Source organism: Schistocerca piceifrons, chromosome 1, assembly GCF_021461385.2.
Source record: "Schistocerca piceifrons isolate TAMUIC-IGC-003096 chromosome 1, iqSchPice1.1, whole genome shotgun sequence".
Taxonomy (NCBI): domain Eukaryota; kingdom Metazoa; phylum Arthropoda; class Insecta; order Orthoptera; family Acrididae; genus Schistocerca; species Schistocerca piceifrons.
In genome coordinates this window covers 345,049,725-345,121,813 of record NC_060138.1, presented here as the reverse complement: position 1 = coordinate 345,121,813, position 72,089 = coordinate 345,049,725, and positions in this window count along the sequence as shown.

Here is a 72,089-nt window from a genome sequence, read left to right as displayed (position 1 = left end):
ATGTTCTAGTAGCTGTCTGTGTGTGTCAAAGTGTAACGTCGATTGCTCGTTCTACATATGATAAGTTTTACCTGATAAAGACGGGCCAGTATGTGATGAATTAAGCAATATGCGTCAGAAGTGGTCACTAAGGTGATAACGAAATGCTAGAAAAATCATACTGCTGTCTATATCGTGCTGATTGACAGCCGCTGTAGTAGTCAGGAACTTGATTTTAGGTTAAGCTATTCTAGACGGTAGCTGGTAATGTCATAATCAAGATGACATTAAGGCTGAAGTAGAACTGGCTGTCTCCAGTGACTTGCAAGCTGAGTCTTTGTAGTACCTCTAGCCAGCAGCGAAGAGGAACGTCGTAATTCATCGAGGGGCTTCCCCTAGGGGCGCAGACGCAAACAGCTCTCCGAACTGCCTTTTAAGATGTGACTGCGTAACATGGTTGCTCAAAGCAGACGATAACTAATGTCCTCATCCGAGTAGCCGCTGCGTTCGTCGCCTCAGTATGAATTGCCGTTACCACAAAGCCTACTGTATCATGCCTCAGTAGCAACAAAGTAATGACTGACGATTGTGTATACAAACACATCTGCAATGAAACTGGCCAGTGCCACATTTTCACTGTCTAATAACATGATATTCTATTCTGATATACAACACTATACATTAAGACTACACATACAATTGTTTACGTCTGTATTTACAACTTGGATACGTGTATCACTTACATCACGTTCACAGAGCTATCAGTTCAAAATATGAACGTATATAAAATACACCTGCATTCAAAGGATATTAATTCATATTCTGTATGTATTGGAAATTTTCGCTATTAAAATAATTTCTAATCACTATAAATATTATTAATTACTGAAACATTTACAAAACATATTAATAAAAGCGTGAAGATAAATGACATTCATTTGTTTCCGTTAAATTGTTGTTTTTGAAGGTAATGCCACATCTTTAATATAACTTCTTTGATGTAAAATTTTGAGGGGTGTCGTGTCACGAATAGCGTTTGTGAGCTGGTAAGTTGGACCGTATGTTACTTGGATGTGTCTGAAAGGAAATATAATAATGTTAAATCACCGAATAAAAATTGTAGCAGAATAAATCCAAAGGCCTGTGACATTTCATTTAATGGCGTGTGTGAAATAAATCGGAATCCTGAATTCGTTTTTTGCAAGCAGTATCTACCTAAACGACTGTGCCAACAACGTGATTGGCTATTAATGGACAACCAAGGCAAGGTAAACAGAAGCAGTGTTCACTTGTGATACCGACAGTTTAAATACGTCAATGATCTCACTTTTCCTCTTATTCGTTCTCAAGGTGAGAAAATGTATAGCAAACGAAATCACAATAGATAATAAATTATGAAGGTTGCAAAATAAAAAAAAATTTCTAAATCGTAGATTCGGCGTTATGTAATAAGAGGAGAGCTGGAATCTGTGTTCGTACTTCACTCCGAAGGGCACGGAATCGATAATTTCTAATAAGTGTTTACAGTTAACGCAATGAGATGACGCTGTAGGTAAGGCTCTGCTGGATTCACATTCAGAAGAGGCAAGCTTCAAGTACACGTCCGGAATTTCAGATTTAGATTTACAGTGATTTCCATAAATCGAATGAGATAACTGAATACATTCTGCATCCTTGTGCTCTGTCTGGAATAACCTCATGGGCAACCTTACGTTAAGCCTCATGTCATGCTTCCTTTTTCTTCGTACATAGAGAATGTGCGACAGACAAGAGGTATATTTTTCTTATTGGTGACTTCATTAACATATTCCTCGCAGTCATTACACTAGCAATATTAAGGATCTGTAAGATAATCGAATGCATTTCAGTGAAGATTATGCGTGAAAATTGACAGCAAATTTTTGTGGACTGTCTTTCCTCGGCAAAACACTCTCTTTGGTACAAAAACTATGTTTCCAGCTACTATTCTCCACTCCGACAGTCTCTCCTTGTAGGTCCAAAACCATTCGGAGGCCATACGATGGGTTAATGGGATGCAGCAGAACTAAATAAAACGATGCAGAGGGAACTACACTGGCGTTCAATAAGTTATTCAACACATTTTTTTCTCAGCCAATTTCGACTGCAAAAGCGGGAAATTTGTTGTGAGACGCTGTGACATGTTCCCACCTTAGCTCCTATAATTTCATGAAATGCCGGTGCGTGGCGGTGCTATACGTAGGCCTCGAAATGACGTCTGTAACGGTGGTACATTCCAAGCCGAGAGGTGTCGTTGAGTTTCTTTTGGCAAAAAAATCAGAGCAACACAGATATTCATAGGCGATTGTAGAGTGTCTACGGAGATCTACAGTCAACAAAAGCACGGTGAGTCGTTGGGCGAGGCGTCTATGATCATCGCAACGAGGCCGCGCAAACGTGTCTGATCTGCCGCGCTCCGGCCCGCTGCACACAGCTGTGACTCGGCAATTCTGAAGCGTGCGGACACTCTCATTCGAGGTGATCGACGAATCAGAACCAAACACCTAGCTGCTCAATTGGACGTCGCTGTTGGTAGTGTTGACACTCTTGTCCACCAGTTGTGGTACTTAAGCTGTGTACCGCCTGGTTGCTTGCCGCCTAACAGAAGACCGTAAAGACCTATGAGGGACCATAGGTTTGCCCCAATGAAGGAGGGACTCCTCGGGCAGCAGTAGATGGATGTTGGAGAAACTATTGATGCAGCAACCCGTTGGCTCCGACGTCGACCAATGGAGTGGTACCATGCGGGCATGAAGGTCCTCCCAGTAAGGTGGCATAAGGCCATCGCTTTGGACGGATATTATGTCAAAGATAGGGTTTTGAAGCCAAAAGAGTGGGATACAATATGGCGTATGGAATGTTGAATAAAAGCAACCTGCTTTCAGAAAAAAAATTGTTGGATTACTTTTGAATGCCCCTGGTAGATTAGGTAATGAAAAATTAAAAGCAGTCGATGAGTTTTGCCGTTTGGCCTGCAAAATAACTGGCCATGACTGAAGTAGAGAGGATATAAGATGCAATAGCAAGAAAATCATTTCTGGAAAAGGGCAATTTGTTACCACTGAATATAAATTTATGTGTCAGGAAGAGTTTTCTTAAGTTACTTATATGGAGTGTAGCCTTGGGCGGAGCTGAAACCTGGACGATAGACAGTTCAGACAAGAAAGGAATAGATGTTTTTGAAATGCGGCGCTACAGAAGAATGCTGGCTATTTGATGAGTAGATCAAATAAGTAATCAGAAAGTACTCAATGAAATTCGAGAGAAAACATTTATGGCACAGCTTGACTAAAAGAACTGTTCTGTTAATAAGACATATCCTAAGACATTAAGGGATGATCAGTTTGGTAATGGAAGGTGGAATGAGGGGGAGAATACTGTAGACAGAGGCCAAGGTCTGAATAGGGTAAGCAGGTTCAAATGGATGTAGCTTGTTGTAGTTGTGAAGAGACTAAGTAAGGATAGAATAGCGTGGATACCTGGATCAAGCCAGACTTCCACCTGAAGACCACGACAACAACAACAGCCACGCAATAGAGTGCAAGTATCCTGCATTTTGCATTGGCGGGAACAAATGTCTATTGAAGAGCAATGAAAATAAAGACAGTGCACCATGAACAGTGCTACTCAGTCGAAGTACAAGGCAGTACTGTGTGGTGTCAAGCGACATGGCTGAAATTTACGAAGTCCGAAAACCTAGTCGTAAGCAAAATCTCGCCATGTCCAATGAATAATCAGAGACAAAACTGTGTGGCTTACAATTAGTCGTCCATGCAGAACGTTGTTTGGTAGGAATTCCCACGGATGCAAGCGAGCAACTGGGAGTGGGTTGCGTGTCGCCTCTTTAAGGAACCGTTACGGGCAACGGTGAGGCTCTCATGACGAACTTGCAATTACAGCACCTCGCGTTTCTCCGTCAAAAATTTACACCACTGAAAGACTGTTGTTAATATCATGCGATACGTGAACTGTTAGTCCTAGAGAAGAAAATGAACTAGAACTCTTTTGTAGGAAATTTAATCTAATTTAATTTTGTAGTGGGAAATATTTTCGCTAGAAGCCACTGTTTTCGAGTTATTCACTAAAAACACAGTGAAGTGACATTATAGTGCCCCAACCCCTCCCTCCCTCCTCCCCCGCTCCCTCCTCCACCTCCCCCTCACTCTCCACGCTCACAAGACACCGGTCAGCGTTTTTAGTATGTACTAATGCACTCCTTTCTACCACCGTTCAAAAATTTAGAACTTCACGAGTTTTTTATCTAATTTTTTTTCGTTGACTGGACTATGCCGAATTGCCTGGTTGATCAGCTCCTTGTCCGAATCGAATCGGTATGTGGAGACAGTGCACTGTAACTGAAGACAACTCTTCTGAGGGCACTATCAACCCTTTCAGCATAGGGATGGAAGGCAGTACTGATTCATTTATTAGTACAATGGATACTGGGGTATGTTGATATTAGGGGCAACGAACGTGCAGAACAATTGGCGAAAATACAGAGACTTTTGTAATACACTGGCCAACCGTGATTCAGCAAGAGATTCCATGGTACCCATGGTTTCTCATGTCGGCGATCACGAGAAACGAAATGGTGCTATTGACAGACTAAGAGCGGATCACATGAATGCTAATAAAATGAGATATTTGTTAAACTCAATTCGCTTTCCAAGCTTTGACTCCTGACCCGCTGAAGCGGGCATTGTAGATGAAGTAATAGAATGTGATAAATACAATCACCAAAGAACAATTATTACACCACACAATAACTTAAAAACTAAGGATTATTTTTCTCATAGAGTAGCTCTCAGTTACTTCAACAGGTGTGTTGTAAAATGTACTGGCATTTCATCGCCTGTGTAAAAGGGAAGTTTAAGATCTGATGAGCTTTCCTTATGTTTCATCATGTATATTTATGTACACATGCTGCAGCCATACTAATTTACATTCTAGACTATCTCCCAGAACTGTTCACTTATTTTTGTACAAATTGTTTATGTAATGGATTGTGTTTTGTATTTATAAGGTAGATAAATAAACATTTTGTGTCATTATGTGACATAATTGTATCTGGTGAAATAGGCTTCCCCTGAAACAAGTAAATAAAAAAATAGTCAAACATTTGCTGGGCCACTTTTCACGTTTATTTGAATTTTTGATTCTATCTTTAATCAAATCGCTGCCCTGCTGACGAACCGCGATTAGCAGTAGTCAAAAATAGATCTGAGGATGATTTGGAACTAAGATGGAAATCCGAAAAACATAAAAAGTCGTCCAGACGGAATTTGTCTTCCTTCGTTATAACTTTTACATTGTGGAACTTCTTCGCCTTAAGATGCTACAAGACAAGTACAGATAATAGACCACCGTGGTACTTAGTGGGCGTGCAGGCAGTAAGGCACCAGCACAGTACCATCAAAACCATTTATACATCATCACGCCTTTTTGGCAAGAAATACATCATGTACACCAAGAAGGAGTTGTGCGACATAAACGACAGTTGCTAGCGTATTCTACACTTGAAAGATGATGTCTATTCAAATTTCATGATAGTGCGTAAGAGTGGCGCTAGTAGTGCCACTATGAAGATCCACATCAGGTTTGCTTTAAATACTCGCTATAAAGGTCGTGATCGTTAGTTACCTTTGTGATTGGTCATGGTGAGTTGATGTCAGTTAAGAATGTCTGTAAGGCTACAAAGACGCCATTATCAACACCTCATTTAATTTGAACGAGGTCATGTAATAGGACTACGAGAAACTGGATGTTCGTTCGGCTATACTGCAGAAAAACTCCAAGATGCGCGGGTGTAAAATGAATGTGCGCAACGGAAAAATACTGAACGCAAAAATGAAGATTTGACCCTGTCTGACTACCCCCTGAAGCAGATCTTAGAATCCAGAATGAGATTCTGGAAACATCCCCCAGGCTGTGGCTAACCCATGTCTCCGCTATATCCTTTCTTTCAGGAGTGCTAGTTCTGCAAGGTTCGCAGGAGAGCTTCTGTAAAGTTTGGAAGGTAGGAGACGAGATACTGGCAGAAGTAAAGCTGTGAGTACCGGGCGTGAGTCGTGCTTCGGTAGCTCAGATGGTAGAGCACATGCCCGCGAAAGGCAAAGGTCCCGAGTTCGAGTCTCAGTCGGGCACACAGTTTTAATCTGCCAGGAAGTTTCAGATCTTAGAATCTCTAAATGGTGATATTGTCCCCCTTGCTCTTTAACATATAAATTATAACATAAACATAAATGAATGATTAAGGGAACTAGTAACTACAAAATGATACATGCTGTTCCTGCTTATACATTTTATTGTAGATTAAAACCCCTTTATATATTACAAATACTTATATATTAATGTCCAATGGACATAATGAAACACAAATGAATTTCCTAACACTGGTGATCAATTGTCCAAATCTGCCCCTTTTTTATGGCTACGCGAGCTAATATAACTAACGCAGGATGACTAACATCATCTATGTACCAAACAGTGGACGACACCACTTTCAAAGATGATCTACAGTGGTGTGCAGTCTCTGTGGAAATAAAATTTACATGATCACTGCTGTTTAGCTTTGTAGCACTAATAAGCCGTTTGTACTGTGTCCGGTGCGTCGGAGTGATGGTTCTCTTACACGTCTGCAATAACGGAAGAACTCAAGCCACAAAATATAAAGAAAACCCTCATTCAAACACTAGTACGGCAGAAGACGGTCCTCTGACTAGTATAATCTAATATTGTCTTCTCCTCTCTGTGTTCTACAGACGAGAAACCCGAACTCCCAGCCACAAGGACAGCAAGTCAGTCTGTACCAACAAAAGCTGATACTAAGCGACTGTCAAACACGGGCGCTCAAAACGGGAGACCTCCTCTCCACCGCTGGCTTCCCAGCAAAGCTCGGTACCCCTCCGTCATAACTGTAGAAGACGGATCATATTCTTGAAACCACGGAATATTCCCCCTCTCTACAGATTCTTCCGAACGCCGACCAACCAGATTTTAGTCTTCTATCGTCCAGCGCGGAAAGTTTGCGAGGAAATACCTATCCCTGTTAATTAGGAATTCACACAGTGGTACGCTTCTCAGAGTAAAAATCCTCTGAAATAACCCAGCCTGCGTTATTTTCGAGGTAACACATCCTCGTTCGTCTCTGCTGCGTCCAAGATTTTCAGAGTTTCTGAAGTATTGTCCGGTTATCCTTCCGGCCCTGCTACGAGCTACGAGTCCGGCCGACCGCCGCTGTATTGTGCTTCAGCGCTCAGGTGCCCCGATCGTACGTCTTGTCTACTTTCTGTGTTAATCGGGACCAACACACCTGTGTGGGCTTTCCCACCCAGGGCTTCAGTGACGCCTGCCGTTTCATTTCCACTGGCATTCCAACTTCTACTAGTATAGGCAATCATTCAATACGCCGTTTTGGTAATAGAGACACTCCTTCACCTTTCATGCAATAAGCATTAACAACTATTTACAAGGTGTATGTGACAATATCAGTGTTATTTAAATATTCATATAACAGGGTGTTCCATTGATAGTGACCGGACCAAATGTCTCACGAAATAAGTATCAAACGAAAAAACTACAAAGAACGAAACTCGTCTAGCTTGAAGGGGGAAACCAGATGGTGCTATGGTTGGCCCGCTAGATGGCGCTGCCACAGGTCAAACGAATGTCAACTGCGTTTTTTTTTTTAATGGGAACCCACATTTTTTATTACATATTCATGTAGTACGTAAAGAAATATGAATGTTTTATTTGGACCACTGTTTTCGCTTTGTGATAGATGGCGGTGTAATAGTCATGTATTAGTACGTGGTAACATTCCGCCTGTGCGGACGGTATTTGCTTCGTGATACATTACCCGTGTTAAACTGACCTTTTCTGCAATTGGTAAATGGTTCGATATCTTGTTGATGTATGGCTATTGCGATCAAAATGCCTAACGGGCGTGTGCTATGTATGCTGCTCGGTATCCTGGACGACAACATCCAAGTATACGGACCGTCCGCCGGATAGTTAAGTTATTTAAGGAAACAAGAAGTGTTCAGCCACATTTGAAACGTCAACCACGACCTGCAACAAATGATGATGCCCAAGTAGGTGTTTTAGCTACTGTCGCGGCTAATCCGCACATCAGTAGCAGACAAATTGTGCGAGAATCGGGAATCTCAAAAACGTCGGTGTTGAGAGTGCTACATCAACATCGATTGCACACGTACCATATTTCTATGCACCAGGAATTGCATGGCGACTACTTTGAACGTCGTTCTGCCACTGGGCACAAGAGAAATTATGGTACGATAACAGATTTTTTGCACGCGTTCTATTTAGCGACGAAGCATCATTTACCAACAGCGGTAACGTAAACCAGCGTAACATGCACTATTAGGCAACGGAAAATCCACGATGTCTGCGACAAGTGGAACATCAGCGACCTTGGCGGGTTAATGTATGGTGTGGCATTATTGGAGGAAGGGTAATTGGCCCCCATTTTATCGATGGCAATCTAAATGGTGCAATGTATGTTGATTTCCTGCGTAATGTTCTACCGATGTTACTACAAGATGTTTCACTGCATGACAGAATGGCGATGTACACTACTGGCCATTAAAACTGCTACACCAAGAAGAAATGCAGATAATAAACGGGTAGTCATTGGACAAATATACTAGAACTGACATGTGATTACATTTTCACGCAGTTTGGAAGCATAGATCCTGAGAAATCAGTACCCAGAACAACCACCTCTGGCCGTAATAACGGCCTTGATACGCCTGGGCATTCAGTCAAACAGAGCTTGGATGGCGTGTACAGGTACAACTGCCCATGCAGTTGCTACACGATACCACAGTTCATCAAGAGTAGTGACTGGCGTATTGTGACGAACCAGTTGCTCGGCCAGCATTGACCAGACGTTTTCAATTGGTGAGAGATCTAGAGAATGTGCTGGCCAGGGCAGCAGTCGAACATTTTATGTATCCAGAAAGGCCCGTACAGGTCGTGTAACATACGGTCTTGCGTTATCCTGCTGAACTGTAGGGTTTCGCATGGATCGAATGAAGGATAGAGCCACGGGTCCAAACACATCTAAAATGTAACGTCCACTGTTCAAAGTGCCGTCAATGCGAACAAGAGGTGACTGAGATGTGTAACCAGCGGCACCCCATACCATCATGCTGGGTGATACTCCACTATGGCGATGACGAATACACGCTTCCAATGTGCGTTCACCGCGATGTCGCCAAACACGGATGCGACCATCATGATGCTGTAAACGGAACCTGGATTTATCCGAAAAAATGACGTTTTGCCATTCGTGCACCCAGCTTCGTCGTTGAGTACACATCGGAGGCGCTCCTGTCTGTGATGCAGCGTCAAGGGTAACCGCAGCCATGGTCTCGGAGCTGATTGTCCATGCTGCTGCAAACGTCGTCGAACTGTTCGTGCAGATGGTGGTTGTCTTGGAAACGTCCCCATCTGTTGACTCAGGGCTCGAGACGTGGTTACACGATCCGTTACAGCCATGCGGATAAGATGCTAGTGGTACGAGGCCGTTGGGATCCAAAACGGTGTTCCGTATTACCTTCCTTGAACCCACCGATTCCATATTCTGCTAACAGTCATTGGATCTCGACCAACGCGAGCACTAATGTCGCGATGCAATAATCCGCAATCGCGATAGGCTACAATCCGACCTTTATCAAAGTCGGAAACGTGATGGTAAGCATTTCTCCTCCTTACACGAGGCATCACAACGTTTCACCAGGCAACGGCGGTCAACTGCTGTTTGTGTATGAGAAATCGGTTGGAAACTTTTCTAATGTCAGCACGTTGTAGGTGTCGCCACCGGTGCCAACCTTGTGTGAATGCTCTGAAAAGCTAATTATTTGCATATCACAGCATCTTCTTCCTGTCGTTAAATTTCGCGTGTGTAGCAAGTCATCTTCGTGGTGTAGCAATTTTAATGGCCAGTAGTGTACTTCCAACATGATGAATCTCCGGCATATAGCTCGCGTGCGGTTGAAGCGGTATGAAATAGCAGATTTCATGACAGGTGGATTGGTCGTCGAAGTACCATACCATCATGTCCCGCACGTTCACCGGATCTGACGTCCCCGGATTTCTTTCTGTGGGGAAAGTTGGAGGATATTTGCTATCGTGATCCACTGACAACATGCGTCAGCGCATTGTCAATACATGTGCAAACATTACGGAAGCGAACTACTCGCTGTTGAGAGGAATGTCGTTACACGTATTGCCAAGTGCATTGAGGTTTACGGACATAATTTTGAGCATTTATTGCATTAATGTGGTATTTACAGGTAATCACTCTGTAACAGCATGCGTTCTCAGAAATGATAAGTTCACAAACGTACATGTATCACATTGGAACAACCGAAATAAAATGTTCAAACGTACTTCTGTATTTTAATTTAAAAAACCTACGTATTACCAGCTGTTCGTCTAAAATTGTGAGCCATATGTTTGTGACTATTACAGCGCCATCTATCACAAAGCGAAAAAAGTGGTCCAACTGAAACATTCATATTTCTTTACGTACTACACGAATATGTAATAACAAATGGGGGTTCCTATTTAAAAAAAAAAAACGCAGTTGATATCTGTCTGATCTATGGCAGCGCCATATAGCGGGCCAACCATAGCGCCATCTGGTTTCCCCCTTCAAGCTCGACAAGTTTCGTTCTTTGTAGTTTTTTCGTTTAACGCTTATTTCGTGAGATATTTGGTCTGGTCACTATCAATGGACCACCCTGTATGCGAGGTACAACCTATCAAATGATACCTAATTCCAGCTGTAAATCACGGAAAAGTATGTAGATGAGTGCTTGTAAGTTGCGAAAGTCTAGCCACCTTTCAAAACTTTGCAGGGATGTAGTCTCTGTACATGATTGCTGGCAACGGCGGTTACGAGAATGTACGGACGCAGGAAGACTGGGCTGTGGGCAGCCATGTGGCACTACCTAGAGGGAAGACCATCATGTTCCGCGTATGGATGTGGCGCATCGCCTTGCATTTGCAACAGCAACTTGAGCAGCAGTTAACACCACAGTGCCACAACGAACTGTTTCAAATCGATTATTTCGAGGACAGCTCCGAGCGTGCATTTATATGACCCCAAACCACCTCCGTCTGCAAATGCAGTGGTGTTCAGTGAAAGCTCGTTGGAGGGCAGGGTGGAGGTCTGTTGTGTTTTCTGATGAAGGCTGAGTCTGCCTCAGCGCCAGGGATGACCTTATGTTGGTTAGAAGGAAGCAAGCTGAGGGCCTGCAGCCAACCTGTGCTATTTCGTATGACAGTAGGAGCTCTCTTGCGGTTATCCGACGTACCCTGATAGAAAATTTGTACGTCAGTCTGAGGATTCGCTCCGTTGTGCTGCCATTCATGAACAGCATTCCAGCGGGTGTTTTACAACAGGATAAATCTCGCCCACATACCGCTGTTGTAACCCAACATGCCTTAAAGAGTGTCCGCATGTTTACTTGGTCTGCTCAGTCACCAGGTTTGTCTCCAATCAAACATATGTGAGACGTCATCGACGAACAACATTTGTGCTCCTGTACTGACTGACCTAGTGCAACAGGCATGGAACTCGATCAAACAAACAGATATGCGACCCCGTGCAACACAGTGGATGCGCAATTACATGCCTGCGTTCAACATCCTGGCGGTTACACCAGTTATTAATGTACTAGCATTTCACAATTGCAATGGCATATCTCTCATTTACAGTATACGTTACCTAGACTAATTTATTCCAGAAATTTCATTCTCTACATTAATTATTTTTCGGTGTTGCGATTTTTTCTCATCACTGTATTTTTCCCAATTTCTGTTGATGGAGGTATGCGATATGAAGCTAATGTCCGAAGGAACAGTTCATCGTTCTGCTTAACAACACAGGCACTATAATATCGTATTTATCTGCCGCTACTAGGCAGCGACTTGGATTTTAAAATCCACTACCCTTGAAACGTCCCCTTAGAAAAATTATACATGACTGTGCTTACACTGACACACAATATTTTTAGCGCAACGCAATCTGACTTTCAAAAATCCCTACAAAAGAATGGCCCTGACTAACATTAACCTATACGTTTCACAAATCACTTACTTCACAAAAAATCTTCGTTACTTGAACTACTGCAATACAGCAAGCGCCACTACTGCCAGCTAAATAAAAGATTCAAACTACTGAAGGCACTAAATACTGATAGGCATAGTTAGCAAATGAAAGATTTTGATAGAGAACAAAAAATGTATTTACCTTAATAGTGTTCAAAAGTCATAATATATATAGCAGTTCATGACATCCATTCTTTACTGTTTCTGATGGACACACATCCAGATCATCCGCTCTCAAAAATCCGCCATCTCACTTCCCCACATCCACCACTGCTGCCGGCTCACCTCCAACTGCGCAACGCTACGTGCTGTTAACATCCAGCTGCCCAACTGTACAATGGCAGACAACAATGCAAACCAGCCACAGACTGCACACAGCACAGCCAGTGATTTTCATACAGAGCGCTACATGGCGTTACCAATATAAAAACCTAAACAGCCTACTTACACCCTGTACGGAAATTATGTAGTCAGTACGAGTATCGCAGGAACGACGATATATGAAAGTTTGGGTCTGTCCGTGAGTCGTGCACGGATAGCCAAAGAAGTTATGGCGATAGTTCGCGTAATGCAGGAAATCCAGTTTCAAACATCAGTGTGGCACCAATTTTAATTATCGTCATTCCCCTACACAGCTGACGGTTCTTCGTATTTGCAACTGCGAATACGTTTCACGTAAAAGTCTGGTCACCCCCTTACCCCCTTCTAAAGGAGCCCAATGATCGCTTTGGAGTGTTGTAATTGGTGCCCAACTGGTACTGGACGGTCACGTGACCCTCCGTAGCTGATGTGAGCTATGGCAGTGTGTGTGTGTGTGTGTGTGTGTGTGTGTGTGTGTGTGTGTGTGTGTGTGCGCGCATATTCAGTTCGGATGTATGGAATAAAAACAGTAAGGTGGGTCGACGTGTACACGTGACTGAATGACGAGAATGAGTTATCGTGTCCGGACGTGCCATTGACCACCCCATCAGTGAAGCTGCATGATTTGTTCAGCAAAGCGACCTGCCCAACGTGTCTGCAAGAATACTGTACCACTCACAGCCATGTAACACGCAATTTAAAAAGCGACTATAAAAAGACAATAATCGATAAGGACTGTAGACGAGTATTACACATTGTAAACGACAGTCGACTTCATACCCAATATGAGTTGCTGCTTCAGTGACATTCAGTTTATCTCGACCACTTTCCGACGGAACATTGCAAAGGGTCCGCATGTAATAGACATTTGAAACCGGGTACTTCCGAAAAGGCCATTCCTCGCAGCCGCTCATAGGGCTAAACGTCTTCAGTCAGTCAGACAACACGGAAACCGCACAGTAGCTGACTGGAGGGACCCGACGAGACGCCATTTTGTCCCTTTTTAAATTATAGTCAATGCCACCGTGGAGCCAATGAGGCGTTTAACCCGCATTGTGTGAAGAGAGTAATTCAGGACGGATAGACTTCTGTGATCTTTTCGGAGTGTTTTTCTCACCATGATCTGGACCCACTTACTCATGACACCTTGAACATGAATCAGGATATTTAGCTCAACATTTTCGGTGACCAAATGTAGCTCTTTCTTCAATATCTTCATCATGAGTTTCCTGTGAACGCTTCCAACTAATTAAACGGGAACAGTCGTGTTCACGGGACAGCAAGTACTCATTCCTGGTTTGATGAACATTCAGGCATCGTATTCCACCTCGACTGGCCCGTTATATTAACAGATCTTAATCCCATAGAAAACGTCTGGGACAAGGCAGCTGTGCGAAATATAATCGTCAGTGAATTGGCTTCAGCTAGATATGGTATATACATTCTCCGATCAAAAATACCCAGATACGCCTAAATAATACAGAACTGACCACTAGAAGTCAAGGGAGGCGCACCCCACAGTACACAAGAATGCGGGGAGTACTGTGCCGTCAGTAGACAAGCAGTAACAGCAGAATGGGTCTGTCAGGAGACCTTAGCGAGTTCGAACTCGGACTAGTCATCGGATATTATGTGAGTGACGTTTCAACCTTTATAAAGCTCCCGAAGTCCACTGTTAATGATGTGACTGTGACGTGGAAACACTAAGGAACAACCACAGCTAAAGCAAGAGGAGATAGGCTCAGTGCACTGACAGACAGGGACCATGGAGCATTGTGGAGGGTGGCCGTAAAAAAATGGATAATATCAGCTTAAGGAATGACTTGTGGGTTCCAAAGAGCTGCCAGCAGTGCAGCTGGTGCAATGACTGTGGGTAGAGAGTTGTAAAGAATGGCGTACAATGGTCGAGCAGCTCCTCGTAAGCCACACGTTTCTGTAGTAAATGCTAAGTGACACTTGAGGTGGTGTAAGTAGCGAGAGCACTGGACAGTGGATGACTAGAAGCGAGTGATTTGGAGAGATAAATCAACCTATACCCTGTGGCGTTCAGGTTTGGCGAATGTTTGGAGAACGTTAGCTGCCATCCTGTGTAGTGCCGATAGTGAAATACGGAAGATAGTGTATCACGATTGATGGTACGGTAATTTTTTTAACACACGATACTACACTGAAGAACCAAAAGAACTGGTACAGCTGCCTGTTATCGTGTAGTACCCAGTGAGCACGCAGAAGTGCCGCAACACGACGTGGAATGGACTCGATTAACGTCTGAAGTAGTGCTGGAGGTAACTGACACCATGAATCCTGCAGGACTGTCCATAACTCCATAAGAGTATGAGAGGGCGGATGTCTCTTCTGAAACGTTCGTTACAAGGCGTCTCAGAAATGCTCAATAATGTTCGTGCCTGGGGAGTTTGGTGGCCAGCAGGAGTGATTAAACTCAGAACAGTGTTCCTGGAGCCACTATGTTGCAATTATAGCGAGCGGGGTGTAGCATTGTCCTACTGGAATTGCCCAAGTCCGTCGGAACGCACACTGGACATGAATGGATGCAGCTGATTAGACAGGATTCTTACGTACGTGTCACCTGTCAGAGTTGTATCTAGATGTATCAGGGGTCCCATATCACTCCAACTGCACATGCCCCACACCATTACAGAGCCTCCACCAGCTTGAACAGTACCCTGCTGACATGCAGCGTCCATGGATTCGTGAGATTGTCTCCATACCCGTACACGTCCATCTGCTCGATGCAATCTCAAACGAGACTCGTCCGACCAGGCAACACGTTTCCAGTCATCAACAGCCCAATGTCAGTGTTGATGGGCCCAGGCGAGGCGTAAGGCTTTGTGTGGTGCAGTCATCAAGGCTACACGAATGGTCCTTCGCCTCGGAGCGCCTTTATTGATGGTGTTTCCTTGAATGGTTCACACTCACACAATTGTTGATGGCCCAGCATTGAATCTCCAGCAAGTGTGGAAGGGTTGTACTTCTGTCACGTTGAACGATTCTCTTCAGTCGATTTTGATACCGTTCTTGCAGGATCATTTTCCGGCCGCAGCGAAGTCTGAGATTTGATGTTTTACCAGATTCCTGATATTCACGATACACTCGTAAAATGGTCGTACGGGAAAATCCCCACTTCATCGCTATCTCTGAGATGCTGTGCCCTACCGCTCGTGCGCCGACTATAACACCATTTTCAAACTCACTTATATCTTGACAACCTGCCATTCTAGGAGCAGTAACCGATCTAACAACAGCGCCAGACACTTGTCTTATATAGGCGTTGCCGACCACAGCGCCGTATTTGCCTGTTTACATATCTCTGTACTTGAATACGCATGCATATAATAGTTTGTTTGCCGCTTCAGTGTATATGGTGACTTTTTTCGCGGGTTGCTTGCGTTTCCCCTATTGTGCTTAATAAAACGCTAATTGTTGAAGGACATGAACACATTTTACAGCTCTGTGTACAATAGAGGAACATCTGCTGACGATGATTGATTGTCTCGGCATGACACTACAGGAACTGTGAGCCAAGGCAGCGTCGGTGAGGCAATGACTTGTAGAAATAGGACTGTCGCCGGTCGTGGTGGCCGAGCGGTTCTAGGCGCTCCAGTCCGAAACCGCGCTGCTACTACGGTCGCAGGTTCGAATCCTGCCTCGGGCATGGATGTGAGTGATGTCCTTAGGTTTAAGTAGTTCTAATTCTAGGGGACTGATGACCTCAGATGTTGAGTCCCATAGTGCTCAGAGCCATTTGAACTATTTTTTAGGGCTGTCCTACCATGCTTCCCGACCTGAACCAAATGGAACACCTTTGGTATGAGTTTCAAGGTCCATTTCGTTCCAGATTCCCTGTTCCACCCTCTCTGGTTTAAGCTCTTGACGATGAATGAGCTGCCATTCCTCCACAGACATTCAGACACCTCATTGAAAGTGCCCGCAACAGAGATGAAGCCGTCATATGGGCGAAAGGTGGACACAGCCCATATTAATGTCCATTAATGGGTGTCCGGATATTTTTGATCAAACAGCGTAAGAAGAAACTTTTATACTCCCTTCTTTGCCTGATTCATGCCGTTATCGAGGCTGGAACCGTTAATACATGGTATTAACGTCATGTCTCCTGCGAATGTCTAATTTTTTTCATCGGTGTATTTATTTAAGCGATTTGTATCCTTTGATGCCCAAAGATAATCTGCAATGGCCTGTAACGAATCGCCAGTAAAATTATTGTATAATAATACCCTCGGAGTAGTAAAGCAACTTAAATCACTTAATAAAAGTGTCTTCTGGTCCAGACTGTAAACCACTTAGGTCTCTCTCAGAGTGTGCTGATGCACTAGCTCCGTTCTTAACAATCATATGCAACCGCTCGCTCGACGAAAGCCCCATACCCAAAGACTGGAAAGTTGCACCGGTCACACCAGTACTCAAGAAGGGTAATAAGAATAATTCACTAAATTACAGACCCATATTATTAACATCGATATGCAGCATTATACTGGAACATATACTGTGTTCGAACATTATGAATTACCTCGAAGAGAGTTGTCACATAGTTAACACGGGTGTAGAAAACTTGGTGGTAGTGGAACACAACTAACTCTTTGCTCACACGAAGTGTTGAGTGCTATTTACAAGGGATTTCAAATTGATACCGTATTCCTAGATTTCCGTAAGGCTTGTGACACTGTACCTCACAAGTGGCTTGTAATCAAATTGCGTGCTTATAGAATATTATCTCAGTTACGCGACTGCATTTGTGATTTGCTGTCAGTGGGGCCTCAGTTCGTAGTTACTGGCGGAAAGTTATCGAGTAAAAGAGAAGTGACTTTTGCCGTTCCCCGATATAGTGTTACAGGCCCTCTGCTATTCCTTACGTACATAAATGATTTAGGAGACAATCTGAGCAGTCGTCTTAGATTCTTTGCAGATTATGATGTTGCTTATCGTGTTGTAAAGCAATCAGAAAAGAGAAAGTTCAAAGAAGGGCAGCATCTCGAAATAGGGCAGAGAGTGTCACTGGCGGATTTGGGATGGACATCAACAGAACAAATGCGTTTCTCGTTGAGCCGGGATTTTCTCTTGAAATTTCGATCTCCAACTTTCTCCTCCGAATGCGAAAATAGTTTGTTGGCCCCGACCTACATAGGGAGAAACGATCATCGTAATAAAAAAAGGGAAATCAGAGCTCATACGGAAAGATGAAGGTGTTCGATTTTCGCACGTGTAGTTCGAGAGTGGAATAATAGACAATTATTATGTAGGCGGTGCGGTGTACCCTCTGCCAGGCACTTAAGTGTGATCTGCAGAGTATCTATGTAGATACAGATGATGTAGATGATAAAAAATCCGTAAACATCCCTCCAGGTAGTGGTAAATACATATTGCATTTGTTTTTTACTATACTGCCAAAGAGCAGAGGGCTACCACGTATTGTACTAAAAAGTGGGCCTCGGTGATGGTTATATTTTCGTAACATCGTGAGTAGCTGTGAAATGCTTGAGATATTGAATTCTCGCTATAAAGGATTCCATAACAATTAACAACCAACTGTCATAATTTACAAGTGATTTCGGTCTTATTCCTTTCCTTGTGCTTGCTCAACGAACACCTCTCTGTGACAGCTTCGATTTCGCCAGCACGACGTCTTCCTCGAAATTGTAATCTCATGTACTATTTATGTAGGTACTTGTATAACGTGACAGGTCGTCGTAGCCTCTGCATAACTTTGAAATGATTAGCATTTAGGCATTTTATTTTAACGGTCTGACCAACTGATATTTTCCTTTAAGGCAGTAATCAATTGAGACATCTGATTTGCGGTGGACATAAATTGGGTGTTTCCGATCAGTGATAGCTGAGGCAGGTGTATGAGAAAGTGAAGAGTGAATTTCCTCGCACCTGATTGTGTATGAGAGAGCCAAGAGTTACTGACATATGTTCGTTATAGGAGACGTAACACTCAGAATTGTATACGTCATCCAGTAGTTTCTTGGCATCTGCCAGGTTTCCAAAAATCAATAACCTTCTCTCTTATCTCACCGGGAAACACATTCCATGACACAATGATGTCGTGATAATTGCTAAGCGAAACTTCCACAGACTGTAGTAAATGTGTAATAACCCTTTTTAACCGAAGTAAGCAAGGATCAATCCTGTGTACCTATCACAACAAAATACAAGTAAATTCATATCGCCTTAGTGTTGCCACTGATTATATTTTCACACGATTAACTATGATTATTTTACAAAGAAAAATACGATCATAATTCGAAATTCAGAGCTGGCGAAATAAGGTTTTATACTTCTCTCAATGAAATCATCAGCAGTTACTACATTTATTGCTCAATGAAAAACTTTGTGGGAAAAACTTTTGGTGGCCGGCCGCGGTGGCCGAGCGGTTCTAGGCGCTTCAGTCCGGAACCGCGCAGCTGCTACGGTCACAGGTTCGAATCCTGCCTCGGGCATGGATGTGTGTGATGTCCTTACGTTAGTTAGGTTTAAGTAGTTCTAAGTCTAGGGGACTGATGACCACAGATGTTAAGTCCCATAGTGCTCAGAGCCAAAAACTTTTGGTAATGGCGCAACTTTCAGCATGATACTAGCCTGCATCAAAATCAACAGAGATATCACTACTCTAATATCATATTTAGATTTATGAGCATATTTTTGTGTGTGAAAATCGTGTTAAAATATCAGCGGTAACAACAATAAAGTATCATTAATTTCTTAATATTTTATGGTGATATGTACTTTGGATCGATTGTTGCGTACTTCAATTAAAGAAAAAGGTTTGTATTACATACATACTGTGGAAATTCCATTTCTTATATCAGCGCTTCATGAGAGCAAGAAAATACAATTAGAAACAGTTCCTGTACAACGCTTTTTGGTACCATATTTAATAGGTGTGCAACTTTCTTTTGTAATTATATCTCATAAAAAACCGCTTAATCTCAGAAAAGTCTGACATCAAGCTACGAGGGCGGGCTGAAAAGTAATGCCTTCGAATTTACCTGAAACCTTTTGAGCTTTTTAAATAAAACAAACGTATTAACATACTACATGTTTCATCTTCTTTATTTCTCAACATTCTGGCGACGAACATATTTCTCCCAATGGGAGACCACTTTGTTGATACTGCCATTGCAGAATGTTTGACATCGTAACGTATCCACAATCTCGTCTCTGCTTGCACCGCTTCATCACTGTCAAAGTGAAGTCCCCGAAGGTATACTTTAAGTTCTGAAAATAGATGAAAATCAGATGGGGCCAAGTCGGGGCTGTATGAACGATTGGTGACAGCGAACCCAAGGCCGTGAACTGTTACAGATGTCGCGGCGTTCGTTGTAGTCTGGCACTGTCGTGATGAAGGAGTGTGTGCTCCAAATATTTACGAACACTTCGAATTCGAAACTCTGTTACAGCACGCTGTTTCCCACGCACTGACAAAGTTGCGTTAACCATGGCAAGTTGCACGCTACATTTCGGAGCCCTCTAGCGGCAGAGGGCTGCAAATATATAGACATCAAGAATAAAGTGGTAGGCTACTAGTGATGTTTGTTTTGTTTAAAAAGCTTTAAGAATTTTCGCATTAGAAATGATGTACGCCCTCGTAACTACCAATCACTGACACGAAATAAGAACAATAATGGTTCAGCGACGCTTTATGCAGTTGACGTGGTACAATTTGAATGTGTATAAGAATATACCAATGGCAATATAATCATGTTTTTTCACAGAGTACTTAGTCCCATCGAATGTCCATACAGCCTTTGTTCTGCTGATGATTCATACCAAGACTTTTCCGATTACATCTTATGCTAAATATTTTCGCTTGAATAGTGGATGCACATAGAGCTAGGACCTGAAGCTGTGCACAAACTGGATGGTATACTGCGAGCAAAATTTGATTGATGTGACATAACTGCCGTTTTATAACAGCCTATTCGCTGATGTAAAGTGATTCAGATGGATTATCATATTCTGTCGCGGAAATACGACAAACGCAGGTAATAATGAGAATCATAATTGACAAATTATGTGAAAAAAAAATGGAAACACGATTTCAAGAATGGAAATGGCGTAGGAACCAATTCTTCGGCACCTGTGTTTAGTAATTCCAACCTTTGTTTCGAAGCTGATGTTCTACAAGACCATCATTAGAATACAATAAATGCATGCGAGGCAAATTCATTTGCAAAAGATTACGGCAACGCCCAAAGAATTCTTGCAGCAAGGCCACTGGAGCATTACAGATTTCGCGGCATTCGTATTGTGTGGCCTCGTGTGTCGTTGGCAATAGGGCTTGCTTACAGTGGGCGCAGTAGTCGAGGCCTCCTACGCTGTTTTCGATTCAGGTACCCTCTGTTCGAAATTCGGTGGTTGAACTCTCGCAAAATAACGCATTCTCATCTCGAGCGCTGGGCTATTCCACCCCCTTGTTCCTAAAGGGCGGCCGTCTCAACTGACTGACGCCTGTCGCCCCCTGCACACTTCTTGCGTTCTCATTGCTATCTCGTCATTACAAACTGGCTCACAGTCTTTGTGCACTGCAGTTGCAGGTAAAGTTCCTCCTAATGACTCATGTATAAGTATTTGCACTGTCATTAAAGTATAGTCGGAAGAGGCAAATGATGAAGCAAAAATCGAATTAAAAACTGTGCTAGAGAGGTTTGAAGGAAACGCCAGCTATTCTAATCGCTGAATTAAGGGAATAAAATATAGCTACAAGTACCTCTCAAGGTTTCACTGCTTCTAAAAGAAGGAGCAGAAAATTTCATTTTTAGGTAACGTTGCCCAACACATTGTCAGGGGACTGTCACATAATTTATGTGTGACACGTGTCTTTATTTTACGTTGCCAGTGTCGTAGTAAGCGACATTGTCAGCTAGACTTCATTTTTTCGCCTTTTTTGTTTTGCGAGATTTCCTTCTGGCAGTGTGTGGTCAAACTTGTTTTGCTTTGATTAGTCCTATGTTTATGCAACTACACTGTCCGATAAAAAGGTGAAGCTTGCGGAAAGGGAGGAGGAAACGAAACGAAACTTTGCAGGTTGAGAGGGTACGTGAAGTTATGTCGGTGGTTGCAAAATAAATTCAAATTTGCAAAGAACTTGACAGTAAGAGCTCACTTGTCTGTTCCACATGATGTTGTAACCCCTCTATCCTGGCGGTATGCACTAATTCTGTTGGGAAATGTGTCACGAAATTGTCGTAGTCTCTCCTGAATCAAGCTGACCCACGACTGTCGCAGCTGGTCCTTGATAGTCCAGATACTGGAAGTGGGACAGAGTTGATATCTGAACTGGTCCCATACATTTTTTTGTCGGGAACAGATCAGGGGAACTTAACATCATGCATACAGTTCATAGAGATACGTGCCATGTATTGACGAACATTATCCTGTTGAGTAGAGGCATCACGGTACTGTCGCATGAGAATTGCCAGATGTCTGCTGGACAAACCGTTGTGCCATCACAGTTCCCTCCGTCGCAGCCAGATGTTACCGGATGTCAGACACCCGATGGCTAACAACACCATGACACCAGTAGTAACATCGCTGTCTCCCAAAACATTGGGAGAATGGAACCTCTTCCCAGGTCGCCGCCGTACTAACTGAAGATGATATCCAGGCTACTGCAGAACCGCGGTTCATTGCTGAACACTGTGCGACGACACCATGAGCAACCCATGCTTTCCAGTCACGCCACCATTCCAAACTCAGCTGATTGTGTTACAGTGTTAGTGGCAGCCTACGCATGGGACGCTAGGTCCCTAGTTCGGGTGCTGCTAGTCTCCAACCAATGGCGAGAGATGACAAAGAATGTTGCACGGAGTCCATCGACTTGTTCTCGGATGGTAGGCGGAGATGTGAACGAGTTAAGATGTGCTTGGTGCGCAATATGGCGATCCTCTGCTGTAGTGGGCAGACATGATCGACTGGAGGCTTGATGACTAACGTACCTGCCCTCACTTTCCCACACTGTCCAATGTAGGGCCACTGTCAAGTCCGAATGCCCCACAAATCTGGGGATCGCACGATTCGGCCAGTTGGCCCAATGGCGACCCACGATGAAGCTTCCTTTACACTCTGTCACGTGAGAATACGGCATCTCCGTGTCCTTCACAGAGACCACTCCACAGCTGATGCTATTCACGCCCTTAATACACTCCTAGAAATTGAAATAAGAACACCGTGAATTCATTGTCCCAGGAAGGGGAAACTTTATTGACACATTCCTGGGGTCAGATACATCACATGATCACACTGACAGAACCACAGGCACATAGACACAGGCAACAGAGCATGCACAATGTCGGCACTAGTACAGTGTATATCCACCTTTCGCAGCAATGCAGGCTGCTATTCTCCCATGGAGACGATCGTAGAGATGCTGGATGTAGTCCTGTGGAACGGCTTGCCATGCCGTTTCCACCTGGCGCCTCAGTTGGACCAGCGTTCGTGCTGGACGTGCAGACCGCGTGAGACGACGCTTCATCCAGTCCCAAACATGCTCAATGGGGGACAGATCCGGAGATCTTGCTGGCCAGGGTAGTTGACTTACACCTTCTAGAGCACGTTGGGTGGCACGGGATACATGCGGACGTGCATTGTCCTGTTGGAACAGCAAGTTCCCTTGCCGGTCTAGGAATGGTAGAACGATGGGTTCGATGACGGTTTGGATGTACCGTGCACTATTCAGTGTCCCCTCGACGATAACCAGTGGTGTACGGCCAGTGTAGGAGATCGCTCCCCACACCATGATGCCGGGTGTTGGCCCTGTGTGCCTCGGTCGTATGCAGTCCTGATTGTGGCGCTCACCTGCACGGCGCCAAACACGCATACGACCATCATTGGCACCAAGGCAGAAGCGACACTCATCGCTGAAGACGACACATCTCCATTCGTCCCTCCATTCACGCCTGTCGCGACACCACTGGAGGCGGGCTGCACGATGTTGGGGCGTGAGCGGAAGACGGCCTAACGGTGTGCGGGACCGCAGCCCAGCTTCATGGAGACGGTTGCGAATGGTCCTCGCCGATACCCCAGGAGCAACAGTGTCCCTAATTTGCTGGGAAGTGGCGGTGCGGTCCCCTACGGCACTGCGTAGGATCCTACGGTCTTGGCGTGCATCCGTGCGTCGCTGCGGTCCGGTCCCAGGTCGACGGGCACGTGCACCTTCCGCCGACCACTGGCGACAACATCGATGTACTGTGGAGACCTCACGCCCCACGTGTTGAGCAATTCGGCGGTACGTCCACCCGGCCTCCCGCATGCCCACTATACGCCCTCGCTCAAAGTCCGTCAACTGCACATACGGTTCACGTCCACGCTGTCGCGGCATGCTACCAGTGTTAAAGACTGCAATGGAGCTCCGTATGCCACGGCAAACTGGCTGACACTGACGGCGGCGGTGCACAAATGCTGCGCAGCTAGCGCCATTCGACGGCCAACACCGCGGTTCCTGGTGTGTCCGCTGTGCCGTGCGTGTGATCATTGCTTGTACAGCCCTCTCGCAGTGTCCGGAGCAAGTATGGTGGGTCTGACACACCGGTGTCAATGTGTTCTTTTTTCCATTTCCAGGAGTGTATTATCTTAGCAGCATGATAACAGTAAACAGCAACAACAATAATGCAGTGTGATGACTGTTCCACATGTCATAGATAATTGCAACTGTAATTATTTACATACTCGCCAATGGAGCTTACTGTATCGGCACAACCGTTTATGATAGTGAAAGTTAATGTTGTGCGATATTCAGAGCAGGAGTTACAGCCAGGTGCAGGCCGGATTGCAGTAAGTTATGCATACCAGCAGTTGCGAAGGCAAATAGAGGCCACAGGGGCGTAGAACTGCCGGAGAGGGCGCACACAGTAGTTTCCATGGCACAAGTCACAGGCAGAAGAGGGCCACTGGCCAACCTAAAAGTTATTCATCCACGACGCGAAGCGGCACACTTGGCAAAACAGAGGCGCAGAGCCGAGTATAAATAGGTGCCATTTTCTAACGAGATTCATTCAAGTGTGGCAGCTCTTCTGGACGGCGAGGCATGTCACACCACCGGGCTACACGCAGCAACAGATGGGGCGGCAGCGTCCCAGTCCACGGCGGGTCGTTGGTTCGACCCTCTGATGCTGACACGGGGTCCGCAGCCAGCCAGCGGCGGGCCACTCTTCGGCTCGCTACCGCGGGCAGTCGTCTCGGCTCCTGACACATGCCAGAGATTTTCGAGGCGAGGGCCGCAGATCCGGATGCCGGATCGTGGGCAGTCGTTGCCGCTGCATTATCAGCTACGACAGTTGGGGAAGAAGCAGCAGCAGGGCTGGCCTATGGCTGCCAGCAGAGCAGTGGGGAGTCAACGGGGACAGTGGCTAGTGAGTTGGCTGCTGGCGCAGCCATGCTGATATAACCGGAACTCTGCAGCTGGCGTACAAGGCTGGCAGGACACAGCGTTGCGTTGCGCAGGCAGCTGGGGTGCTTCCTCAGCATTGAAGGGCCCTGTGACGCAGACCGAGGTGAACAGAGCGCTGTAGTGGAAATAAATAAACCATTTGGAAGCTTCTCATCGAGTTTTAATATGGCACCACCTGGCACCTCACCGACTACATTTGGTGTCAATATGCCACATTTGACATCTGATACCACAACAGAACATGTACAAAGCTGGGAACTGCAGTACTTTTGTCAGGCAATGTATTTCTTTTCGGTACTGTAGTGAGAAACTATTGACATCGAATAGTTATACTTGTTTAATTAGTGGTCCTACTGATATACTCTGTTAATAAGATAATTTGCAGATTTGCTAGCTTAGCTTACAAGTTATGCTAGATTTGTTAGACTTGTGCACAGGCTTCAGCTGTCGAACCGCATCCCCCTACCGTGCGGTGACCATTCACAATGGAACTCCCACCACTACCTATGTCTCTCCCCTCCCCTGCTGCGTTATCTGTGCGGGTATGGGTCCGTTATTTTGTGCACGCTTTAGAATAAGTTTTTACTACTCAGATTTTGCCATCAAGGAAAAAAAAGTTGCTGAAGTACTGTTCCAGTACTTGTGCTCTGTGTTAAATGAAAAATCACCTGCTTGTGTCGTTTGAGGGGAGATCATCTGTCCCTTTTGAATGACGTGTTTTTTGGGACCATAAACAGCGTTTGGCCCCTTCGGCTTTTAGAGGAATAGAGCAAGTGCAGGCACTAGATTTCAAGTACTTACCCTGACATCAGCGACACTATTCTCTACTTACACACGTACACTTTATGGTCATTGTACTTTTCATAGTCATCTATACCTTTCCTAAGGAAGGGCGACATTGTGTGAAAAAGGAAAAAGTGTTTTCTGTCAAGGTGTTTAATAGTCCATCTACATCTACACAGATACTCCGCTAGCCACTGTACGGTACGTGGTGGTGGGTACCCTGCACCAGTATTGACATTTTCTTTCCTGTTCCACTCTCAAAGAGAACGAGGGAAAAACAACTGACTATATACCTCCGTATTAGCCCAAAAATATCTCGTCTCTTATCATCGTGCTCCTTATCTCCAGTGTTTGTTGGCGACGTAGAATCATTCGGCAATCAGCTTCAAAATCAGGTTTTTAAATTGTCTCGCCAGTGTTTCTCGAAAAGAACGTCGCCTTCCCTCTAGATGAGCTCTTGGAGCACCTCCGAAACACTTACATGTTATTCGAACCTACCGGTAACAAATCTAGCAGTCCGCCTCTGAATTGCCTCGATGCCTTCATTTAATCAGACCTGGTACGTATCCGCAACACTCTAGCAATACTCAAGAATAGGTCGCACTAGCGTTCTATATGCGGTCTCTTTTTACAGACGAACCAAACTTTCCTAGAATTTTCCCAGTAAACCGAAGTCGATCGTTTGTCTTTTCTTACCACAGTCCTCACTTCCTCGTTCCATTTAATATTGCTTTGCAACGTTTCGCCCAGATATTTAAACGATTTGACTGTGTGAAGCAGGTTACTACTAATACTGTATCCGAAAGTTACGGGTTTGTGTTTCCTACTCATCCTCTTTAACATACATTTTTCCACATTAGAGTTAGCTACCATTCATCGCACCAACTGGAAATTTTGTCTAAGTCGTCTTCTATGTTCTTACAGTCACTCAATTTCGAAACCTTATTATACACCACAGCATCATAAACAAACAACTTTAGATTGCTGCTCAACCTGACCGCCAAAGCATTTATGTATATAGAGAATAACAGTGGTTCTACCACACTTCCCTGGGGCACTCCTTACGGTACCCTTGTCTCTGATGAACATTCGTCATAGAGGACAACATATTGGGTTCTATAACTTAAGAAGTCTTCGAGACACTCAAATTCCTGTGAACATATTCCATATGCTTGTACCTTCTTTTGCAGCCTGCAGTGGGACAGCATGTCAAACAATTTCCGGAAATCGAGAAATATTGAATCTGCCTGTTGCACTTCATCCATAACTTGCTGTATACCATGTGAGAAAAGAGCAAGCCGAGTTTCACATGAGCGATGCTTTCTAAAACCATGCTGATTCACGGGCATAAGTAAGAAAGTTTGTTATATTCGAACTGAAAATTTGTTCAAGGATTCCGTAGCGAACCGAAGTTACGGGAATTGGTCTGAAATTTTTCTGGTCCGTTCCTTTACTCTTATCGTGTACTGGAGTCACCTACGCTTTTTTTCCAGTCGCTTTAGACTTTCTGCTGGACGACAGATTCACGATAAATGCAGGCTAGGTAAGTGGCCAATGCTGTAGAGTACTCTTTGTAATATCGAACAGAGACTCCATCCGGTCATGGTGGTTTATTTGCTTTCAAATCTTTCAGGGCCATGCAGCGACCATAGCGCACTCAATAACCTAAATTATTGTACAGCAGTAGGAGGGAGTGCCATGAGTTACTCGAAAACTTTGTTTCAAATGGTTCAAATGGCTCTAAGCACTATGTGACTTAACATCTGACATCATCAGTCCTCTAGTCGTAGAACTACTTACGCCTAACTAACCTAAGGACATCACACATGTCCACGACCGAGGCAGGATTACAACCTGCGACCGTAGCAGCAGCGCGGTTCCGGACTGAAGCGCCTAGAACCGCTCGGCCACAGCGGCCAGCGAAAACTTTGGCCTATAGTGAAATCATAGCTGGGTAAAAATTAACCACATTAAATTTCCTACAGAAAAGGTCCAATTCATGTTTCTTTAGAAATAGCTGATGCGCGATGCAAGGGGGTTAAAAATCGCAAATTATTAAAAATAGTGTTGTGACGGTATAAAATTGATATTTATTGTTGAATAAGTGGGCTAAGAACAAATATTACACTTGAGAACGTCATTCATATGCTGTAGAATGGAGGGATAACCGGTGTTGCGGGGCAGTGACGGGAGGGTAGAAGTATACGTGAAGGCATGCCGATTGGTTGTCAGCCGGCCGTGGTGGCCGTGCGGTTGTAGGCGCTGCAGTCTGGAACCGCGGAACTGCTACGGTCGCAGGTTCGAATCCTGCCTCGAGCATAGATGTGTGTGATGTCCTTAGGTTAGTTAGGTTTAAGTAGTTCTAAGTTCTAGGGGACTGATGATCTAAGATGTTAAGTCCCACAGTGCTCAGAGCCATTGGTTGTGGTCATGCACTTTCCACTTTCATAGGTCTGCGAACTAAAGAGCGAGCAGGCGAGTCCCTGAGTCTCTCGCTACGCCACTACATCACAAGAAGCAACTGAAGGGTGTTTCACGAAGTTACACTCACCCTTCCGCAGTGCGCCTATGAATCCAGTTGCGAAGCAGTTCTCAGACGCGCCCGGGATTGGGGTGGCGGGAGGGTGTTTATTTTACACAGAAAATACAGACATGACTTACTAATCATACTAATGCAATGAAAGCACTTGGATAAAACATCTACACATTGTTCTACACTGGTACAAGGCATCTGATTATTAGTCTTCCTACACGGCGGTTGTAGCGTTTTTGCGCGACGGGCGACGTCCCCCACTACGAACGCTGCTCCCTTTTCAGTTTACAGACAGATTATTCCTCCCCACCATTTCCTCTCCTTTTCTGTTACGTGAGTGGACGAAATAACTTCACTGAGCACCTGTTTAGATAATGGAGTTATTTTCTGTTTATTAAATTAGTACTTCTTTGAAGTTGTTAAGTGAGCTGTCGCGTAAAAAAGCTCAACAGCTTGAGCAGTCAACAGCCTACCACACTGAAGCGTCCGTCCCAAGTGCAACATGCTGCCAGTATTTATTCGATAATATCGATTTCGTTGTCTGCACTATCAATGGTTGGAATAATTTTCACACCATAAGGGGTGTCAAATACATGAACTACGCCTCAGCTCTCCCACAACCCGAAGAGGCCCAGAGGTTCCTCCTGCAACAGAAGTAGGTCACCTAGGTGTTATGGAACTTCAGAATAAATCACGCAATGCAATGCGGAAGAATGGAAATCAGCGTTTGGCGTCATTGGCTGGGAGGTCCCTTGCGGGGCAGGTCCGGCCGCCTTGGTGCAGGTCTTACTACATTCGACGCCTCATTGGGCGACCTGCGCGCCATATGGGGATGAAATGATGATGAAGACAGCACAACAGCCAGTCCTTGAGCGGAGAAAAACCCCGACCCAGACAGGTATCGAACTCGGGCCCGTAGGACGGCAATCCGTCACGCTGACCACCCATATGTCGGGGTGGATATCGCGGAAGATTACTATTCTAGACTTAAATACTATCAGTCCAATTCCGTGAGACATATTCAGTCCCATCTCGTAGGATTTTTCCTTGGATGTGTGGTAAGTGGCTCACTCGGTGCTGAGCACTCTTAAAGAGCCAGCAAATCCTGAATCGAAGTGATTTATACAATCTACTAGTAACATAGTTAATGGTGAGGGATGTCCACTAATTTTCCAGCCATTCATTATTTCACTACCAAGTGACTACAACGCTTATACACGGCTTTACAGTACGCTGTCAATGATAGCCAGCAGGAAGGTGCCGCATTTACCAATTCAGTCACTTTCCTTTCAACGGTACACAGGTCGCTGACAACGTAAGACTTATAAATTAAACACTTCTCACCCACTGTTTTCAGGAACATATTTTACTCAAAAGCTTACGTAGAAGTATATATACACTCCTGGAAATTGAAATAAGAACACCGTGAATTCATTGTCCCAGCAAGGGGAAACTTTATTGACACATTCCTGGGGTCAGATACATCACATGATCACACTGACAGAACCACAGGCACATAGACACAGGCAACAGAGCATGCACAATGTCGGCACTAGTACAGTGTATATCCACCTTTCGCAGCAATGCAGGCTGCTATTCCCCCATGGAGACGATCGTAGAGATGCTGGATGTAGTCCTGTGGAACGGCTTGCCATGCCATTTCCACCTGGCGCCTCAGTTGGACCAGCGTTCGTGCTGGACGTGCAGACCGCGTGAGACGACGCTTCATCCAGTCCCAAACATGCTCAATGGGGGACAGATCCGGAGATCTTGCTGGCCAGGGTAGTTGACTTACACCTTCTAGAGCACGTTGGGTGGCGCGGGATACATGCGGACGTGCATTGTCCTGTTGGAACAGCAAGTTCCCTTGCCGGTCTAGGAATGGTAGAACGATGGGTTCGATGACGGTTTGGATGTACCGTGCACTATTCAGTGTACCCTCGACGATCACCAGTGGTGTACGGCCAGTGTAGGAGATCGCTCCCCACACCATGATGCCGGGTGTTGGCCCTGTGTGCCTCGGTCGTATGCAGTCCTGATTGTGGCGCTCACCTGCACGGCGCCAAACACGCATACGACCATCATTGGCACCAAGGCAGAAGCGACTCTCATCGCTGAAGACGACACGTCTCCATTCGTCCCTCCATTCACGCCTGTCGCGACACCACTGGAGGCGGGCTGCACGATGTTGGGGCGTGAGCGGAAGACGGCCTAACGGTGTGCGGGACCGTAGCCCAGCTTCATGGAGACGATTGCGAATGGTCCTCGCCGATACCCCAGGAGCAACAGTGTCCCTAATTTGCTGGGAAGTGGCGGTGCGGTCCCCTACGGCACTGCGTAGGATCCTACGGTCTTGGCGTGCATCCGTGCGTCGCTGCGGTCCGGTCCCAGGTCGACGGGCACGTGCACCTTCCGCCGACCACTGGCGACAACATCGATGTACTGTGGAGACCTCACGCCCCACGTGTTGAGCAATTCGGCGGTACGTCCACCCGGCCTCCCGCATGCCCACTATACGCCCTCGCTCAAAGTCCGTCAACTGCACATACGGTTCACGTCCACGCTGTCGCGGCATGCGACCAGTGTTAAAGACTGCGATGGAGCTCCGTATGCCACGGCAAACTGGCTGACACTGACGGCGGCGGTGCACAAATGCTGCGCAGCTAGCGCCATTCGACGGCCAACACCGCGGTTCCTGGCGTGTCCGCTGTGCCGTGCGTGTGATCATTGCTTGTACAGCCCTCTCGCAGTGTCCGGAGCAAGTATGGTGGGTCTGACACACCGGTGTCAATGTGTTCTTTTTTCCATTTCCAGGAGTGTAAGTACTCAAGAAACTGAAAATAACTCCGCTGTACGGGGTGATTTAGCTGCCTCTACCTTTAGCTGCCTCTACCTATCGGCTTGATGCAACCCTCAATGCCTTCAAAACCTATGCACGAAATTTTCATATTCTCTCGCTCGCAACGTGCAGACTATTAGTCCTACAGAAAAAAAATGAACAAAACCTTTTTGTGTAGAATTAAATGTAGTTAAATGTTTTACTGGAATACGTTTTCGCTGTAGGCTACGAATTTCGAGTTATTCAAGAAAAACGCATTTGAATGTAATTTTTGTATGTTTTTCTTGAATAATTAGAAAACTACAGTCTCTAACGACAGAGTATCACAGTACAAAATTTAACTATAGTAAATTTTTCAGCAAGAAGGTCCTGTCCATTTTTTTCTATAGTATTAACAGCTCGTGCCTATTGAGGGAGATAACATGAAAATCTTGCCTGTGTGTTTGAAGGCGTTCAGGTTGCATAAAACCCATAGGTAGGAGCAGAAAAATGATGTTTTTTGTCTATCCACATAAGAGAAACGGACAGCAAATGCTGGGGAAGTGTAGGTGCAAACTAAAAAAGATGAGCATTCGTGGTGGGAGAGATCGCTTGTCCCAGAAAAACGCTACAACTGCTGTTGTATACGAAAACTAAGAATCAGTTTACGCTCTGGTAGCGCAGTACAACGTGCAGATATTCTATATTCTGTCCATATTCTATGTATTCTACGTAGCGTTAATGCACTTTATGGAAAATAAACATCCTTGGGCGCGTCTGCGAACTGCATCGCCACTGATTCATGGGAGCGCTGCCGAAAGGTGGGTATAACTTTGTGAAACACCCTTCAGTTGTTTCTCGTTCCGTAGTGGCGCAGAGAGAGACCTGGGGGACATGCCAGCTGGTTCTGTAGTTTAGAGATTATTAGTCATAGCGGACAAATGAATAGGAGATTTTTGAATGATATTCATTGTAAGTTAGTTTTTTAGTGGAATACATTTTCGTTAGAGGCTGTGGTTTGAGAGTTATTCCAGAAAAACGCGAAAGATTAACTTAAAACGCAACTGTCACCACTACTCTCACCTCGAAGTGGAGAGAATTTTTAATGTGATGTTCCTGGCACTCCATCCTACCACTGCAAGGAACTTTGCGACTGCACGATTTAATTCAGCTATTTCCCTTCGTTGACTAGATTAACAATGCCATACGACTTACGTCTTTACCTTTTGCGGCATGATGTGGCAGCCTGTCAGATGACGCGGATCAATGTACACATGAGTGTCTTTTTATACTTCTTCTCCTACATAGGGGTTGTCCAGTGGTTACGGTGCTCGCTTGCTATTGCTGTTTCACAGTTTGGGTCAAATGGTTCAAATGGCTCTGAGCGCTATGGGACTCAACTGCTGAGGTCATTAGTCCCCTAGAACTTAGAACTAGTTAAACCTAACTAACCTAAGGACATCACAAACATCCATGCCCGAGGCAGGATTCGAACCTGCGACCGTAGCGGTCTTGCGGTTCCAGACTGCAGCGCCTTTAACCGCACGGCCACTTCGGCCGGCCGTTCACAGTTTGGCAATTTATTTATTTTCATTTCATGGCCACAGTCATCAGTTAATTTAGGGACTAAAGTCATGTATGCCATCTGCCCACGAATCATGAAAATTTTGCTGCGTCTGTTATTGTGTTCTGACGGACTGTGTATCGTGTTTTGTGAGATGGATATTCAGGACCGGCCTTTGCGTAAATGAGAGTAGAAAAGCGCCTAGAAGCCACATACAACTTGGTAGCTGAACCAGACGTGGCCATTAATCGGGCTCGCCTTTTTGTCTCATGAGCTAGTGCGCAGTGCATTACGACATACCGGACCGGCCGGTAGTGTTATACATGAATACTACTTGCTGTTCTTCGTCTTGATTTGTTGACATCTCCCTCACGTAGCCTCACGATGAGGTCATTGTTTACCTAACCGAGTTTTACGCGATGCTGCTGGTAGTAGCACGAGATGAAGTTTAAGCAGGCGTTACGCAACATCTCCCAGCAATGCCATTACTTTTGCTTCAGCAAGAGTCAGAGGCGGAGAGGGGAGTCTCAGTCGAGAAGTAAGTAAACAGGCATGGGCTGTGGTGAAAAGGTCCCAGTAAGTAGCTGCGTAGCTCACGTATCCCTGCAGGTTTAAGTCTACGAAAATGTTTTATCTCCGGAGCTAATCATATTGACAAAGCAATATCCAATACTATTTGTCAACTTAGATCTGAAGAATAGAGACTTTACAGATCCTCAATGAGGCAAAGTTGCATTTCCATTAAAGATATGTCCATTCGGCGTCTAGTGACTCAAATTTTGTATGGATGCAGAAGATATGTGATTTTGTCCTTATTTTTCTCCATTTGGTATTTTGGGGAGAATAACTTCATGTTAAGCTTTCTTCAAAAGCATATCTCACTCTGACAAGTGTGAACTTTGAACTTTCTGTTCTTCACGTGAATAAGTTATTCTGTTTTCTTCACCATAGGTTAATAGCACTGATTCAATAATGGCATGCCTTAATTCCACTGACCTTGTGCGTTAGCTGTGTTGGTTCAGTGAATAACTTTATTCGTAGTGATTTCAGAGTATTGTATTATGAGTGCCCCGTTGTTCCGGGAGTAATTCGTTTTCTGTGCTGTGAAGATGTGACGAAGCAAGCTGGGATATTTTCAGTTCCCCTCTTGTTTGCCATCTGCCTCCTTAAAATTCATTTTTTTCGTGTCTGACTAATTACGATTAAGATACGTGAGTATAATCTACATTTACATAAAAGAGAAAGGTTGGCCGTCAGTTTTAAAAAATACAACACCAGATCTAATTTTGTGTTTAGTTCATTGTACATAATTGATTTTCTAATTTATTTTGACTATTCCTGGTTAGTATTTTTTGTTATAGGGTGAAATCAGTAATTGTTGTGCAACTTAAATTCTATTGTTGACTTATAAACAGATATAAATTCTGTACTAATTGTAAACATTAGGAGGAACAACTAATAGTATTCTTAAAGGATCTATTTGGCTCTGTTCGAAAACATGTTAGCAAGACCAGCTATTATTAATTCCAAAGTAATTTCCAGTTTCGTACAAAGTATTGTTTTGCGTAACGATATCTGTTAATTTCAACATTTAAACAAATAATATGGCTTAACTTCTTAGTAGCAGAAACGTTTAAAAAGACGCAAGTTTTCGATGTATGCAGTTAAGTGAAGGTGTCAAGTTTTAATTGTAATTTCTGTAAATTAATCATCGAGCTATGTGTAGTTTCAGTGCCTATTATTGTGATGATATATAAGGGCCCGATTTTTGGTCCCGAGACAGTCAGTCCACGGCCGAATTTCGGACAAGGAACCCGAATTAGTTAGATCAACAACAATGCATCCACTTAACTGTGAAGTAAGTGTAATAGGCCGTGTGCTAAAACAATGAGAGTGTCTGTGATTCTTCAGTTCCTCGCGGCGTATTTCTTGCTCGAATAGTCCACAGGTGTACTGCTGGTCCACAGTTTCCAACGGGCAGAACATTTCGGCTATCAGACATGTTGCCATCGTCAGGAGCGCTGACGAACTGAGCTCCTGAGGGCGGGCGGCCGTCTTAAATCCCCTTCCCCCGCGAGGCGTTCTCTCCACGTTCCGCGCCCGCGACCGCGCCAGAGCGTCGGTGGTCGCTGAGACGCTGGCGTCGGCGTCTGTGGTGGCGTCGGTTTAATTGCCTCGTCCGCCCTGGTCGCCCGTTCGTTTTCTTTGCTGAGCGTCTTTTTAATTAGACTCAATGCTGGTTCCCATGCCTTGCTGAGGTTATAGCCGCAATCTCAGTTGATGAGTCAGTCCCTGGTACGAATTTCGATAGCCTCTCTAACGACGCTGTCCCAGTATTTAGATGTCTGTGCCAAGACCCTGGTATGTTAGTAGTCCATTTCGTGATTTTCGGACAAACAGTGCTCTGCGACCGCCGACTTGTTGGGGTACCTAAGTCGAGTGTGTCTCTGATGTTCTCGGCAACGATCTTCGATGGTGCGCACTGTCTGTCCAGTGTAAGTCTTCCCACACTGACACGGAATCTGGTATATGCCGGCCTTCCGCAAACCGAGATCGTCTTTGACACTTCCCAATAATACTCGTGTTTTATTGGGTGGACAAAAGACAGTTTCTACTCGGTGTTTCCTCAATACTCGTCCTATTTTCCCCGATACTGCGCCAGTGTACGGTATACAGGCAGCGGCAAAATCTCTTCCTCTGGGACTTTTGCATCTCCACATGCTGTATTGTAGCGGTGGGGCGGAGAGCGAGTCTTATCTGCCATTCTGAGTACCCGTTTTTCCGGAATACAGTTTTGAGGTGTTCCAGCTCGTAGGGCAGACACTCTGCGCGCTGTGCACCAGTGTTTTTAGAACCCCATTCCTCTGCGAAGACTGGTGGAGCTACCCACGTGCAAATACAGGTCGGTGCGCGTTATCTTCCTGTACACCCCGTGGCCCAGTGTGTCATTCGCTCTTATTTTGATAATGGCATCCAGGAATGGTAATCTTCCTTCTGCTTCGGTCTCCATAGTCAATTTGATGAACGAATGTATGGAGTTCAGGTGTGTAAAGAAGTCTAGGAGCTTGTCCCTTACATGGGGCCAGATCACGAACGTGTCATCCACATAACGGAGAAAAAAAGTAGGTTTCCATCAGGATGATGTCAAAGCTTCCTCCTCGAACTACTCCATATAGAAATTCGCGACCACAGGCGGGAGTGGGCTCCCCATTGCGACTCCTTCTGTTTGTTAATAGTATTCTCCAGTAAAGAGAAAATACGTGTAGGTCAGAACATGCCTGGAAAGGTCGGTCGTCTTCGCGTCAAATTTATGTGCAGTACGCTCAACTGACTCTCGAAGAGGCACCCTGGTGAATAATGAAACAACGTCAAAACTCACCATGATATTTGAGTCTTTCAGCTTGAAGTTGTCGAGACGTTTTAAGAAATCCACAGAATTACGAATGTGATGAGGGCATTTACCCACATAAGGGCTTAGTAACTATGCCAGGTATTTGGCAAGCAAATATGTAGGTCTCCTAATGTTGCCACACCGAGCGAGGTGGCGCAGTGGTTAGACACTGGACTCGCATTCGGGAGGACGACGGTTCAATCCCGCGTCCGGCCACCCTGATTTAGGTTTTCCGTGATTTCCCTAAATCGCTCCAGGCAAATGCCGGTATGGTTCCTTTCAAAGGGCACGCCCGACTTCCTTCCCCGTCCTTCCCTAATCCGATGAGACCGATGACCTCGCTGTCTGGTCTCTTTCCCCAAACAAACCAACCAACCAACCAACCAATCCTAATGTTGCTGACAATTGGGCGTAACGGCACCACTTCTTTGTGGACTTTAGGGAGTCCACAATGTCTTGGTGGCAAAGGTCCTTGAGGCGTCAATTTCTTGGCGACGTCCTCTGGTAAATCCGCGTCCTTGAGAAAGCAGACGCCGACGCCAGCGTCTCAGCGACTGCCGACGCGCGGCCGCGGGCGTGGAACGCGGAGAGAACACCTCGTAGGGGGAGACGGCTACCTACTCTCAGGAGCTCAGTTCGTCAGCGCACCTGACGATGGCGACATGTCTGATCACCGAAATATTGTGCCCGTTGGACAATATGGACTGGCAGTACACACGTGGACTGTTCGAACAATGACAGTGTCTGCTCAATACTTACCGTATTATGTGGCAAGAACAGTGTGGTTAGATTTTTACTGCTTGTAGATGTTCAACAGTAAACTATTGTAGCAGTATGTTGATGTTTGCCTGCAAACTACACTACTGGCCATTAAAATTGCTACACCACGAAGAGGACGTGCTACAGACGCGAAATTTAACCGACAGGAAGAAGATGCTGTGATATGCAAATGATAAACTTTTCAGAGCCTTCACACAAGTTTGTCGCCGGTGGCGACAGCTACAACGTTCTGACATGAGGAAAGTTTCCAACCGATTTCTCATACACAAACAGCAGTTGACCGGCGTTGCCTGGTGAAACGTTGTTCTGATGCCTCGTGTAAGAAGGAGAAATGCGTACCATCACGTTTCCGACTCTGATAAAGGTCGGATTGTAGCCTATAACGATTGCGGTTTATCGTATCGCGACATTGCTGCTCGCGTTGGTCGAGATACAATGACTGCTAGCAGAATATGGAATCGGTGGGTTCAGGAGGGTAATACGGAACGCCGTGCTGGATCCCAACGGCCTCGTACCACTAGCAGTCGAGATGACAGACATCTTATCCGCATGGCTATAGCGGATCGTGCAGCCACGTCTCGATCCCTGAGTCAACAGATGGGGACGTTTGCAAGACAACAACCATCTGCACGAACAGTTCGACGACGTTTGCAGCAGCATGGACTATCAGCTCGGAGGCCATGGCTGCGGTTACCCATGACGCTGCATCACAGACAGAAGCGCCTGCGATGGTTTACTTAACGACGAACCTGGGTGCAGGAATGGCAAAACGTCATTTTATAGAATGAATTCCGGTTCTGTTTACAGCATCATGATGGCCGCATCCGTGTTTGGCGACATCGCGGTGAACGCACATTGGAAGCGTGTATTCGTCATCGCCATACTGGCGTATCACCTGGTATGATGGTATGGGGTGCAATTGGTTACACGTCTCGGTCACCCCTTGTTCCCATTGGCGGCACTTTGAACAGCGAACGTTACATTTCAGATGTGTTATGACCCGTGACTCTACCCTTCATTCGATCCCTGCAAAACCCTACATTTCAGCAGGATAATGCCCGACTGCATGTTGCAGGTCCTGTACGGGCCTTTCTGGATACAGAAAATGTTCAACTGCTGCCCTGGCCAGCACATTCTCCAGATCTCTCACCAATTGAAAACGTCTGGTCAATGGTGGCCGAGCAACTGACTCGTCGCAACACGCCAGTCACTACTCTTGATGAACTGCTGTATCGTGTTGAAGCTGCATGGGCAGCTAGCTGTACCTGTACACGCCATCCAAGCTCTGTTTGACTCAATGCCCAGACGTATCAAGGCCGTTATTACGGTCAGAGGTGGATGTTCTGGATACCGATTTCTCAGGAATTATGCACCCAAATTGCGTGAAAATGTAATCACATGTCAGTTCTATTATAATATATTTGTCCAATGAATACCCGTTTATCATCTGCATTTCTTCTTGGTGTAGCAATTTTAATGGCCACTAGTGTATTAATGAGGCTTATCGAAAGTTGAACAATAGTGCACTAGCCATGTAACTGTATATAATTGGGGGGTTGTGAACAGTGAAAGTAAAGAACTGCGAAACGCAAATGTGCACCTGTCGGCTACATCATTCACAGTAGTCAGTACTGCTGGGCATGGTGTGGAAACGTCAGTATTCGTCTACTGCAAAACGGTTCAAAAATGTAGCGTCTGCAACGAAGTTGATGATTTCGGAATACGACATGTCCAATGTTGATTTATTAGACTGTCAAAGGTCAAACAGTGAACGGTGACCCTTGCCGAAATCCAAAATGGAAACGAGGTGATGAGGAAGGCTTTCAAAAGGTGTGAATTTGTTTCAGGATATCGACCTCCATCATACAGATGAGAAAGCCATCGCATGGATTGGAAATTGTTTCTGATACGGTGAATCAATAACCGTACAGTACTGACCTAGCTGGAAGTAATCTTGCACTTTTTGTTCCGATGAAGGAGCAACTCAATGAATCCAGGTTTTCGACTGATGACGAAGATGTGGTGGTGGAGTGTGAGCTGATGAGCACGATCCAGAAAGCTTCTTCCAGAATGGAATTAGGAAGCTTGTCAAGAGATGGACCAAGTGTACAGAGGTTAAGGAGAGTATGTAGTGAAATAGAGTTACCAACAGGGTTTTCTCAATAAAAAGTTGCTTTCAAAAAATTGCCTTACTTTTTGACTTACCCTCGTAACGATGCAATAACGCACCAGGGCACACGTCCGCGCGAAAGCTCTTTTGTCTACATTTTCTTCATTCGTTGATGTCTAATTATAACTATGTTTTGGACGAAGAATTCAACGTACTGCTTTGTAGCTCAATTTGACCTTCATATACGAAGCATCAGTTCCGCTGTCAGCGAGAAATGGCCGCCGATTTAGGAAACACACGAGTGTGCAAAACTTATAAGGACGAAAGTAACTTCCGCATGGTGTGTCACTGACAAGTAAGACAGCTCGATGTGACTTGAATTATCATGGAAAGAGCTGCTATAGCACAGCACAGAAGGTAACTGAAAGAAATAAGCAATGAGACGAACAGATACTTTTAATGAAAGACGATAATTACACAGGACTCACCGTATCTTATGGTGGTTCCCTGGACATTACAAAAGGTGGGCGTGGTTCTTAATAGATAGTGTGGTTACCACAGAAGGCAATGTATACTGTGCAACAGTGTGCGCTCTAGCTCAGGAGCCGCGCTGGGTAGCCGCCTGATCTTAGGCGCCTTGTCACGGTCCGCGCGGCTGCCCCCGTCGGAGGTTCGAGTCCTCCCTCTGGCATGGGTGTGTGTGTCGTCCGTAGCGCAAGTTAGATTAAGCTAGATTAAGTAGTGTGTAAGCTTAGGGACCGATGACCTCAGCAGTTTGGCCCCATAAGACCTTACCATAAATTTCCAATTTTCTGGCACAGGATTGGTAAGGAATCCTACATCTACATGTATACTCTGCAAATGACATTTAAGTGCCTGGCAGAGGGTTCATCGAACCATCTTCTCAATTCTCTATTATTCCGATCTCGTATAGCGAGCGGAAAGAACGAACACCTATATCTTTCCGTACGAGCTCTGATTTCCCTTATGTTATTGTGGTGATCGTTCCTCCCTATGTTGGTCGGTGCCAGCAAAATATTTTCGCATTCGGAGGAGAAAGTTGGTGATTGGAATTTCGAGAGAAGATTCCGTCGCAACGAAAAACGCCTTTCTTTTAATGATGTCCAGCCCAAATGCTGTATCATTTCTGTGACACTCTCTCGCATATTTCGCGATAATACAAAACGTGCTGCCTTTCTTTGAGCTTTTTCGATGTACTCCGTCAGTCCTACCTGGTATGGATCCTACACCGCGCAGCAGTATTCTAAAAGTGGACGGACAAACGTAGTAGAGTAGGCAGTATCCATAGTAGGTCTGTTACATTTTCTAAGTGTCCTGACAATAAAACGCAGTCTTTGGTTAGATTTCCCCACAACATTTTCTGTGTGTTCCTTCCAATTTAAGTTGTCCGTAATTGTAATACCTGGATATTTAGTTGAATTTACGGCTTTTAGACTAGACTGATTTATCGTGCAACCGAAGTTTGAGTTCCTTTTAGCACTCATGTGGATGACCTCACACATTTCGTTATTTAGGCTCAAATGCCACTTTTCGCACCATTCACATATGTTTTCTAAATCGTTTAGCAGTGTGTTTTGATCTTCTGTGGTAACTTCACCAGCGCGATTGACAGCTGTCGGATGTTCGTCAGTGCAGTGGACGTGCTACAATATGTTTCCTCAACACGCTTAACACGTATTCCGTGGGACTTAAGTCGGGTGAACGCGCAAGTTACTCCACTCGATGAATATTTTCTCGTTCCAAGAGCTACTCCACCTCCTCTGTTCAATGCTATCGCACATTGTCATCGATAAAAGACGCAATGGTGAAACACTTCACAGTTACAATTACGTTAATCAATGAGTGTTCCGTGTTCTAATATCTGGAGATCAGTACGTCCAACCGTGCCATACGATCAATTCACTTCAGTACGTCACATTAAGCTTCTCCACGCGATAACATCTGGACATTCCAAACGATCGTGTTCGACGATGTTCGTAGGTGCATTAGGTTTGGTGGCCCAGGTGTCACGGCGTGGGGTGGCGTAATGTTACATGAGCGCACAGACCTCCAAATGTTTGAACACGGTACACACACCGATGATCATTATTGTGTCACTGCTGTCCTTCCCCAAGCGGCCTCTTTTGATGGGTGCGTTCGGCTCTGACTTCACTTTTATGGATGACATTGTATTGTATTGTATGTTAACGAGGGGCCTAGAAACGACGGAGAGGCTCCGTCCCCGCCGCAGCAGCAGTGGTCCACAACCCCACAACGACTACAGCAGTCCACTTGACCCCTTCGCCGTCCCACACCCAACCAGTCTTTCGGGTTATTGTGCGGTTCGGCCCCCGGTGGACCCCCTCCCTCCCCCCCCCCCCCCAAGGGAACGTCTCAAACCAGACGATTTCAAACCCTATGTCTGCGTGGTAGAGTAATGGTGGTGTACGCGTACGTGGAGAACTTGTTTGCCCAGCAATCTCCGACATAGTGTAACTGAGGCGGAATAAGGGAAACCATACGGCATTGGCCGAGGCAGGTGGAAAACCACCTAAAAACTACAGAATGGCCAGCTCACTGGACCTCGATACAAGTGGGGCGGGGGCCAGGCTCTCCCTCCCAGCTCGGAAAGCCGTGCGTTAGATCGAACGGCTAACCGGGCGGGCATGGCTGACATTAGCCGACCGCAACGATCAGCGGAGGTGGAGGAGTACGCAGAACGAGTCTGCCCATTCCCCTCGACTTGAATCCCATTTGAACATGTGCGATGAGTTTGAGGAGACCAACGACCATCCAGCAGTTGTCATCCGCATTGGTGTCGAAATGAACGGTCCTGTCACAAGAACGCGTTATCAAGCGTACGGCCGGCATGGAAGCACTCTAGAGAGCAGGCATTGCCGTTCGTGGTGATCACACACTACTGAGAGCCACGTCCTGCCTTTTTTGAAGTCCGGGCGACCATCGTGAATGGCGGTTAGTTTAGAGTAATTATTGACCTTCAATAAAAGAGTCATTTCTGCTCGTCTCATTGTGTACTTTATTCAGTTACTTTTTGCACTATATTGTAGCAATTTGTAATTAGGCTGTTAAGGTTTTTATGTTGGTAATGCCACGTAGCGCTCTCTATGGAAATCACTGACTGTGCTGTGTTCAGTCTGTGGCTGGTTGGACTCAAAATCAAATGGCTCTGATCACTATGGGACTCAACTGCTGAGGTCATTAGTCCCCTAGAACTAGTTAAACCTAACTAAACTAAGGACGTCACAAACATCCATGCCCAAGGCAGGATTCGAACCTGCGACCGTAGCGGTCTTGCGGTTCCAGACTGCAGCGCCTTTAACAGCACGGCCACTGCGGCCGGCCGGTTGGACTCATTGTTGGAATATTCACTAATGTAGTGTTGGGCAGTTGGATGTAAACAGCGCATGGCGTTGGGCAGTTGGAGGTGAGCCGCCAGCAGTAGTGGATGTGGGGGGAGGGGGAGAGAGAGAGAGAGAGAGAGAGAGAGAGAGAGAGAGAGATGCCAGAGTTTTGAGAGGTTACTAAAAGCGGACGATCTGGACGTGTGTCCGTCAGAAAAAGGAAATTTGTAAAGATGGATGTCATGAATTGATATATATATATATATATATATATATATATATATATATATATATATATGATGACTTTTGAACATTATTAAGGTAAATACATTGTTTGTTCCCTATCAAAATCTTTCATTTGCTAACTATGCCTATCAGTAGTTAGTGCCTTCCGTAGTTTATTTAGCTGGCAGTAGTGGCGCTCGCTGTATTGCAGTAGTTCGAGTAACGAAGATTTTTGTGAGGTAAGTGATTCATGCAAGGTATAGGTTATTGTTAGTCAGGGCCATTCTTTTGTAGGGATTATTGCAAGTCAGATTGCGGTGCGCTAAAAAAAAAAAAAAAAAAAAAAAAATATTGTGTCACGTTAGTGATGATCAGAATAACTAACGAGAGAAGTGTCTGAGTACGTTCAGTTTTTCTCAGCTGTTTGAAAATCAAATAACGTTAAGAGGTTTACCAGCAGTCATTTATAATTGTTCTAAGGGGACGCTACAAGTTATTTCTATGTATGGTCCAAGCTGCATCGCGCTATGTTATTTGGCAGTGCCACATCAAACAAAAGTTACTTTCTTCTGCGGCTGCCAGGTGCATTATCGACATGCTTTACCTTTAGGACGCCTTTCTAAACAACTGTACACAAAACCGTACCCGAAACGTTTACATATTGAAACTCCTTTCGCAGAAAAAGTTGAAAATAAATAGAAGTCGTCATTGTACACGCACTTAAAAAGAGATACAGGCATAGGTAATGAGTCTTGTTCTTCGGTTGTGTCTTCGAGTGATCGCGTCGTTCTACCCATACTTAAATAGATGTATTAAATACAGTAATGAAATGTCTTGTGGCTAGGACCTCCCATCGGGCAGGTCGGTCGCCTGGTGCAGGTCTTTTTAGTTGACGCCACTTCAGCGACTTGCGTGTGGATGAGGATGATACGATGATGAAGACAACACAACACCCAGTCCCCGAGTGGAGAAAATCTCCGACCCAACCGGGGATCGAACCCGGGCCCCTCGCATGGAATTCTGCAGCGCTGACCACTCAGCTATGGAGGCGATCATTTGGCACAATACAAGCTGCATACCGAACTGAGCTCGAGCTGCTTGTGAACACGCTACCGATGGATAAGACGGAAGTTTGGTCACGGGAGCATCAAGCTTGTCAACATGAAACAAGAGAATTCAAAGATGATAAACAGGAAAATTTAGATTGTTGATTTGGAACGATAACCTTAAATAAATAAAACTTTATGAAACACGGGGGGAAACAAACGTCAATTACGTGAGTTGGGTAAAGAACGGGAAAAGCCACAAAATATTGGAAGCCTGTCGAAAATACGGGAGACAGGAGAAAATGTGGGTAAAATACGGAAGAGCCAATAAAATACGGGAGACCTGGGAACTATGCTGTCGTCTGTAAGTTTCACACCATGGATGCGAGAGCAAAACATACAGAAAAGCAGATTGCTACTTCTCACCCTGGAAATTCACATGGATTCTGTGGACAAGGCTGTAGACATAGCGGCCGTAATCAATACGTATGGCTGTGAAAATGACAGGGGACTTGGGTACCACGTGCGGCTTCCTGGACTGTCGGTTGATCGCGGCAGTAGGTTGCGACCTCTAGCAAGACTTGTCTGTCTGGTAGGAGAACCGTGGACAAGCGCAGGCAGTATGCGATTTTAATTTCCTCGTAAAACTTGAATGCAGGGGAATATCTATTCAATTCTGGTGCTCTCCGATAACTGGTTTACCCGGTACGTTGACCCTTTGTGACTTCGAAGTTTTCTAGTGCTGTTGTGTACATCTTGCTGAAGTCGAAATGAAACTGGACGGCTTCGTCTGTAGCATCAATCCTATTTTAATCTTCAGTGTGTAACATTAGAGCTTCACATTACGCAGATACCTCATGATTCTGTTGATTCACATATTCTTAATGTTCATACGATTATGTCATTCGACGTCTTCCTCCGTTTTTTCTGATGTAGAAACAAATTTAAAACATACATTTTGTGTTCGTTGTAGAATCCAGTGACATTGCCAGATACGAGTAGACTAAATTTGTTTTGCGTAGTTAAAAAGCTAAAATCTTTAAGTCATGGTGTAGAGCTTTGCCGGCCGGGGTGGCCCAGCGGTTCTAGGCGCTACAGTCTGGAACCGCGCGACCGCTACGGTCGCAGGTTCGAATCCTGCCTCGGGCATGGATGTGTGTGATGTCCTTAGGTTAGTTAGGTTTAAGTAGTTCTAAGTTCTAGGGGACTGATGACCTCAGATGTTAAGTCCCGTAGTGCTCAGGGCCATTTGAACCATTTTTTGTAGAGCTTTTATGAAAGATAGTTTGACATAGAATCACGACGAGCTGCTAAAATCTTTTGTTATTCATCATTTTATACACGTCTGGCAGATTTTAAACTTCTTTTAATTATTTGTCTGAATTTGAAGATGCGTACTCCAGGGGCACCTCCATACACAGTGCTAAGTGGATATTTAATACAGGATGAGCCTGGAACTTTAACATGTTTCAGGGGTTATAGTCTTCTTGGTGATTCTGAACAAAAAACTTTTAGTGAACACATTCCCTTTTCTTAACCGTATCCGACATAGAGTTGTTTGAAAATCACCAGCGACAGTCGCATGTCCTTCTTCATCATTACTCCCATTCGAATACAAGCAAACCGACATTGGGCTGCGTAATGCTGCCTTTACTGACCATTTCAGCACAACGGAGCTCCTCCACATTTCGTATGGCGAGTGCCGAAGTACCTCTTTGAAACGTATCGTGGTCGTTGGATCGGACGCCATGCAATCATTTCGTGGCCATCGAGGTCACGCGATCTTACTCTATTACTATTTGTGGCGTTGACTTGAGCACAAAATGTGCAGGAGCAGAGTGGATACAGAGTGAGAATTTCTCGCTCGTTTTTTACAAAGGTGTGCTAAAAGTAAAGGACCTACGAATCAGATCAACAACAAAGCAAATGTCTACTAGAAAAGTTGACGGTGAACTTTTTGAACAAATTTTGTGAGGAAATGTACACAACTAACAAAACATCACATCACAACAATCCATTTACTATCACCTACATTTGTTATGTTACTCACTGCCTTCGTTAGTTTCCTCGGGAACTGTTAAGAACAGGGCATATGTACATACTTTTTTGTTCAGAATCACTAATACCATCACCACTTAAAGGATGTACCTTTCCTCCTGACTCACCCTGTATATTATAAAATTGTAAACATGCGGTACACATTATTAAAAAAATTTAGTCTACCAGATGGTAATTTTAATGTCAAAACTATTTGCGGAGTAATAAACGTTTTCAGCACCTTGTGGTTGTACATAGCAAAGCTGAAATTTCTAGTGAAAGATCTAGTTATTTCTAGACGTCCATTCGAAAGATAGAAAGGCACTTATTTCGCAACTGAGGGATACGAAACCATATAAGCAGACTACAGTAATTTACTACGTGAAGTATAGAGGAGGAGGAGGAGGAGGAGGAGGGGAGAGAGAGAGAGAGAGAGAGAGAGAGAGAGAGAGAGAGAGAGAGAGAGAGAGAGAGAGAGAGAGTTGGCTGTGTGTAACAATGATGATTTATCATTCCTTATTTTGTTAGCAGTAGAATTTTTGTGGCATACTACCTCTGTGTGCCATGTGTTACATTTTCGTCCTGTTTTCTCGTTTCAGTATACTTTCGGAACTTGTTTTATGTCGGAATCTGGCCTTTGTTAAACCATTGTAACTTCGTACCACGGTACAACGTAAACCAACGCATACTCTGAATTGTCAGAAGAAACTGTCGTATAACATTTCCGGTGCTGAGGTGGCTGTTTGGGCAATTTCCGAAACCCAACAGATTAAAGAAAAGGGATAGAGAGTACCCATCTGAGTACAGCTGTCAATTGCCTTCTCTGAATTTAAACTTTAACATTGAAGAATATACATGACAACTTTTCTTTGCTCGATAATACTACAGTAATTGTAGATTCCTAATTTATAATACTCTCAGTTTATTGAATATATTCCTTGTTTAACGTGTTTACACAGGTTGGTTATTGACGTTATTTGTTTAACGAAACAAGACGACTTCTTTTGTTTGACTGCTAATATCGTGGTGCCATTTTTTACTGTGATCGTCTTATTTCCTTCAATAAACAAACCTTTATAATGAAATAATCAGCGGTCGGTCCATTTCATACCAGATAAACATTCTAAAAAAAATTTCAAATGTATGTGAATTTCTAAGGTACCAAATTGCTAAGGTCATCGGTTCCTCGGCTTACGCACTAATTAAACTAACTTATGCTAAGAGCAACACACACACACCCATGCCAGAGGGAGGACTCGAACCTCCGGCGGGAGAGGCCGCGCAGTCCGTGACATGGCGCCTGAAACCACGCGGCCACATCGCGCGGCGATAAACATTCTCCTTTCGAGGATATCGACAGTAGTTTTCATTCTGTTTTGCTTCTTCTTCTTCTTCTTCTTCTTCTTCTTCTTCTTCATGGTTTTCATTCCGTAAGTTAACAGGGTTGGCATGTCAGTTGGAGTTGTATTCTTACTGACAGAGGGTGGGCGGATGCCCTGCCTGTCGCCACCACTTTCAATTTTTAATAATAGTCTATAGGACTAGCCGCGGGTACTTAATGTTATGGAACTAAATCAAAATGCATATAAGATCCCCCGCTCCCCCGCCCCGCAAAAAAATCCCCTCCCCCTTACTTAAATAATATCAAAACGTTAAGGATAGCACAACTAAAACGTATCAAGGATGAACAAATATTTAATTTAAACGTTAAAACCGGTCACAAAGTGTTATATCCAAGCAACACTGTCGGGATCACTTCGACCTGAGCACAAATTCTAAGAAATATAACTGATAAAAATAATGCGCTACGGTCGCAGGTTCGAATCCTGCCTCGGACATGGATGTGTGTGATGTCCTTAGGTTAGTTAGGTTTAAGTAGTTACAAGTTTTAGGGGACTGATGACCTTAGAAGTTAAGTCCCATAGTGCTCAGAGCCATTTGAACCATCTGATAAAAATAATGAAACAGTATCATTCACTCCCGCATTCGTACCACCACAGTTACTCATCACTCATAACCACATGTACATAGCAATCAGAGGAAGAAGTAGACTAATAGTATTGCATGTATGATTTGAAACTTCCTGGCTGCATAAAAGTGTGTGTGTCGGGCCTAGACTCGTATCTGGGACCCTTGCCTTTCACGGACTATTGCTCTACTGACTAAGACAATTTTTTCACTGACATTTTTTATTATAAAGAAAAACAATTAATTACAAATGTTGATGCAAAACTTAACCAATATCAATGTATATCTTTAAAATTATTTACATTTAGTGAATTTTATAGTATTTTAATCAAGTTTAATAAAAATGGAGCAGCATTAAAAATATTACTGAACGAATCATACTGATGAAGAATATGGCACACAATAAAGTAAATGTATCATTATGAATTGTATAGACATCTAAGGAAACTGTAAGTAAAACAAAATCAATATATTACTGCTTATGGCTACTGATATATCGGTTAGTATGATGATTAATAAAGAAAAGATTTTATTTGTACCTCATAAATTAATATTGATACGTAAACCATTAATTAGAAATAACAAACACAATTAAGAGTTGTGAGTTACTCGCTTTCCAGGAATCGTGTTTTGTTATAATTTTGCCTTTAAATTCCTTGATTTGAGCGAAGCAATCTCATTGATTATGTCACTGAAATCAAGTTTAATTTTTGTATTCTAATCTGTCGGCAAGATAACTAATTTTTACAGCATGATTTCACTTCTTTCAACTTAGATGAACACAGAGAATAATTGTCTATTGGCACAATGCTAACAACTCCCGTAATAGGGTCCCATCAGCCGCGTAAGTCTTGCCCTTTAATATGTTTTATTTACTTAGCAGATCATAGCAGTCGCAACTTTAGAACAGCAGAAGTACTGACTGAAGAGATAAGTAAATCAAATGTCCCGTCCACCCTTCCTCTTTGCTTCCTGAACCTTTGCGTATCGCTCCAGTCCTCAATCGGCAGAAATCGGTAAGAGTCGGAAGCTTACTTACGTCAGCACCCGCTCACCAACATTATGATAGGGCTGGGTAAACAATACTCGTGTTCGAGAGGGCTCGAGATTTCTCGATACGTGTAGTGTTCGAGACGGTATCGAGATTGTTCGAACAATCATTTGACTAGCGCGGCCCGAGTGCAAGGGATATGCAAGAAACTACGAACTAGCAAGAACAATCACAGCTCTGATTAAAATTTGACTGTTTCGTGAAACACTGTAGGAAACACCATTAAATCCTACCATTACAGAAACTCTTGCATTTGAATAAATTTACAGAATGAATTCTCATGCAGTACTGGTATGTCTGGATATATAAACACTTAAGTTGATTTTTAAGTAAAGGTAACAGACAAAGACGAAAGTGTTGCGCTCCAGAAAATATTACCTGACTGAACCGGGTATAATATTTGACTTGCTTATGGGAGCCGGTAATCATTAATCAAGCAGGAAACAAATGAGCAGTTTTATACCTGTTTACATATTAGAACAGCAGATAAAAACTTTACCAGAGTTTAATCAGTTTGAAAACAAGAGGCAACATTCAGATAAAATACTATAGACAATTAATGAACAATTAAATACCGAACAAACGAAATGTATCATGAAAAAGTGACTGTAATTTTTATTGTGTGAATTAATTACAGCGGCAAGACCCATCTTGGAGATAGTACCATTTGACGTTATTATATCTCGAAATTACCGAAAGCTTGAGGCTTGAACAAAGTCATGATTGAAATCTTTTATTTTTTAGTTGCCGTTATTAAGCATATCCTGCACCGTAGAAAGATAGCTCAGTCCGCGTTTCACAGTTACTTTTATTATTGAAATCCATAGTGCACTACAAACGCTAACACAGGGCGTTATGATGGTACCAACAAAAGTCACTAGATCGCAAGCCGATCAAAGGATCGAAGTGAATCAGAGATTACACGAACTGTGATGTGTAAGTTGTTTGCTCAGTTTGAGTAGCGTTCAGATACAATCCTCCATATGAGAACGCTACAATACTGTAGCGAAGTACATCAGAAATTCCACTTTTTATCATGAGCGAGCTGTGTAGGTGCAGCTGTGTGAACCAATAGCACTATTGCCACAAAAATCATCTTAGCGGTAAAGTTATGTTCGGCAGTAGTCTTTCTTATGCCACTTGGACAAAATCCCACTGTAGAAACAACAGTGTGACAATAGCGTGTGTTTGCAGTCATCGGCCGATGGATTTTTCTCGCAGGCAGAAAGCAGGAACAGGTGCGGCACGAGATGTCACGTGCCTTGCCTGGTTAATTCTGAAAGCAGTTCCTTCCTTATTGTTTTTTTTCTGTCAGTTTTTTGCTCTGCCGTGTCTGCGCACTCGGTGATGGCCTATGTCGTCACCCACTTGCTAGGGCCCTGTTCATGACGATTAGTACCGACTTTTACACAATAATATATTTCTGTGTCTTATTACAGTCCAGATTATCAACGTTTATATTGATATTAACAGTTCAGATTCCGCAGTTAAATATGTAATTACAAACTAAAAGCTTGTTCATTAAGGAAAAGTTGAAAATATGAGAAACACTAGATGCAATTCATAAATCGAAAACATAGAATGCTATGCCAGTTAAAAGCGTAGTCATAAAACTATTTTTGAAGGTTTTGTGTTATAAGCCCACACCTAATATATGGACGCAGGTTTTGCGGATGGTGGCTGTAGAAATAAAATTCTTCTGAATTCTGAACGGTGCCATATCGCACCATAATTACACTTATATGTCTACATTGTCACTAAGAGGTGTTCACGGAAACACACTGAAAGATATTAAACAGTGTTCCGTGCAGCGATTTAAAGAATAACTCATCATCAGTCATTTCCCTAGACACCAAACTTGTACTTTTCATTATACAGTTGCGCAAAGAATATCATTACACACAGTAGGCAGAGAAGTCATCATAATACATCACGAAATACGAGTAAATAGAAATGCTTCTTTACTAAATATTTGTCATAATTATGCTACATTAATGAAGGTGTTCGACGAATGGCAACTGGAGAGAAGCCGGCCGTTGGTGGCCGAGCGATTCTAGGCGCTTCAGTCTGGAACCGCGCGACCGCTGCGGTCGCAGGTTCGAATCCTGCCTCGGGCATGGATGTGTGTGATGTCCTTAGGTTGGTTAGGTTTAAATAGTTCTAAGTTCTAGGGGACTGATGACTTCAGATGTTAAGTTCCATAGTGCTCAGAGCCATTTCAACTGGAGAAATACTTGTCCATTCATCCATTCATCCTGTTCGTTAAATCCCATCAAGGAGAACCCCCAGGGCTGTGGAGCGAGTCAAGACATACATTAACATGAGACAAGAGACATAACAGAAACCTAATCTGTGTACTGTGTTGAACTATCATTATATTGCTTAATGACATTCAACCTTATGCAATTAAAATTTAATAGAGTAAATCAGTAACAAAGCTGCTACATTAAAACAAACTGCCTTATCCTCAGTTTTTTATGTGAAGAGCAGCACACGTTCTCAATCCCCAAACCCCATCATCTGTGCAAGGGTAGCATGGTTGAATGACTTGTCAGGGCTAGCAGTAATTTTGTTGACAGACTACTGTACGGATTTATAATAAAAATTGAGAGAACGTAACATAATATCGTTATTTTCATACACCAGTAAAAAACGGTTTAAGCGGTGTACACTGGGAAAGTTCTTAGGAGTCAAAGGGAATCTTTTTCATATTTAACTGGCGCTTGGAATGAGGTATATTGGCAGTGATGGGAGGTATGAATAGCTTCTGTGCACCCTAGTCCATCTAACTGCAGCACCAGTTCGGTGCAAGGTGTGGCGACGTGCAAACCGCCCGACTGCAGTGCCTGTACAGTGCAGTCTGCCCGGCAGCAACGGAGATCTGCTTGAGCGACGCCCACTTGCTGGCCGTCCAACTCGAGCGCCTGTCTCGCACCAGCTGCACTTTTTCTGTGACCTTTTCATGCATTCTCAAACGTAGAATCGCCACAAAGCACCCTCTGACACCAAACGTCGGAAGAACTCATCCTGTCCCATAAAACAATGGTATGAAGGGGCCTCTAGCACGTAACATCGGTACATCTGCCACAGGACGATACGACGAAGTACCCTCTGCCATGGACCGTCAATAGAATTCACACTCCGCCACGAAACGTTGGTATGACGCACCCTCTACCACATAACATTGGTAAATTTGTACAAACCACTCTCTGTCACGCACCATTGGTACAGTGCACCCTCTACCTCGCAACATTGGTACGAAGCACCCTCTGCCACGCAACATTGGTACGAAGCACCCTCTGCCACGTAACATTGGTACGAAGCACCCTCTGCCACGTAACATTGATACGAAGCACCCTCTGCCACGTAACATTGGTACGAAGCATCCTCTGCCACGTAACATTGGTACGAAGCACCCTCTGCCACGCAACACTGGTACGAAGCACCCTCTGCCACGCAACACTGGTACGAAGCACCCTCTGCCACGCAACACTGGTACGAAGCACCCTCTGCCACGCAACACTGGTACGAAGCACCCTCTGCCACGCAACACTGGTACGAAGCACCCTCTGCCACGCAACACTGGTACGAAGCACCCTCTGCCACGCAACACTGGTACGAAGCACCCTCTGCCACGCAACATTGGTACGAAGCACCCTCTGCCACGCAACATTGGTACGAAACACCCTCTGCCACACAACATTGGTACGAAGCACCCTCTGCCACGCAACATTGGTACGAAGCACCCTCTGCCACGCAACATTGGTACGAAGCACCCTCTGCCACGCAACATTGGTACGAAGCACGCTCTGCCACGCCACATTGGTACGAAGCACCCTCTGCCATAAAACATGGATACAGAGCACCTTCTGCCACGCAACATCGCTATGTAGCACATTCTGCCACCTAACACTGGTAGGAAGGACTCTCTGCCACAGAAAAATCGTTTGGAAGCACTCCCTGCCACGCAAAATCTGTAAGAAGCACATTCTGCAGGCAGCATTGATATGTAGCAACCTCCGCAACATAACAGCGCTACAAAACACTCTCTGTCACGCAACATTGATATGAAAGACCCTCTACCATGTAACGCCGGTAAATACCAAGCATCCTCTGCTACGCAACTTTGGTATGATGCACCCTCTGCCATGTAACTACGGTAGGATGGACCCTCAGCTACACAACATTAGTAGGAAACATTCTCTGCCATGCAGCTTCGGTATGAAGCAAGCTATGCCATACAATGGCAGTACGAAGCACCCTCCACCACAAAACACTGGTAGGATGCATTGTCTTCCACACAACATGAGTATGAAACATCCTCTGCCATGCAACATTGGTACAAAGTGTCCTCTGCCATCTGTCACCGCTTAGGATGCACCCTCTGCCACACAGCATTGGTATGAAGCATCCTCCACATCACAACATTTGTATGGACATTGGTTTGAAGCATCCTCTGCTGTGCAACATGGGTACATAGTGTAAATTCAGACAATCTGTAGAGCAATTTTCATTTGTTTTGAACAGCCAGCTACACAGCTCATTGATGCATCAGCATTCATTGATGACAAATCAAGAGTGTGACCAGTTGCTTATCTAGGATTTGTTTGCTGTTCTAGTTTACTTTTTCAGTTTGTCTTAGTTTACTTTTTCATTGTTGCTAGGATGGGTAGGGTGTGTGCATACTGCATATGTACACAGGAGTAGCTGGCCACAGTTTGCGAACAGCTGAATGCGCCTTTGACTATGGTCAGTTACCGTCAGACTGCTGCCTTGAGCAGTAGCGGTGGAGGAGAATCTGGCACGTCGCATGGGACACGTTAGGTGTTGCTTTATTGCCCACGGGCTCTGCTTCTAAGGCACCTCCTAGTGCACCCGACGCGATGAATCCACCCTTAGCAGATTGAATCACGGGTTGTAAAGGGTTTTGCGTCGCTCGAGGCGGAGGGCCATTGTGGAGACTGGCCGCCTGACCTCACCCACTGAGTGGACAGGTGGCCGCTCCGTCAGCAGTGTCTCAGCAGCCACGCGGGGGAGGGGTTTACTAGTTATCGGGAAGTCCAACTATAGGCGCATTATGGAGCGCCTTAGGCAGCAGATAGCACTCAGGGCTGGAAAAAAGGCCAATGTGTACTAGGTATGTCTGTCAGAGGGCGTTTTCTGAGATGTGGAGACGGTCTTGCCTGCAGCTATTGAACATGCAGGGTGCAGCTGTGTGCAATTTGTGGCTCACGTCAGCGTCAATGACGCCTAGGCCATCGGCAGTTCATACAGGCGGCTGGCGGAGGTGATGAAGACTGCTGGCCTCGCATGCGGGATGCAATCAGAGCTCGCGATTCGCAGCATTATTCCCACAGTTGGCCGGTGTCCTTTGATTTGAAACTGAGTGAAGGGTTTCAACCGAAGGATTCGTCAACTCTGTGATGGTCTTGGCTGCAGATTTAAAGACCTGCGTTATCTGTTGGAGATTTGTTGACTTCCCCTTGATAGGTGAGGGGTTCACTACTCAAAGGAAGAAACTACTTGGGTAGAGGAGTACCTGTAGAGTGCACATTATGCTTTTTTAGGCTAGGCGGTAGTATGGGGTACTCTGAACACTAGCCAGTCGATCCACAGCAAGGGAGTCAGAACGTGGTCACAGTAAAGACACTTCGACTGTCAAAATTTTATCAGTAAATTGCCTAAGTATTTGTAACAATGTTCCCGAATTTACTACCCTCCAGGAAAGTTATCATGGTCAGATTATTCTAGGGACCGAGAGCTGGCTGAAAACACAAATGGAAAGCTTTGAGATATTTTGCGAATCATGGAACGTACATCGGGAAGACAGACTAGAGGCCATAGGAGGAAGAGTGTTCATTGCAATTGACAAAGATAATATATCTATTGAGGTCGAAACTAAGTGTGACAATGAAGTAATTTAGTTACGAATAACAGGACTAGATGAAACCAAGTTAACTGCTGGATATTTTTACCTGCAACCCAATTTTGCTGTGACATTTCGGGAGTCATTCAAAGAATGTCTATGGTAAGTAGCGCATAAATACCCAGATGATTTGTTGTTAGTTGGAGGCGACGTTAACCTACCGATTATAGACGGGGATGTGTATGGATTCATTGCAGGCGGTGCAGGCAGTCTTGAGAAGTACTTTTGAACACGTTTTCTGAAAACCGTCTTGAGCAGCTGGTTTGGTAGCTGATACAGAATGAAAATATCTTAGACCTTTTAGCTACAAATAGGGTGGACCGTATCGACAATGTCAGTATAGAAAGGAGGATTAGCGATCATGATGTCATTATAGCAACTATAGCTAAGAAAATGAATTAATCAAGAAGGCTATCAGAGTATTTCTGCTAGAAAGAGCAGATAAAGAGCTGATTCATTGGTTCACGGGCGTCGCGTCGGATAATGTTGTGGAAGTCGCACAATATTTCGACGAGACAGCTGCTCGTCATCTTCAGGTGCTGACTGACGTGTTGCTGCAATGTGTCGCCAATATGTACGCTGACTCCCTAGAAAAGCGCAGGCACCAAGGGTTGAGACTATATCGTCGTAGTAGACGAATCATGAAGTAAGGCGACATCCAGTGGGTCTCCTGCCGCACAAACGGGCCACAAGCTTCTCATTCGCGACGCGGGAAAAGCACGACCACGAATAACGGTCCAGCGCGTACGCGGGCGGAGTGTTGGCGTCCAGTTTAAGTGTTCAGACTCTGATTCTCCGTCTGTGTTGACTCGGGGTGTTGTGTGACGTCCTTAGGTTAGTTCGGTTTAAGTAGTTCTAAGTTCTAGGGGACTGATGACCATAGATGTTAAGCTCCATAGTGCTCAGAGCCATTTGAACCATTTTGACTCGGATCCTTTCGTCTGCGGCCAACTATGCCTTATTACCGCCAGTGCTGGTTCCCAAGCCTTTCTGGGTTGCAATCCCGTGTCTCTATTGATCTGGTCGTTACTTACACGGGTTTCGACTGCTTCTTTAATGACGCCTAAGATCCATAAGGAAAGGGCTCCTCTTCGCCCCATCGTAAGCAATATAGGAGCCCCAACATACTACCTGCGAAAACATGTGCCTTCTCTTCTAAGCTCACTCGTAGGAAAATACGAACGTCACATTCGAAACTCAGAAGATTTTATACAAATGGCGAAGACTTTGCGTCTCGATCCAGTTGACATATTAGTGAGTTTCGATGTGGTCTCTTCGTTCACTCAAGTACCTTTGCTGGATTCATTACAATTTATAGGAACTAAGTTCGAGGAGGATATCTTACGTCTATTCTTACGTGTGCTTACATCGACTTACTTTTTATTTAACGAACAATATTTCGAGCTGACTGACGGTGTGGCTAAGGGTAGCGCTTTGTCTCCCGTAGAAGCTAACCTTTTTGTGGAAGACTTAGAGGAGAAAGCTCTTCAGTCAGCGGTGTTTAACCTAAATGTTCCTGGAGATATGTGGACGACACTTTTGTAGTTTGCCCACAAGGAGCAACAACGCTTCCTGCATTTCTAGAACACCTGAACTCCCTCCACCCCAGCATTTGCTTCACCATGGAAGAGGAGAAAAATGGAGGCCTCCTGTTTCTTGAGGTCTTGGTACGCAGAAAAGAAGATGGTTCCTTGGGTCACAGAGTGTTTCGCAAACCGACTTTCAGTGAACTATATCTACGAGCTACGATCACCCATCTCAACGGAGTGGCATGTTACGGACTCTCGTTCATAGGGCTCAAAGTATCTCAGATACAGGGAGCTTATCAGCAGAGCTTAGCCGTCTTCATTTGTGTTTGTACACTGTTAAGTACACTGTGCACTGTTAATGATAGATGTGTCGAATATAGACGTCACACCAGACTGGGTCAGTCAGAAATGTCTGCTCTGGCTGAACACTGTCTTGACACGGGACGCAGCATGAACTACGGAGAGATAAAGATCCTTGCGTCCGTTTCCACGTACTGGCACTCCATTATTAAAGAAACAGACGAAATTCGTACGAGTAACGACCCGATTAATAGAGATACTGGATTTCAACTCTGTAAGGCATGGGAACCAGCACTGGCGGTACTAAGGCTTCGCCGGCCGCAGACAAACGAGTCCAAGTCAACACAGACGGAGAATCGAAGTCCGCACACTTAAACCGTGCGCCAACACTCTGCCCATGCGGGGCCGCTATTTGAGGCCGCGCTTTTCCCGCGTCGCGAATGAGAAGCTAGTGACCCGTTTGTCCGGCAGGAGGCACTGGATGTCGCCTTGCTGTATGACTCGTGTACTATGACGATATAGCCTCAAGCTTTGGTGTCTTCATTTTTCTAGCGAGTCAGCATATTTATTGGGGAGCCATTTCAGCAACACGTCAGTCAGCACCTGAAGATGGGGGGCAGCTGTGTCGTCGAAATAGTGTGTAGCTTCCACAACATTATCCAACGCGACTCCCGTGAACCAATGAAGCAGTTACTACGTCGGGAAACTCTTAAACAGCACGGATAAACAGTTGTTAGAGTCTCACTTGAACAGTGAATTGACAACACTTAGTTTCAGTGAGATGGACGTAGAGGAGTTACGGGCAGTGTTTAAGGAGATTGTAAATCGTGACGTGACTAGTAAATGGATTAAGGACGGAGAAAACACACCATGTTTAATAAAGAGATTCGAAACTGCTGAGGAAGCAGATGCTGTTGGACTCGTGGTTCAAAAGAGAACACAAATATGACGATAAGCAAAGGTTAATGGAGATTCGTGCGTCTGTCAAAAGATCTATGTGCGAAGCATACAACTACTACCACTGTCATACCTTGGCAAAAGATGTGGCCAAGAACCAGTGAAAATTCTGTTCCTGTGAAAAATCGCTAAGTGTATCCTAGGCTTGTATCCAGTCATTTGCTGACCAGTCTGGTGTGGCAGTTGAAAATTACGAAACGAAAGCCGAAGTTTTAAATTTCACCTTCAAGAAGTCGTTCACGCAGGAGACCCATATAAACATACCATCGTTTGATCGTCGAACATACTCCCATATGGTTGACATTGTAATAAACATTCCTGGCGTAGAGAATCAACTGAAGGAGCTGAAACAAATAAGTCACCAGGTCGGGATGGAATACTAATTTGAGATTTCAAAGAGTACTCTGTGGCATTGACCCCTTACTTTTCTTCCATTTATCGTGAATGTCTCGCGCGGCGCAAAGTTTTAAGGGACTGGAACAAAACGCAGGTGACTCTTTTGTATCAGAAAGACAAAAGAACGGACCGGCAAAATTACAGACCAATATTCCTAACATCGGCTTGCTGCACAATCCTTCAACATATTCTCACTTCGAATATAGTAAATTTTCTTGAGACCAAGAAGACTATGTCCACGAATCAGCGTGGGTTTAGAAAGCTTCGCTCTTGCGAAATTCAGCTTGCCCTTTTTTCACATGATATACTGCGAACTACGGATGAGGGGCAACAGGCAGATTCCATATTTATCGATTTCCGTAAAGTGTTTGACACGGTGTCCCACTGCAGGCTGCTAAAGAAGGTACGAGGTTATGTAATAGGTTCACAGATACGTAGCAGGCTCAAAGACTTCTTAAGTTATAGAACCCAATCTGTTGTCCTTGGCCGGCCGCACTGGCCAAGCGGTTCTAGGCGCTTCAGTCCGAAACCGCGCGACTGCTACGGTCGCAGGTTCGAATCCTGCCTCGGGCATGGATGTGTGTGATGTCCTTAGGTTAGTTAGGTTTAAGTAGTTCTAAGTTCTAGGGGACTGATGACCGAAGATGTTAAGTCCCATAGTGCTCAGAGCCATTTGAACCATTTTTTTTTTTTTTAGCTCGCACACTACTGAGAAAATTTAGAGAACCGGCATTTGAAGCCGATTGCTGAACGATTCTGTTGCCTTGAACATATATTGTGCGAAAGGACCACGAATATAACTTACGAGAAATTAGGGCTCATGCTTAGGCATACAGACAGTCGATTTTCCCTCGTTCTATTGGCGAGTGGAATAGGAACGTAAATGATCAGTAGTGGTACGGGATACCCTCCGACGCGCGCCGTAGTGTAGATTTCAGAGTGTTGATGTAGATATAGATGAAGCGCCTTTCGCAATGTAACTCCGGTAGGATGCGCGCCCGGCCACGCAACATTGATATGGAGCATCCTCTGCCTTGTAACTTCGATGTTAAGTATCCTATGACATTCACCACGCAGCATTTGTATGAAGCATCCTATGCCATGCAACCACATTCTTATGAAGCATCCTCTGCCATTTAACTTCGGTAGGATGCAACCTATGTCATGCAACACTGGTATGAAGCATTGTCTGCCATGTAACGTCGTTGGGATGGAACCTCTGTCATGAAACATTGGTATGAAGCATCCTCTGACATGCAACATTGGTATGATGCATCCTCTGCCATATAACGTCGATATGAAGCACGCTATGCCATATAACAGTGAGACGAAGCCCCTCTACCACAAAACATCGGGAGGATTCAACCTTTGCCATGCAACAGGGTATGAAGCATGCTCTGCCATGCAACATTATTATGAAGCACCCTCTGCCATGTAACTTCGGTAGGATGTTGCCTCTGCGACGCAACATTGGTACGAAGTATCCTCTGTTCTGCGGCCACTACAGACGTAATGAAATACGTGAAATGTATTCGCAGTTGCGAATACAATCCACCATGAGCTGTACAAAAGAATGACGACAGTGAAATTCTGTGCCGGGCCGGGATACGAATCCTGATTTCCCCTTTATGCTAGCGGTCGTCTTATCTGCTTTGACTATCCAAGCACGACTCAATGCCGAATCCAAACTTCCATATGTCGTATTTCATGCGTCAGAACCTGCAGTTGTACACATTATATAATTCCTGAACAGGGGAAGGACATTTTAATTGAAATCCGCTGCTTGGTATAGGGTGATAAGTACGATACCGTAGTGCCTCTGTTGTTAAGAAGAACGATGCAATGTTCCTTCCGGTGTTCATACATGTCATGTCACACGCAATTTGTCTTTTGTTTGTTCGTGACTAATTGGTCGATCCTGATTTCGTTACACGTACCTGAATCTAGATAGTAAGATAATTTGTGGAAAGAGTGGCTAATGAGTTATGCTTTTAATTTTCTTCTGAACTGGTAAAGAGTTCCCATTTTACGCTTTATGTTGGACGGGAACTTGTGGATTATTTTACCACCAGAGCACATGACTCCATTCTGAACCTTGGACAAGGAGAAAAAGTCTACATGAAAATCATTTTCTTTGCCTTGTATTGTGCTTGTACATATCACATTTCGTTTGAAGCAGGTTTTTATTATCAGCAACAAAAACCATTAAGGAGTAAATGTATTGGGGAGTAAGTGTAAGAATTACAAGACTCGAAAGAGGTTTCTGCAAGATGTAGGATTACATACATTATTCAATGTTCTTAACACCCGCTACTGCTTGACAAACATTTTATTTACTCCTGGTGCACTGCCGGTCAAGATTATTCCATAAGACAGCAGGGAGTGAGAATACGTTAAATGAGCCAGCACTCTTGTCTTCAGGTCAACATAATGAGAGACGCTTCTAAGGACATAAGTCGTTGTGAGGCACGAGCAGGCTAGAGTGTGTAAGCAGGTTCCCTAGTAACATGACTTGTAATGCTTCCTGACGTGTAAAATGTTAATTTCTCAAATTATTGACCAATTAGTCATGGAAGAACGTTGAAATTGTTTTCTGTTCACAACATGAGGTTTTCTACCGAACAAACGAAAAGGACTAGTTTCTTTCTGTTTTATAGCATATCAGACTAAATATCGGCATCTTTTTTATTTTTTTAGTGCCTTCTCATTCACCCATGAAGCTGGCTCCATTATTGTTGTGTTGTTGTGGTCTTCAGTCCAGAGACTGGTTTGATGCAGCTCTCCATGCTACTCTACCCTGTGCAAGCTTCGTCATCTCCCAGTACCTACTGCAACCTACATCCTTCTGAATCTGTTTAGTGTATTCATCTCTTGGTCTCCCTCTACGATTTTTACCCTCCAAGGTGCCTTCCAATACTAAATTGGTGATCCCTTGATGCCTCAGAACATGCCCTACCAACCGATCCCTTCTTCTAGTCAAGTTGTGCCACAAATTTCTCTTCTCTCCAATTCTATTCAATACCTCCTCAGTAGTTATGTGATCTACCCATCTAATCTTCAGCATTCTTCTGCAGCACCACATTTCGAAAGCTTCTATTCTCTTCTTGTCTAAACTATTTATCGTCCACGTTTCACTTCCATACATGGCTGAACTCCATACAAATACTTCCAGAAACGACTTCCTGACACTTAAATCTATACTCGATGTTAACAAATTTATCTTCTTCAGAAACGCTTTCCTTCCCATTGCCAGTGTACATTTTATATCCTCTCTACTTAGACCATAATCAGTTATTTTGCTCCACAAATAGCAAAACTCCTTTACTACTTAAGCATCTCATTTCCTAATCTAGTTCCCGCAGCATCACCCGATTTAATTCGACTACATTCCACTATCCTTGTTTTGCTTTTGTTGATGTTCATCTTATATCCTCCTTTCAAGACACTGTCCATTCCGTTCAGCTGCTCTTCCAGGTCCTTTGCTGTCTCTGACAGAATGACAATGTCATCGGTGAACCTCAAAGTTTTTATTTCTTCACCATGGATTTTAATTCCAACACCGAATTTTTCTTTTGTTTCCTTTACTGCTTGCTCAAGATACATATTGAATAACATCGGGGATAGACTACAACCCTGTCTCACTCCCTTCCCTTCAGTCCCCGTGACTATCTATGATAATGAACACACCCAAATCAATTAATTAAAATTTGTACCACTGAATTGATTCGAAACCGCGTCTCGTGCTCAGTAAGCAGATGCGCTGACCACTGCGCCGCCATGGTCCTATGACTAACGCCCCTACCCATTCAACGCTAAGGTGCTATTCCAGTGATGGGGAGCCTCTGCAATACTAGTACGAGATACGGAGGGGAACTTCAACATAGTCTCAGGCATCAGTTGTTGTTCGTATTAAGAAGGAGAGAGACGTGATACTTTAATCTGTGCAACTCCGTTAGCCACTGGCAAGGGAAGGTAAGGAGGGGGGGGGGGGGGGAAGGGTGGGGGAGACTGCCTAGTGAACAAAAGACCTGGGTTCGAATACTGGCCTAAGTAAAAACTTTAATTCATTGCTTCGGCCTGTATATATTATCATCATAGATTAAAGAAGAATCAGAGAGCATATTACTCAGTCCAATATAAACACGAAATGACCACCCCGGGGAAAACAGCTTTCATTGAGAATGCAGTCAGCACAATTCCGCAAATGAAACATGAAAAGAGGCAAATTACAGGAACATCAGATGCACTGAAGATCAGCTTTCCTCTTTTTTCTCTCAACTTTAATGATAAGAACGACTGCCGTGATCGATTACTACTATTAAGGGAGTACAGACATTGAGCATAAACTAAAATATCCGGCCCGAGGCTTTTAGAACGAAACCGCAAATCGGCTAACGACGTTACATGGTTATACCGTAACATACACCGGCGCGATAAGAGTCACTGGATACCTCCTGATATCGCGTCGGACCTCGTTTTGCCCGGCGCAGCGCGGCAACTCGACGTGGCATGGGCTCAACAAGTTGTTGGTAGTGACCTGCAGAAGTAGTGATCCATGATGCCTCTGCAGCCGTCCTCAATTGATAAAGTGTTGCCGGTGCTGGATTTGGTGCACGAACACACCTCTCGATTATGTCCTGGAAATGTTAGATGGGAATACATGTCGAGCGATCTGGGTGGCCAAATCGTTCGCTCGAATTGTCCAGAATGTCTTCAAACCAGTCGCGAACAATTGTGGGCCACTTACATGATGCATTGTCACCCATGAAAATCCCATCATTGTTTGGAAACATGAAGTCCATAAAATGCCGCAAATGGTCACTGATCGGTTCAACTGGTTCAGAGGACCAAGTCCATTCCATGTGTACACAGCCCACAATATTCTGGAGGCACCACCAGTTTACACAGTGCCTTATTAGCAACTTGGGCGCATGGTTCTGTGGGATCTGCGCCACACTCGAATCCTACCATCAGCTGTTACCAACTCAGATCGGGACTAATCTGACCAGGCCATGGTTTTCCAGTCGTCTAGAGTCCAACCGATATGGTCGCAAGCCCAGGGGATCTCTGCAGACTATGCCGTGCTTTAAGAAAGCCACTCACATACACCGTCTGCTGCCATAGCCCACTAACGCCATATTTCGCGTCACTGTCTTAACGGATACGATCGTCTTATGTCCCACATTGACTTCTTCGGTTGTTTCAGTGTTGCATGTCTCTTAGTACTGACAACTCTACGCAAACGTCGCTGGTCCCGGTCGTTAAGTGAAGGCCGTCGGCTACTGTGTTGTTCGTGGTGAGAAGTAATTCCTGAAATACGGTGTTCTCGGCACACTCTTGACACTGTGGATCTCGGAGTACTGAATTCCTTAAAGATTTCCAAAATGGAATGTCCTACGGATCTAACTCCAACTCAGTTCCGCGTTCAGAATTTGTTAATTCCCACCGAGCGGCCCCATTCCAGTTGGAAATCTTTTCACATAAATCAATTGAGTACAAATGACAGGTCCGCCAACGCACTACCATTTTATACACTGTGATACAACCATCATCCGTATACGTGCATATCGCTATCCCATACTTTTGTTACCTCAGTGTACATGTGAACCTCAAACGCTTAGTGCGCTTTAGATTTTAAAGTTGAGGTGTTTGTTTCCTCCTTTGTGAGCCGTAACAGCTGTCACGCTATGCAAATACGACTATCGAAAGCAGGGATGTGATGCGCACAAATTAGCGATAGACTTTTGGCGAATAACAATCGGAAAGACGCTGAGAGATTAGAACTTAATACATCGTAAGGAATTGAACCTCGAACCTTATTTTCTGCGCGCACACCCCTGCACTATTGAGGCATAGATCACAACCTGTTCCTTCAACCCCCCCCCCCTCCCCACCCCCATCCCCCCACCCCCCACCACTCCGTTTCGCTTCGATCGATACATCTCTCGTATTTCAAAATCTCATAGAAGTTCTCGTGCTCAGTGCTCACCTTGCTGGATTAGCCCTTCTTTAAAATAGGTAATCGGGAAGGAATAGCGTAAACCACAAGCTAGGCATTATTTCCAAAATGAATCTTTCACTCTAGCAGCGGAGTGTCACTATTCTGGAAAACCGTGTCCCGGGCCATTTGCGGTATGCAAGAAAGAGTCTGTGGAAGTTATAGGCAGGGAGTTTCAAAGCAAGTCTCTGTCCACTGCAGAGGGAAAGAATCATTCGCTGTGGTGTAGAGATTGATGAGAAGTTAGAAAGTCTGCATAGGGATACTGTGTGGTTTCCTGATGAAAGTATAAGAGAAACTATTTATAATTGTAGTAATTATGAGAGCAGGTTATTAGTGTACTGAATATTTAAAGATAATGGACAATACATTTCATAATTCGCTATGAGTACAGCATTCCAGAAACAGCGAATGAAGAAATAGCTCTGAAACATTTCCAAGCTTAGCGATCGAGTTGGTGGCTGTTAGGTTCTGTCTCCTTAGCTGAGTAGTCAGCGCATCCACCTGCCATACGGGCATGCCCGCTTCGATTCCTGGCCTCATCAGAAAGTTTTTCGTTGGGTTCAAATGGTTCAAATGGCTCTGAGCACTATGGGACTTAACTTCTAAGGTCATCAGTCCCCTAGAACTTAGAACTACTTAAACCTAACTAACCTAAGGACATCACACACATCCATGCCCGAGGCAGGATTCGAACCTGCGACCGTAGCGGGGGACTGGGTGTTGTGTTTCCTCCTCCTCCTCATCATCATCATCATCAACACGCAAGTCGCCCAATGGGCGTCAGCTGAAAAGACTTGCAACTCTGCGACCGAACTTCCCCAGGTGGGGACTCCTGGTCATCAACGCCATACTATCTTTTCATTTTCATTTGACTAATGTACGAATCTTTCATACTACGGAAATTTTCTGGTAGAGTAACAGTGTTACATGTCTTTGTGCGGTTGCACTATATGAATGAATCTTCAGGCTAACCACCTCCGGGGTTTATGCTGAGCGACATCGACAGCCCAGCAGCAAGTGGAAGGACTGACAGTGTGAAGGGTTTGTGCACGGTATGTGTGTGTGTGTGTGTGTGTGTGTGTGTGTGTGTGTGTGTGTGTGTGTGTGTGTGAAGTGAGTGAGTGAGAGAGAGAGAGAAGGGGGGGAGAGAGAGAGAGAGAGAGAGAGAGAGAGAGAGAGAGAGAGAGAGAGAGAGAGAGAGAGAGAGACACAGAAAAATATCAATGAAGTATGAATTATGCTGGTAGATTAAAACTGTGTGCCAGACTGAGATACGAACTCGGGATCTTTGCCTTTCGCGGGCAAGTGCCGTCTCACGATCCGTTCTCACAGCTTTACTTCCACCAGTACTTCATCTCCTACATTCCAAGCTTCACGGTTGCTCTCCTGCGAAACTTCCAAGACCAGCACTCCTGGAAGAAAGGATATTGCGGACAGATTGTTTAGTCAGAGCCTGCAGGATATTTCTAATACGAATTTTTTCACTCTGCTGCGGAGTGTGCGCTGATATGAAACTTTCTGGCAAATTAAAACTGTGTACCAGACCTAGACTCGGACTCGTGACGTTTACCTTTCGTGGAAATTTGCTCTGAGCAAGTGCTTGATCTTGTTAGTCGAGTTCTGGAGAAGGTCAGCACTGTGGTGGTTAGTTTGGAATGAAGGCAGTGGTCTGACATTCTTCGTAAGGTATTTGACTCAAAATACTGGCTTCGCCAGTACAGTACCAAGGGCTTCGGGATGGGGGAGGGGGTGGGGGGGAATGGGGTACTTCATGCCCTTTTTTTGTAAATATTGTAATTTAGATTTATATTTCATATTTTAAAATTCTGATAAAATATTTATTGTTGTTTGTTATTTTCTCTACCAGATTTTATAAACACACTATTTTTTTCAGCGTAACTTCACCCGTTAATTGTGGTCGTCATAAAGTCTACCTCCTAAGTAGTAGATGTGACTTGACACCGAATTTATTATTCGATAAATTATACCATTTTGGCAGTGTAAAACCTCTGGGCATTGAATTTCATTTATATCCCAGACTAAGAACCCAAAAAGACCTCCTGTTGCTGTCGACTCAGCATTATGACGCTGCAATTGGTTCACCTACTGACACTGAGAAGAAAATAGTCATAAATTTGTATTATAATGAGACGAAAGGTGGCGTTGACACAACCGATCAAACGGCGAGGAAATTTACAATCAAGAGAGTTACAAGGAGGAGGCCGCTACCTATTTCCTATACTATTGTGGACATAGCAGATTTGAAAGGTTATAAATTGTTTCTGCTCCACTTCCCAGACTGGAATAAGACAAAATCTAATAAATGACGGCGTTTTCTTCTACAGTCCACGTAACAATACACTGAAGAAAGAGCTACGATTATTAGAGGACTCCAGAAATGTGTGGTTTCAGCCATGGAACATATTCTCGGACGGAATATCAAACAGAAATTCGCTGCAAAGGAAGCTGAAGGAGGAAAGCAGTGAAGTGCACTAAAGTGATGAAAACAACAATGATCTATAACAACTGTAATAGATACAGAGTTAGTAAACACAGCAAGAAAACTGTCATCTGTTCCATGTGTAAGACCATTCCGAAGAAAGTGATGAATAAGTGATACCAGAAACTATGTATTGTCAACTGTTTTATTTAACCTAAAATATCTGATATATTTTTGAATTATAATGAAAAATTCTTCAACAACTTTGTAATGACTTTTACTACCAATGTAAAGAGATATTGCTCACTAAATAAACTTAAACGATGAAAAAAGTGAAAAACACTAAATGTGTTTTGGTAAAGAGTGCTAAGCGAAATTTACAGTTCCTAGACCTTTATTACACATCAGTAGGCCTTTATACAATATTTTGTTAATAAAGGTCAGTAAAAATTAAAGAAATTTGAATTATAATGTTTTGTGAGGACATAAGGTACCCTCCCCCATTTGGTAATGCGCGTTATGAAAAAGATGGTGGTACTGTTAAGGCTAGGTTAGTCCTACACCATGGTCGAAAGCTATGCGGCCATGAATTTATGTAAAATCAGTCAGAGAAATTTCTACCTGCGGACTGTGCCTGAACTTTCATACCACTAATACTGACGAGGCAGTCAGCCTGGAGTACTACTGAAAATTATTCTTTAGTGTTCTTCCATTATGTTCACTGCAAAGTACAGAAGCTGTGGAAGGAAATAAAGTGACTTAGTGGTTAAAACACAGGCATCCTACTAGACACGGTTGTGCTATATATCGCCATCAGATTATCAGGTCTGCAGCATATCTAGACTACACCATTTTTACTGAACATAGTATACAGCAGCTTAGAAAACGTCCTGAATCTCGTAACGTGACTCTTTGTCTTCTCTGGCTATTCCAAATTGTAACATTCTCTCGTTCGATGTAGCACTTTGTAACATCCCCGCTATGGAATGACAAACCCTAACTTACAACGTACTAGACCCCTTGGACTTTCTGGTATTGTGAGCAGTAGATGTTCAGGGGTGTGTGGCAGGTCCTCTTTGTGACTTAACTGCGTGGTGGCAGCGTAGTAATCCTCTGCACTTTCTTGACCTGTAATCTTACCCGCCCTTACGTGCAGTTCATCTGCTCATACATTATTCGGCACCCTGTGGATTCTGGACTTAGCAAATACATAGAAGTAGAACATTCTACATACATATTGGCGTCAAAATCATTTGATGCAATTTATTAAAAAAAATTGCAAAATTGTGATTTACACACCACAATCCAGCCAGATAGTGGTCAGACGGATATGCCCCTCTAAGTGGGTTCAAGACCACTGTCTGATACTGATTGCAATTGGTTATTGTCTCAATCAGGCTGATCCCAATTGCGATCGTATTAATATAGTTCACTCAGCTGCCACGCAGTTCTTCTAATGTACAAGACCAGTATCTTTTATTACCGGATGCCATGGAACTCAGTCTTTACATACACTTGATCCCCATATAAAAATAAGCAATAGAATAACCGACTGGTCATAATAATCATTGTCAGTAAACAAAAACAGAATTTGCAACAGCAGGAGCGAGCACTGCAGCTCACTTACCATGTTCAATGACTGGCTCTGAGCATTATGGGACTTAACTGCTGAAGTCATCAGTCCCCTAGGACTTAGAACTACTTAAACCTAACTAACCTAAGGACAGCACACACATCCCTGCCCGAGGCAGGATTCGAACCTGCGACCGTAGCGGTCGCGCGGTTCCAGACTGTAGCGCCCAGAACCGTTCAACGCAATAAGCTTTGCTCAATTACCTATTTGTGTCTATGCCTCAGTAACGGTCACGTATTAGGATAAACATTCACTTACAGTCAAAATAACTTCACCACCTACGCGACCATTACTTTGTCGAGGTCTTATTCAGATACAGCCAAAAAGCAACGCTTAGTTCGTAATCTTGCGGGAGCGCAACTGCTTGCCTTCCATACTGCTCCCCGGTCGAAAGGCTAGTCCTCGACAATGGCGTGCTGTGCGCCCTTCTCCCCCACTAAACCGCTTGTGACATTATCCACCATCTCTGCCCTTAAAACAGACGCATTTTACCTTATACTTTCCCTGTTACTTTCTGCGTGTATACACTTTCGATTTGCACTCTTCTGTCAATTTTACTCTGGCCTTCTGCTCTAATTTAAGTTTTTTCAAACGAACTACTTTTTTACCCTGTGGCAGCCTCTGGTCGGGCCAGTCCACCTTCTCCATCCCCAAGGGGTGTCCGCATGTGTATACTGCGTCGTATTTCTAAGCAGTCCCTGGCTTTTCCGTCCTTCCGCCTTCACGTTTGCCGGCCTACCGCGCCCTACTCGGTTCTTATAGCATCCCTTCGGCATGCTAACTCCACTCTGGCCGACCGCCTGTCTGCTATCCCGCTAATCGGCGCTCGCTTAATTAAAAAGGCTAGAAATTTAGTTTCATTGCCCGCACAACAACCTGATTTCTTTCTGAAGCCACCTCATATTCTTAGCTATCGAATGAAGTTCTTAAAACTATTGCTTATCTCAAGCTTGGTCATCGTGCACGGCACTTTGCCGCGTTTCGATTCAAAACCTCTTTTCGTTTACATCTAAATCTATACTCTCCTAACCGCTGTGAAAGCCCGCCCTGTTGGCCGTGTGGCCTAACGCACAGCTTTCCGGGCGGGAAGGAGCGCCTGGTCACCGGCACGAATCCGCCCGGTGGACTTGTGTCGAGGTCCGGTGAGCTGGCCAGTCTGTGGATGGGTTTTAGGCGGTTTTCCATCTGCCACGGCAAATGCGGGCTTGTGCCCCTTATTCCGCCTGAGCTACACTATGTCGGCGATTGCTGCGCAAAGAAATTCTCCACGTACGCGTACACCATCATTACTCTACCACGCAAACATAGGGGTTACACTCGTCTGGTGTGAGACGTTCCCTGGTGGGTCCACCGGGGGCAGAACCGCACATTAACCCTGGGTTCGGTGTGGGGTGGCGGAGGGGTGATGTGGACTGCGGTAATCGCCGTGGGATTGTGGACCATCGCGGCTGCGGTGGGGATGGAGCCTCTCCGTCGTTTCTAGGTCCCCGGCTAACATACAATACAATACAACTGCTGTGAAGGGCGTACTTTTCATTATATCACGTATTCAGGTTCCTTACCTTCCATTTATGTAACTTGCATGGGAAGAATGCTTCTTTTAATTGCCTCCGTGCATGCTGTAAGTAATCTAATCTTCTGCTGTGCAATTTCTACTGGAGGAATGTGTATGAGGTTGTGTACACCCCACGCATAGCTTTCTCATTTGAAAGTGGTTCTTGAAACTTTGTGTGGTATCGATAGCTACGATGCCACAGCGTAGGTGCAAGTTCTTCGGTCGGCACTACGACACCGACACTGACGACAGCGCCCTCTAGCCGGCGCTGTGCAGCTCTACGAGCGCCACTCCAGATTCTCCCCATTTGATTCCGCGTAGATGTGATTTAAATTTAAACGCAGTACCGAAGCATTTCACCTCCTGCTTCTACTCGCTTCCTACATTCGGCATACCCTTCAGTTTACAGGAGCAGACCCACGCGCCTTGTTCCAGGCGGGATACAAAACTTTGTGAGTAGTCTTTCGCGGAATAGTTGGCGTTTGGCAGTTCAGGTGTTTCAGTGTCTCCGTGATGCTCTGCCTTTGGTCAAGCGAAGCATTCAGGGGAGAAAGATTCCGATCCGTGTCCTGCCTTCATGATTTAGATTTTCCGTGTTTTTCCTAAATCGTTTAAGAAAATTGCCGGGATGCTTCCTTTAAAAAGGTCTTTGTCCTTGAGACATTCTGCGCTTGTGCTCCGTCTCTACTGACGTCATTGTCGACATGGCATTATTTGGTACGAGACTCAGAAACTTCAGTATTATTCTAATATGGGTTGCACAAGTATATTGTAAGCAACCTTCCTTGTTGTCTGATCCCATTGTTCCTGCTATCCTATCAGTAAAGCTAAGTCTGTTACTTGGTTTACCAACAATTGAGCATATGTGATAACTCCATTTTATATTCCTGCAAAACCCAGGTATTTGTCTGAACTGACCGAGTAATTTACGATTTATAACGCAGTAATCACCAGCGGCAAAATGCTCCTGTCGGAACACAAGAAAGGCTAACATGCTCCTGTTTTAACGGCTATGACTGAAAAGTGGAATACCAGCCAATTCTACCTTTCTTAGCAATTTCAGAAAATTTTCCAAAAGTTTTGGCATTCGAACATTTTCACGCTCTTTTTAACATGTAATTCACAACTCACATATCACTCGTACATGCTCTATTAACTGTAACTCGCTTACACTCAATAGTTCATCGGTGTGAGTCAGTCATATTTATCTACTTCCACCTGCCCATTCTCATTCACTTATTCAGCACAACACATTCTCATTATCTCTTTGTCTCCTTCTGATTGTCAGTGCCTCCTGTCTCACAGTCGTAGTCTCCTTCGTTCTGTCCTACTATTACTATCTCCTCTCACTGTCACTCCCTCCCCTACTGCTACAATCTTATTCACGTCCCCCCACTGTTGCTGTCTCTTGTCACTGCAACTATCTCTCTCTTCTTCTTTGTCGTTGAAATAGGCTCTGTATCTCATTACCACGTATTCTCACATACTTCCACTTTCTCCTTCTCTTTACTCCACTACCACTGACACCATCTCCTTCACTCTTTTTCAAGCACTGTTCGGTCACTGTCAACTGTGTTCCACTGCCATTGTCTCCCTCTCTTTCTCTCACAGTGCCATTGTCTCCTCTGCTCATTCTATACCACTACCACTGTCCACTATCTTCCAGTATTTATTATTTTCCCGTCACTTTCCCACTGGCACTGTCTCCTCCTCTCTCATCATAAAAAAGCTCGAATATGTTGGCATGCCAAAATTTTTGGGAAAATTTTTAAAAATGCTGAGGAAGTTAGAATGACCCAGCTGGTACTTCACTTTTCAGTGAGAGTCTTTTAAACTGGAGCATACTCTCCTTTTCTGTGCTCCAGTAGGTATATTTTTCTGCTGGTTCCCTTCTTTTCATGTCACTCATATGAAAAGAATTCACGGGTCAGTAAAATTTTGATATTTTACTTACGTGAAACAACGAAAAACAAATTTTACATTATAGACTGTATGTTACGCTCAAAAAAAAAAAAAAAATTACATGTGCTTAAAGATTACAACATAGGGTTCTAGGAACCCTTCGGATGAAAACAGCGACATTTTACAGAATATTTCTCCGTGCTACGTCACTTAATAAACTATGGTTTCACGTTGCACCGAATATTACGTGCGTATTTTGTGTGCACAAGTAGGTTAAACTGGAGCCTCTGCATCTCGGAAATGGATAAAGATATCAAGAAGATTTTCAAGTTTGTTCGAGATCGGGCGCTTAGGAATACGTCTTAAAAATTTGAGCCATTGTTGCAGAGCCATCGTGGAATCTGCAGCTAGGTTTTGGTACTCAAAAACCATATTTATCATATTTTCCTAGTAACCGGCCATGAACTAAATGCTGCCTTCACAAACCCCTTAAGGCGCACCATTGATAACATACCGTGAAATAAAAAAGAGCTAACCGATTTGTTCCCTTTGCCTAAGCCGCAGGAAGTGTGTAATATTCACACCTTGACCCTATCTGTATGATAGATACAGGAAGACGATCCTTGCATTGGGTATACAAATGGTTCCTACCCCAAGGGCTATGCGAAACACCTGACCGTACATTTCTATCGACAATACAACTCAAGGTCCGAACTCCAGAAAGATCCCGTTTTTATGCGCGTCGTTTCAGAATATAATAATAGAGCTATAAATCTCAAAGTTTTACATTATGTGAAGAGCAAAATTTTGCAGCTATGAACTTTTAAAAAAAACTGCCAAATTTTTCTAGTCTTTGA